The sequence below is a fragment of the Ictidomys tridecemlineatus genome, chromosome 15, assembly GCF_052094955.1.
Source record: "Ictidomys tridecemlineatus isolate mIctTri1 chromosome 15, mIctTri1.hap1, whole genome shotgun sequence".
NCBI classification, from domain to species: Eukaryota; Metazoa; Chordata; class Mammalia; order Rodentia; family Sciuridae; genus Ictidomys; species Ictidomys tridecemlineatus.
Genome location: NC_135491.1, coordinates 18,703,631 through 18,774,750, shown reverse-complemented (window position 1 = coordinate 18,774,750; position 71,120 = coordinate 18,703,631). Strand labels below are relative to the sequence as shown.

General features: G+C 46.4%; 1 protein-coding gene and 2 long non-coding RNA genes across 9 annotated transcripts; 2 read left to right on the top strand and 1 right to left on the bottom strand.

Moving 5' to 3' along the window:
* Nucleotides 1–15,432: 15,432 nt before the first annotated feature.
* Nucleotides 15,433–32,426, top strand: Kctd15 (potassium channel tetramerization domain containing 15). Of its 5 annotated transcripts, none has more exons than XM_040279259.2 (7): nucleotides 15,433–15,599; nucleotides 17,710–17,808; nucleotides 19,489–19,581; nucleotides 20,212–20,387; nucleotides 25,365–25,509; nucleotides 27,923–28,228; nucleotides 29,412–32,426. In XM_040279259.2, exons 3-7 carry the CDS (start codon nucleotides 19,516–19,518, stop codon nucleotides 29,568–29,570), a joined length of 852 nt encoding a protein of 283 aa, XP_040135193.1. In that variant the 5' UTR covers nucleotides 15,433–15,599; nucleotides 17,710–17,808; nucleotides 19,489–19,515; the 3' UTR covers nucleotides 29,571–32,426. The 5 variants fall into 5 exon arrangements, with proteins under 5 accessions (XP_040135193.1, XP_021585728.1, XP_005330683.1 ...); XM_021730053.3 differs by lacking the exon at nucleotides 15,433–15,599 and adding an exon at nucleotides 15,905–16,057 and having other exon boundaries at nucleotides 17,713–17,808; XM_005330626.5 differs by lacking the exon at nucleotides 15,433–15,599 and adding an exon at nucleotides 15,905–16,057.
* Nucleotides 32,427–35,393: 2,967 nt separating this feature from the next.
* Nucleotides 35,394–41,174, top strand: LOC144370831 (uncharacterized). Its single transcript, XR_013430813.1, has 2 exons — nucleotides 35,394–35,613; nucleotides 40,214–41,174. It is a non-coding gene; the product is annotated as an uncharacterized LOC144370831 (long non-coding RNA).
* A 23,872-nt stretch (nucleotides 41,175–65,046) lies between these two features.
* On the bottom strand, nucleotides 65,047–66,446 carry LOC120887903 (uncharacterized). 3 transcript variants are annotated; one of them, XR_005731271.2, is made up of 3 exons: nucleotides 65,990–66,446; nucleotides 65,699–65,872; nucleotides 65,047–65,568 (listed from the first exon to the last, which is right to left on the bottom strand). It is a non-coding gene; the product is annotated as an uncharacterized LOC120887903 (long non-coding RNA). The 3 variants fall into 3 exon arrangements; XR_005731270.2 differs by having other exon boundaries at nucleotides 66,078–66,446; XR_013431213.1 differs by having other exon boundaries at nucleotides 65,699–65,868; nucleotides 66,168–66,446.
* Between the last annotated feature and the right edge of the window lie 4,674 nt (nucleotides 66,447–71,120).

Genomic DNA, 71,120 nt, shown 5'->3' with positions numbered 1-71,120 from the left:
AATCCAGAGCTGGTTCACCCCACCAAAACCCACTGCTTGTGGCCGCCATACCTGGGCTCACTTACACCACAGCTAGGTGTCTGAAGACCAGTGCACTGGAGTCAAAGTCCTCAGGTGGCACAGGCCAGTGGTTACTAAGGCCCTGTGGCACCTCTTTGGAATCCCCACCTTCAAGGTCCTCGCTTGCCTCAAAGGTCGTTAACATGCCTTCAGGAGCATCCTCCTGGGGTCCTGCATGCCTTCTGTTCAGATTCATCTCTTTGGCCAAGGGTCCCTGGCCACACCCTGAGCAGAGTCCCCCTCACTTGCTGTTTCGTTCTCTCCATGGCCAGGCTAAAAGTCTCCCAAGTCGATCCATTTCAATTCCCCTTTAATTGATTTCATCTTTAAATCATTTCTTTCGCTCATGTCCTATAAGCCACCACAAGCTTGAACATGTGGCTGCTTAACTATTTCTCTGGAGGGGATATCCTAGTTTATTGTCCTTCCACAAAGTCTCAGGACATGGACACAATCCCATTAAGTTTGCTGCCCTTGGATTTCAAGGGTACAACGTAGCCACCGGTTTCCAACACCCTGTGTCCCATTTTCTCCTGAGACCTCATCAGAATGGCCTTGCACGGGTCATAACCATTCAAGTAATTTCTAAGAAGATTCAGGTGATTCCTACATGTCTCCTCTCCTTCTGAGTCTCTCTCCCGAATGGACCTTAACACTGTTCATGGCCATCTAGATTTTTCTTAGCTTGATCCTCCAAATTCTTCTGGTCTCTACCCAGGACCCAGTTTCAAAGACATTTCCACATTTTCAGGTGTTTATGACAGCAACAGCCTCACTTCTGGGGACCAGTTTTCTGTCATGGTCTATTTTGTGTTCTGAAACAAAGCAGCTGAGGCTGGAAAAAGTCTCATAGACTTATAAACAACAGGTATTTCTTAAGGTTTGGGAAGATAAAAGTTTTGGAAGCTAGAAGTCTAGAAGTTCAAGATATGCCATCCACATTGTTACAGTCAACTTGTGCACAGCTATGACCAGAACAATGGTAGAGGAGGAAACCTTTATCTGAGGCTCACAGTTTCAGAGGTTTTAGTCCATAGAAGGCCAGCTCCGTTCCTCAGGGCTTGAAGTGAGGCTGAACATCATGGCAGGAGAGGGTGGTGGACACAGAAGGATCAGGAAGCAGAGACAGACTCCACCTTCTAGATACAAAATATATACCTCATAGCCACGTCCCCCAATGAACCACTTCCTCCAGCCACAGGCCACCTGCCTCCAGTAACCACTCCGTTAATCCCATTGGGTTAAGGCTATAACCTGAACATTTCTCCCCTGAATCTCTTGCATTGTCTCACATGTGAGCTTTTGGGGGACACTTCACATCCAAACCATGACACACGTCATGTAAAAGCCTTCTTATTGGGTCATCCTATAGTAGAAGGCAAAAAATAGAAGAGCAAGAGAGGGAAAGAGGGAGTGTAGGGACTGGAGGGGACATTAATCCATGAATGTAGAATGAAGGTAGAGCCCTCCTGACTTAATCAACTCTTCTCTCTCTCTCTCTCTCTCTCTCTCTCTCTCTCTCTCTCTCTCTCTCTCTCTCTTAATACCAGAGATTAAATTCAGCGGTGCTTAACCACTGAGCCACACCCCCAGCCCTTTTTTATTTTTATTTTTTGAGATAGGGTCTTGCTAAGTGGCTGAAGCTGGCCTTGAACTTGCAATGCTCCTACCTCAGCCTCCCAAGGGCCACTATGCCCCAGCCCTAATCAACTCTAGAAGCCCCACCTCTCAACCCTGTCACATTGGGGATTGGGTTTCCAACACATGAACTTTGAGGAACACATTGAAACCATAGCAATCCCTTTCATTCTGGAAGCAGCAGTGTTTTAATTTTGTCAGGATAAACACATATTCTAGGTATGGGATTGCCTTCCTGGCCCACAGGGCCTGAGCTACACTGCTGGCCAAGGGTTTTATAGAGCATTTGGTCCAATGGCACAGGATCCCACAGAACATTGGGTCAAGATGAGTGGACTCATTTCACAGCAAAGGAGGAGTGTGGATGGGCATATAGCCATAAGTCACATTGGTCATGTTATGTACTATTTCCTCCTGAATCTGCCAATCTGATAAAGGAATTTAAGGACCTGTTTAAAGCACTGCTAAAGTATCGATTCAGAGGTGATATTTTGCAACGAGAGGGTACCATTTCCCAGAGCAAAAGGTACATGTTAAATGAACAATAGGTTGGATACGGCTCTATCCATGTATGATCGGCAGAATAATGAACCTCTTCCTCAAAGTTGCCCACATCCTATTTCTCAGAACCTGTGAATAGGTTACTTTACATGGCAAAAGAGACCCTCTCCGCAGGAAGCGATGAAGTTTAGGATTTTGAGATGGGGAGACGATCCTGAATTATCTAAGTGGACCCAATGTGATCACAAGGGTCCTAAGCACCAGAGTCCGGATCAGAGTGGTGCAGTGGGAGAAACGTTCAGACCTGGTTGATTTTGAAAATGGAGAAAAGCCGGCAGCCAGCCTATAAAAGCTGGAAAAGGCAAGGAAATGGATTCTCCAAAGGAATGCAGCCCTGCCTGCACCTTAATTTTAGTCCAGTAAGACTCATTTTTGACTTGGGATCTCCTGAACTTCAGTAGATATATGTTGTATTAATTCACTAAGCTGGTGCAATTTGTTACAGCAGCAATAGGAAACTAATACACTATGTCATGGATGAGTGGGGTCTGGGAACTAAGGAATAGAAGCATGAGTTTCCTGTTCACCATCACTTCTACTACCTGATTCATGCTTCCCACAGACACAACTCTGGGCTCTAAGGGCTTAGAGCTCCTGGTTCCCTTGTGAGGATTGCTCTGCTGAGGCACACAGAGAGGGTCCCATTGAGCTGAGAACTTTGCTTGCTGCCTGGGCACTTCATGCTCCTCTTGCTAAGGATCCAGAAAGTAGGAAGAGTCACCCTCTTAGCAGGAAGAATGGACTCGCATCAGCAGGACAAGGTAGCATCTTTGTTACATAGGGAGGGAGGCAGGGAGAAGTCTATTTGGCACCTGTTTAATCCACACTCTGGTGTTTCTTGGCACTCCCTCACCTATTTTTTAAAATACTTTTTGTTTCTTATATTTAGCATGACAGTAGAATGCATTTTGACACATCACACATAAACGGAGTATAACTTCTCATTCATCTGGTTGTACGTGATGTAGAGTCACACAGGTCATGCAATCATATATACACATAGGGTAATAATGTCCAGTTCATTCTGCTATCATTCCTACCCCGATACCCCCCTCCCGTCTCTTCACTCTCCTCTGACTAGTCCAAATTACCTCTATTCTCCCCCACATCCCTTATTGTGAATGAGCATCCACATGTCAGAGAAAACATTTGGCCTTTGGTTCTTAGGGATTGGCTTATTTTGCTTAGCATAATATTCTCCAGTTCCATTCATTTATCAGCCAATGCCATAATTTCATTCTTCTTTAAGGCTGAGTAATATTCCCTTGTGTATATATATACCACAGTTTCTTTATCCATTCATCTGTTGAAGGGCACCTAGGTAGTTTAGCTACTGTTCCCCACCCATTTTTGACAGTGAACAGATAAGTGCAATGCAGTAACTCTGGCCTAAGAAGGTCATGTTGACCAGGATCTCAGGCCTCTTGGGCGTAAGTACTTGGTTACTGTACCAGGTAAGTCACTGAGACCAGGAGAGCTGTTAGCCACGAGTAGATGGGATCCAGAATCCATAACAAAGGAGAAAGAAGTTGAGTATCAGTTGCAGCCTCAAGGTCAATAGCAGCAGTGGGGGTTGTAGTGAACCTATTAACCTTCCTCTTCGAAATTCCCCCAGAGAGAGGGACTCCAGAATTCCAGGAGAGATACACAGTCAACCCTGTGCAATCTGTCACTTTTGTGTCCATGGATTCAAAGAATTGCAGATCAAAAATACTTAAAAAAGAAGTCAGGCCTGGTGGCACACACCTGTAATTACAGCAACTCAGGAGGCTGAGACGGGAGGACTGCAAGTTCAAGGACAGTCTTGCAATTTAGCAAGGCCCTAAGCAATTTGGTGATGCGCTGTCTCAAAATAAAAAATAAAAAGGGCTGGAGGTGTAGCTCAGTTGTTAAGCACCCCTGGGTTGAAGTTCCAGTATCCAAAAAAAAAAAAAAGTGGAGAAAGAAATTTATGTCCAACCTAAAAATATATAAATTTTCTTCCTTGTTATTGCCTAAATAATATAGTAGGACAATTGTATTGTATTTGTTATTATAAATAATCTAGAGATGATTTATTAGATTATATAATTATATATATTATACATAACATTTGCATTGTCTCAGGTATTATATGTAATCTAGAGATGATGTAAAGTATGCAGGAGGATGTGCATAGGTTATATGCAATTACTATGACATTTTATTTGAGGAACCTGAGCATCTGTGGATTTTGTATCCACAGAGGGTCCTGGCACCAATCCTCCATGGTTACTTAAGAGATAACTGGTTTTTGTTTTGTTTTGTTATTTGGGGGTAGGGGGTTGTTTGTTTGTTATTATACTGAGGATTAAACCCAATGGTGCTTTTACCACTGAGCTACATCTCTAGCCCTTTTTATTTTATTTTATTTTGAGACAGTATCCCACTAAGTTGCTTAGACCCTCATCAAATTGCCAAGGCTGGGGCTGGAGTTATGGCTCAGTGGTAGAGCACTTGCCTAGCATGTGTGAGGCACTGGGTTCAAACCTAAGCACCACATAAAAATAAACAAACATAATAAAGGCATTGTATCCATGTGCAACAAAAAAAAAAATTAAAAAAAAATGGGGCTGGGGATGTGGCTCAGGCGGTAGCGCGCTCGCCCGGCATGCGTGCGGCCCCGGGTTCGATCCTCAGCACCATATACAAATGAAGATGTTGTGTCCGCCAAAAACTAAAAAATAAATATTAAAAAAAAAAATTGCCAAGGCTGGCCTCAAACTTGCAATCCTCCTGCCTCAGCCTCCCAAGACAACTAATTCTGAAATGGATCCTACTCATGCAAAAGATGAGCTGTGCTGGACCCCTGATACAGCAGCCAAGTCCCTCTTTAGTGATGAAGAGCAAATTCCCCAGCTTTGGGGATTATTGCCTGCAAAAAGCCTTAGCCAGCATCTTGCTTCAGAAAAAGCCCCCGGGGAAAGAGAGATGCCTTGCCCAAGGTCAAACCCCATCTCCAATGACACCTGTAACAATCAACACGGGGGGGGGGGGGGCATACAAGACCCTGCTCACTCACCCTAAATGGGGGGTAACTCCTTGCAAAGTTGGCCTCTGCTGATGTTGCGAAAGACCTCAACTCTTTCCGCCCGCTCCTTCCTTGCCCTCCCTTTCATACGGATACAAAAAGCACAGCTTTCTAGCCCTTCAGGGAACGAGGCAGCAGACCAGAGAGGTGGGCCGGCCAGTGCGCACATCCCACTTAGGATAATGTTATTTTTATCATGGGAACAAGAGAAGCCTTTGCAAGGTTTTAAGAGCAAGCAGCTCCATAATCTTTTGAAAAGATCCCTCTGGCTGTCATGGCGAAAGCAGATTGTAAGGATGAGACTGAAAAGCAGCAAGACCAGAAAGAGTTGCTACCCGTACCCAGATGAGGGACGACGACCGCCGGACCAGCATGAAAGTGATGGTGGAGAATCGTGGGTCGGTCAGAGGAATAACTTGCCGGACTTTGGTGATGGACTGGAGATGGGAGATGTGGGAAGGAGGAAGGGCAACTCTCAGTTTCTAGCAGGCACAACTGAGTGGTGGGTGACAGGGGGACACTGGGGGGAGACCAGGTTGGGAAGCAAGCAGGATCAGGATTCTCAGCTGTGACCTGCTGAGTCTGGGAGCCTCTGATGTTCCAGGATATGGGCGATAGGCTCTGCAGGTGGGAGGAGATGAGCATGAGATTCTGAAGGGAGAAAGTGGAAGGAGAAGAGAGGAGACAGGGGAAGGGAGGGAAGGGAAAGAAAAGGAAGGGGAGGGAGCCTGAGAATGACCAGGCTGCAATGATAAGGACTGCAAAGGGGACTGAAAGCAAGGGGCTTAGCTGAGAGGCAAAGAAACTGTGAGTCCTCTGTGGATGCCAAGTGCAATAGTCAGTATAGGCCAGGTTGTGCTGTGGGGAAAAAAAATCCCTAAAGTTTCAAACGCCTAAAATGACAAAAGTTTCTTTCTCCCTCACTCTCTACATTCAGTTTAGATTAGCAGAGAGTCTGCTTGTCAGGGTCTCTTTGGGACTTAGGTTGATGGAGGTTCCATCTTGAGCTAGCTTCTTAGTAGCCCTGAAAGAGAAGGGAACCTGAGAATGGAAGGTTTCTGCCTCCTGTTTTGCTGGCAAAGTGATTTACTGGGCCTCATCTAATTTCAAAGGAGGCAGGGAAAACAATGTTGCCACAAAGCCCGGGAGGAAGAGAAAGGAGAGTTCTTGGGCTGCACTAATCACTAACACCCTGAGGAAAGAGCACCAAGAGGAGGGAGTGGCCGTTTGAGCTCTATGCTGCCCAGAAGCTAGTCATCTGAGGGCTGAGAAATGTCCTTTGACTTGAATGATAGAAAGGTCCTTAATGACCTGAGAAGGAGGGGTGGGGGTGGGGGGAGTGCGGGTGCAGGGAACAAAGGTAAGACAGACTGGGATGGATTCTGGAGGGCCTGGGAGCTGGATAGGAGACCGGAAGTGGACACCACTGTTTCCACTCTGTCAGCTGGGGGTGCAGCGGGAGTCAGGGAGGAGGCTGGATACCAGGGAAGGTCAGAGTTAGGTGTGTGCTCTTTCCTGGGAGGTAACTTCAAGGTGCAAAGGGCCCTTGAAAGGGAGAGGTTGAGGATGAGAGTAGGAAGGGAGGTCTCCCTGTGAGAGGTCAGTCTGCATGTGCTCATGTACCTGGGATGCTGTCATTTCCTGCCTAACTGCCCAAATCATGCTACCAGGGCCTTCGTGGGCCTCTTCTTCCTTAGGGCAGCGTCCACCAGCATGGTGGCCTCGGGTAGGTTCGTGGGCCTCGGGGACAGAGCCTGGGTGCGCAGGCCGGAGTGAGTACCAGAACACATCAGGCTCCATGTGGGGAAAGGAGCCAGGTGTGGGGACAGAGGGAGGCCAGAGACAGCTGTTCCCAAGCCACCACATTCCAGCACACCACTGGAAGGAATCCACAAATTCCAGGCTGAACTGGGCCTTCCAGGTCATTAGGAAGGTGTATTTGTTAAGGTGTGGTGGTGGTTGGGGGGTGGGGGGCGGGTAACTGATTGTGATATAATGGAGTTAGCTCCATTTATACTTTTTAAATATTTAGACCTCTGAGATACATTTATCCTCTTTTTCTGGACCCCCAAAAATGTTAGCGCTGGGCTGAGATATGAAATAAATTCACACTTAATTTTATGATATTTATAGTATACTCGGTTACATAGACTTTGTTATATAACTATAAGTCATAGAAGAATATGTATAACATCCCAGTCTGATTGGTCTATGTATGTGTATTCACACACACACACAAACACACACACACACACACAATACAGTTTATATTTTTTCGGCTGTTGCCCTGTGATACAGAAACAAAATTTCAGTGGCATACAAGAAAGAGGCATTTATTTCTCCTGCACCTGCAGGTGGCTCTCCTAGTCCCACCCCACAGGTCTCATTCTGCGGCTCCGCCTGGGGGGCCTGCAGCTGCTGCCTGGGGCATGTTTTCTGGGGCAGCAGAAGACAGGCAGACTCAGTGCTGGCACGAACTCAAGTCGGCTGGAGCCATGATCTGCTAAGTTCCCTTTGGTGAAGCCCAATATCAGGGTGGGAAGCTCTTTCTGCCCACCCGAAAGCCAAGCTGTGGCAAGAGTGGAGATGTCTCTAGGTACGACAAGGCAGGGAAAGACTGGAATCAGTAATTTAACCTCTCACATGTACCAAACTGAGGTTCCCTAGGAAGAGGAAATGAGATTGCCAGAGAGTGGTGGGATTCATTTGTAATTAGTTCTAATTACTAAAAGGATCAATGTTTTAATTTTTTGCAACTTATTTGTATTCTCATATTCCTTCTGTAACAAAGCAAAAAGAAGAGGCTCTGGATTTTCCCCCACTGCCAGTGAAAATCCTCCATGCAAAATTTTTACTAGTTGGTTTCATCTGGAAGCCTGGCTAGCCATTTGAAAAAATAGATCCATTTTCAGATCCAGACCTTTTTAGATGCAAAAGTTAATTCTAAAAGGCTAAGAAGGGCTCTAAATGTAAAATCAGAACCGTCACAATTTGCAGGGAGATAATATTCTGAAATGTATCAAGATGCGTTTTCTTTTTGTACTTCCTTCGGTGACCTTCCAGTTTTTCAGCCAGAGGCTTGCATTGCCTAGAGGTGGAGGAGGAGGGAGGCAGCCAGGAGGACAGCAGGAGAGGAGGGAGGAGGGGAGAGAGCAGGGGAGGGAGGGGGAGAGGTGGGGGGAGGGAGGAGAGGGAGGACAGGGGAGAGGAGGGGGAGGAGGGGCAGAGAGGGTCTGGAAGGGAGGAAGACTGGATGGGGGAGGGGGGGCTAGCTGAGGGAGGGGACTTAGGGCAGGAGCTAGAGGCCCCATGTGGATCAAAGGAGTGACACAAGAGGGTGTCTACCCTGCCTGGTGATGTGCAAAAAGCAAGTGACAATCACAGGATTCCAGAAGAGACACACTTCCGTGCCATTTATGTCCAAGTTCCAAACAGACACAGCTGTTGTCATTGTTCATGACATTCCCGTTGCCAAAAGTAGACAAACGTGCATAGAAGTGATACAACTTAAGCTGGGGAAGGAGAGAGGGGTTTAAACTGCTCTGTATCATTTTTTTTTTTTTTTTTGGTTTTTAAAGAGAGAGATGAAGCAGGCTTTTCAAATGGTGAGGTTTATTAGATCGGGATGTCTTCGATTATTTTCTATAGTTTGAAATACAGAATGGGGGAAAGAGAGGCTGTGGATAGGTATGAATAGTTTGATCTCATATTTTAAATGTGTGAATGTGCGTGCACTCAGGGTGCCTTTGGGACTGTGCTTCTGTGTGTCTGTGATTATCTGTGGCTGGCTGGATGCAGTGGGGCATGCTTGTAACTGCAGTGATTGGGAGGCTGAGGCAGGAGGATCGCAGGTTTGAGGTCAGCCTCAACAACTCAGTGAGACCCGGTCTCAAAATAAAAAATAAAAAGTAGCTTGGGGTAGAGCACCCCTGACTTCAATCCCTCAGTCACACACACACACACACACACACACACACTCACACACACACACAATCTGTATTGTGTAGCACTCTTTTGTGTATACATTTGCAGGTGAGCAGGTGGGCATCTGCTGTGCCTCTGTCTCTGTTACTATGTGTATCTATGTCTATCTATAGTTGTGATTGTGTCTTTGAGCATGTGCATTCATGTGTGTGTATCTGTCTGAGTCTGTGCAATTGTGTGGGTGCACACTTGTGTGGACACGAATAGGAAAATGGCTGGTGATTACATCAAATCACTGGGAACTTTCCCTCCTTTGGGAGGGGCGAAACAGGATTTTTTTCCCTTCATTTTATTGAGGTTTATTACTTTTTTGCGATGACCTTGTATTCTTTATTTTTTATTAACTTCCATTAATTGTGCATATTAACAGTGTTCTGCATGCTATTTCAATCCATGCATACGATATATACGGATCAAATCCCTCCTCCCTTTAGCCTCCCCCTCTCCTTCCAATATTTTAAAAGACCGTAAAGTGTTTCTAGGCATGAAAAATAAAAAGAATTTCCCAGCTGGCCTCTGGGCTCTCTGGGCTCCTCCCTTGAGCTGAATTGCCCTTTGCCTCTGGGGGCCCTGAGGGCAGAGGAGCCTGGGGACACTTCCCAGGCTTGCCCAGGGGCACAGCCCAAAGGAAACAGGACATTTTTCGAAAATCTTATATTTTATCTTTAAATGTTAGGCAAATTTTACGCCTTCCCCCTTAAGGTATACAAGTTCATCTTAATTATACAGTCACGAGGTATTAAGCCCGGACTCTTGGAGTCAAGGGGCAGTTCCTGAGTTCCCATGTGTCTCCTGTGGGTGGGCTCCAGGCCAGCAGCACCCAGGGAGGGAGAGGGTACAACCTAGGCCTATCCAGAACTCTTTGAAGGGTCAGTCCAAAGAGGAGACTAGCCAACAAAAAAAAGAAAGAGGAAGTTTCCACCATCATTTTCAAAATAATTCACACTTGCTGAGCGATTACCCTGGGCCTGGCTGCGTCCCTTGCATATGTCCACACACAATTCCCCGGGCATTCCCACCAGCTAGGTCCTCTCACCGTTCCCACATCACATAGCAGGACACTGAGACTCTGAGCCGGAAAGACCAAGACCACCCAGTTGGACTCACACTTCCCAAGTTCATGCCCCACTTTCAGACAGTCTCCTAGTGGACGGGCCCAAGGGGAAGGAACTGCCTGGGACAAGAAAGAGGGTCAGTGTGCCAGGCTTTGGTCCCAGGAAGGCGCCCAGGGGCAGGGCTGACTCATCAAAGGCTACTTTCCTTACTGTATAAACTCTTTTCATGAGAAAAACTCTTGGGCTCTCGCAAAAGCAATCTGCTGAGCCCTGTGACCTGTGAGCCCTGGTGGTCACTTAGAGCCACAGTGGTCACTTAGAGCCTCGCGATATTTAGAGGCAAGACTCAAGTGCTTAAGGCTGCTCCCGCAAGAGTCTGGACAGGGCCTATATTGACTGAGAAAACTTGAGGATCCCAAAAAGGGCCTCACTGGCCTCTCTCCACTGCAACAGCCTCATCTGACCAGCAATCTCAGTAAATGCTGCTGTCCCTGGGCTGCTCTGGGGCCTCTTCCCAATGTCAGGCACTGCCTGTGTGGCCACCATTTCCCTGTTTCCCCGTAGTTGCTGTTGACAAGGAACAGCCTCATTCCCCCATGCCCCAAGGGGCTGCTGGAGGATCTCAGTTCTGTGCTGAAGCAGCTCAGGGGAGTGGAATGAGCCCTGAGGAGGAACCCAGGTGGAGGGCCTGGGGGCAGTGGCCTGGCTTGGCTTCCTGGAAGTAGCCACCCTCTGCCAGACCACCCCCATATTTGGGCCTTGCATCTCCTGAGGGTTTGGGTGAAAGACAGTTGAGGACATAGCTACCTTAAATTTTCCTGGAGGTACCTGTCAGAGTTTGGGGGGGCCTCTCTCCACTGTTCTTCTTTCCTTCTAGCTCAGAGTCAACAGCTTATAAAATTTGGGGGTGCATCTTGAACACAAAAATCTGCCTCTCTGAGGCAGAGCTCCACTTGGCTCGGTATCCATTTCTCTTCCAAGGTGTGGGGCAGTAACCCCAGACTCCCCACCCCACCCCTAACCACAGGGAACCTGATTGGCTGAAGCCAATCCCTTTCCTAGCGGCAGGATTGCTAGGTGGCAGGTTGACTTGGTTTGGGCCAATAGGAGGCACCCCGGAGGGTGGTGGGAGCCGTTGGGGTGACTTCCTTGTTTTCCACGGGTGTCTAGGAAGGTCTGAAGCTTTGCGTTCCACTAATCTGGAGACCAGGGAAGAGCTGACATGAGGATAGCCCAATGTGCTGGAGATGGCAAGTGGAGAGACCCAAGTCCTTGATAACGCTGCAGAGCCACCCAGTCAATTCCAGGCTCCCTCCACCCACTTGCTGTTGTAGGAGAGAATCAAGTGCTCATCAGGGAAGCTACTCTGATACAGCTTTTGCTATTTGCTTCTAAATTCACATAGACCCTTTTGAGGATTAGGTAAAAAAAAAAAAAAAAAAAAGCTGAAGTATATCTTGTAAAGTGGCTTAAGCTCAGAGCAATTGGGGGTGGGGGTATTTGTGGCTCCTCAGAGGCCCATCCACAAACCACCAACACACTAAGATTCCTGGGCAGGAGGTCTCAGGCTGGTCTCACGGTTCTGACTCTGAGCTGGTTCCCAGGGAGGGCAAAGTTAGTTTGGTTCTGAGCAGCATGCCTGGGCTGCAGGCAGAGGAAAGAAGGGAGGGCTGGCCTGCAGCACCTGGAGACAGCCCCTGCCTTCCGATCCACCAGAAACGATAAAGCCTGTGCCTGAGCATGGTGTCTGCAACTGGGCAGGGCCCAGAGAGTCCTGGGGGGTCTTGCATTATTCTCTTCAATGACAGGCAGAGGAAATCTGGTTTGGGGAGTCACTAGTGTCTTACATTCCCTCTTTGAGGGCTCAACCAGGTGGAAAGGGTGAGGGGGATTCCCGAGAGGCCAAGTGACCATCAGATTCTGAGCTCTGGGCTGGCCTGGCTCAATTCTAGCCTGGACATGGGCCATCTCTGAGTCATGGGCACAGATCCAGGAGGGTCTGGCTTTCACCCCAGGAAGCCCGAGGGGAGTAGGGAGAAGACAGCCTTGCCTAGTACCCCAGCTCTTCCCTCCTTGCAAGACCCAGCTGCCGGGTCCTTCAGCCTATTACTCCATTGGTCTGGTCACAGCCTTCCTGAGATTAGGTTAGACAGACTATGATCTCACTTGGGATTCATTTTACCTGCCTCATTAAGATCCTAATTTTTAAACAGTCTGCAAACAACAATGACAACAAAACACAAAATCACACTGGAAACCAACCTGAAACATCTGGAAACCCGAGGTCCTGCCCTGGGTTCTGTGTGCCACACATGGTTTTATACCTGGCAGACGACCTGCCTGACCTGTGATGTACAGAGGAATGTCAAAGTGGGCACAGGTTTGAGTCTGCTTTTTACACTACAAACTGCAATGGCTTAAGTGCTAGTTAAATCTTAATGATAAAGCAAGTTCTGATTAGACTCACATCCAATTTTGTTTCCTGGACCGCAGTAATCAAAGTAGATGTATTCCACAAGATGTGCAATATGTTTTCAGTCCTAATTATACATTTTCAATTAAAAAATGCATCACCATTGTATTATATACCACAGACCATTAAGTGCCTATCACAGGGCCATGTCCACATATCAATGTAAGGGATGGTTGACATTTAGCCGGGAACTTTTAAAACACTTGAGAATAAATTATGACCCAAACTTACTCTTCTTAACGACATGTATAAAGTTCAGCTCTTTAATAAAAGGGCCCAGGAATATAAAAACAAAGTCCCCAGCAGTGTTAAAGAAAGAAAGGTCCTTCAAAATGGTCAGTTTTTGTTTCGATTAAATTGTGCATTTTTAATATAGTTGGTATAAAGTGAAACTCTTTAAAAAAACATGTAGGAATTTAAAATAAAGTGGAACATCCTATTTTCAGGGTCAGCAGTACAACAGTGAGATCTGTCTCTTAAACAATGACACTTAGTATCTCTGTACTTCTATGAATACTTTTGAAGTGTCATATTAAAACCAATCTCGTGGCCTTGAGGCAAAGGGAAGCAATTAGTCTTGGAGTTGTGAATAAATAAAAATCCATTTATACACCCGTCCTTGACATGTACCTTGCAAATCTTAGAAACTTCATCTAGTGGGAAAAGAAATGTTAAATCATGAATACCAATACTAATCACATTGCCATGTGGCTTCCTAAAACAGTTGAGTTTATACCAATCTTTTAAGTATTAATTTATATGTATATATTCATCCATATTGAACACAAAACAAAGGCACACCAGCAACGACCTCGAAGAGAAAAGAGGACTGAGGGGTCCTGGGGGCCACGAGGGCCATCACAAGCAGGTTTTCAGTGGGTCCTGGTTCCTCAAATGAGCCCGGTGCATTTTTCGTCATTCTCTCTCCTCAAAGGAATAGGAAGTTTCTGTCCTTGAAACTGGGAGCATCCCCACAGGATCTCCTCCATTGAGGAGTGACCCCACTTGGGGTTTGGGGAGAACCTCAGGAAGTCACAGTACTTGTCACTTCCTATTTGGGTCCGTTCCTTCAATGCGAGGTGGAGGTTGCTTTGCTGTTCTCAGGTTCTGTACAACGTTGGACAGATCGGAGCAGTGGGCCACAGAGCTGAGCGGACCACTCAGGGTGGGCCAGGCCTGGCCGGGCTACCCAGCGCCAAGAGTGGTGTTGTTTAGCCAAAACTGGGAATTAGAAGCCCAGGGGCTCCAGAGCTTGGGGAGCAGAGTGGGCAGCCCTGGGCCGCATTGCAGGGATCCCTGACCTACTTCCAGGGCCCCTTTCTGTTCTCGGAGCAGCTTAAAATCCATAAATTAAGGAAATTAACTGATGGGGCCTGCGGCATCTTTGTAAGCTATTTAAATCTATAAATTTACAACATCTTCTGCATATATCAAGTAATTGAACTAACTGCAGGGATGTAACTTTAATGAGAAAATTTCCCCCTTCTCCAGTAGTTCGAGATCTAAAATAAATAAATAAATAAAACAAACCCTCCCTTAGGAGGAAAGTTTCTGCTTATTCCCGCGTGGAGAAGTTACAGAAACGCGGTCCGGACGCTCCTTCTGCACGCAAGGTCCCCTAGTAGGCGAGGCAGGCGCCCCCCCAGTTCATCATCCTCCCACAGCTCTCCCCGCGACCCCCGGGACTGCAGCCGCTAGAGGGCGCCGAGGTCCGGCCGGAGCTTGTGGAGGGGCCCCCGGCGCTCTCCCGACCGGAGCGCACCCGCCCTCCAGCCTGAGCCCGGTTCTGGCCCGGACGTCCCGGGAGCCAGGCGGGGGCGCAGTATGAGTCGGGCACAACGGCAGCGCTGGGTTTCCTAAGAGCTAGGAAATGGTCGTAGAGGAAGGACGGGCGGGGCGCAAGGGGAAGAAGAAGAGGAGGCGGTGGGAGAGAAGGCGAAGGAAGGGGCAGTGGACACCAGAACCCGATAGTGGGGTCATGGGCGCAGGCCCTGGCGCCGCAGGGAGCATTGGCCGCCACCGTCTCCATCGCGCCGCGCGCGTAAAGGAAATGGCGCGTCTAGCCGGCGGCTGCCGGCCGGGTGCCCCCCGCGCGCCCCTCCCCCGCGGTGGCCGCCCGCGTGTCCGCAAACGTCACTGGCGGCGCTGCTCCCCGGGAGAGGGGCAGCAGGGGCAGAGACCCGGGGAAGGAGGCCGGGAAGGGGGAGGGGCGGCCCTGGCCCCCGGCTCCGTTCCAGCCCCGGCCGACTCGCAGCCCAGTTTCTTCCCAAGTCCCGCCCCCAGCCCCGGGCGCCGCGGCGGCGGCTGCTCTCCTCTTTGTAACCGAGGAGTCAAGAAATGTGAGAAACGTGCCCTGTGTTACTTATTTGGGAGCCGAAAATTTATGCCCAGCTGAAAGCGCCCGGGGAAATATTACATCAGATGAAATGACAATGATTAAAATCAGCTTCTCCCCCGCCCCCTCCCCGAGCCCGGAGGAGGCCCGGGCGCCGCGTGGCCGGCCGGCGGGGGGCGGGGGGCTGGGCCGCGGAGGGCGCGGGGGCCTGGGCGCACCGCTCCCGGGAGGGTCCTGGCGGAGGCCCCGGCGGGAAGGCAACGGCTCGGGGAGAGGCGGGTGGGGATCGCTGGGCGAAAGGAGGGGAAACAGCGCATTTTTGTCGCCGAGCGCGGCAGGCGCGGGCGCGCGGAGCTAATTGCGACTCTAATCCTCTGCCCCGAGGCGCAACCGAGCCCCGAGCCAGGAGTCGCCGCGCGCGCCCGCTCGCGCTCGCCGCTCAGGGTAATTTGGAGCGGGATCGCTGCCCTTTGCGTCCCGGCTGGGCCGCGACAAGGCGCGGGCTACGGGCTGGGGTGGGGGGCTGATTTTCTCTCCAGCAATCGGGGGAGGCCGCTGGAGAGAGAGGAGGGAGGAGAGGAGGTGGGAGCGGCGGGAGGGCAGCCGGAGAGCGGCGCGAAGAGGAGGCGGCGGCGGCGGCCGCGAAGAGGGGAGGAGGCGAGGGGAGGGCGGGGAGGGGAGGCCCCGGCGCGGCGCGCCGCGAGGGGCCGCGCGAAGCGGGGGCCGGGGCGGGAGGGGTGGGTGGGGGGAGGGTTGGGGGCGAGAGAGAAAGTAACTCCAGGACGAGACCGGAGCGACCCGCGCAGCGAGCATAGGCGGCGAGGCTGCGCCGGGCGCCCGAAACCGGCGGCTGCGGGGGGCGGGGGCTGCGTCCGAGCCCAATCCGCCGCTCCGGCTCTGAGGTAAGCCCAGCGCGGGAGGCCACCGCCTCAGCGCCGTGCACCCCTGTCCCCAAAGTGGGTGAGATACCGAGAAAGTCTCCCGGGCAGGGTCCGGACGTGGGCGGGGGTAGCTGCTTTGTCCCTCTGCTGGGTGGCGGGGGCTGGCGGCGCGGGGGCGCCCAGCACAAAGGCCTGGCGCGAGGGGGGGTTGCCCACGTGGGCTGGTCCTGGCCGCGGGTGGACCCTCCCCACGCGGGCGGGATCCGAGCTTCCTGCCGCACGGTGTGTATGTGTGTGTGTGCGTGTGCGTGCGCGCGTGTGCGCGCTTGCAGGTCCTCACACTCTGGTCCCAGAGCAGGGCCGAATGCCCTGCAGAACCGGCGACTTTCCGGGGTCAGAAACCGGCTCTTGCAGCTGGGGCTTCGAGACGCACAGGCCCTAGCTTGGCGCTCAAATCAGAGAAAGAAAAAGTCTCTAACGGGACGGATGTGCGTCCTCTGACGCCCACCCCGGGAGTCCGAAACCAGGCAGGAGGGGTTAGTGCGCTGGTGGTCGTTCCAGGCGCGCGGGGTGTGGGACCCGGCCAGGGCCGCGCTGAGACCCGACCGCTACCTCCAGGTCCTTTCTGCCCACCAGCACCTTCCTGACCTGGACGCGCAGGCTGGGCACACACCCGCAAACATCCCCACACTCCCGCCTCCGTAGCAGCGCCTTTCTGTCTTCCCGAAGACCCCGACTGCAGAAAGATAAAGCTTCAAGTTTTCACTCCATGTCTCAAATGTGCATGAAGGAATTTAACTGCACGAGTGAATAACAGCATTAGTTTCAATTAATTTTTTTTTAATCCCAGCAACAATAAACTTTGAGAACAAAAGCGCTTTTACGTCCTTAATTAGGCGAGCTTCCCATCTGTGGTCTCGAAGTGTCTGCCTCTTGATTTAACTTTGTCCCCGCCCCCGCCGCACACCCCTCCCTTCCCAGCCTGGCCCTTCGGGTGCCGAGGCCACCCCGCCCCGCGGCGCCGGGAGCTTTAGCCCAGCCGGCTCCCGTCGCCCAGAAGTTCATACTGGCCGGTTGGGCGGCTGGGCTGGCTAGCACCAGGTGGCCCGCCAGCCTTCCACCCGGTCTACCCACTGGACAATTCTGTAGGCCACTGGCACTAGCGCCCGGGGCCAGCGCCCAGGGCGTGGAGCCGAAGGGAGCTTGCGAGGCGCCTTCTGTTTACCTTTTATGGTTAAAATAACAGCTTAGCAAAGAAGCGACTTCACGAAGAAGCGATTTAGTGAAATCGTCTCAAGCTGCCGCAGCTCAGCCAGTTTAATCACCCCCAGAGAGCTGAACAACTGCGAGCACAATGGGACACAAAATCATTTTGTGTGTAAATGAGCGTGGCATTCTGCTCACTTCCCTCTGCTCGGGCGGGCGGGGCTCAGCTGCGGGCGGGCGCGGGACCGGGGTCTCCCGCCGCAGCTTGGAGAAGGGGGCCCATACTGGGCCAGTTTGCAAACCTGCGGGCCCTCTCGTGCATTGCTGCTGAGCTCCCTGCAACAGGCTGTTCGGCCTTGAGTCTTAGGACAGCGGGGAGAACTGGGACTGAGTCGTGGTTTATGCTGGTGTTGGTGGGGTGAACTTGTGTCTCTTAACTGCAACCACTTTTATGCTTCTGACCTCAGCAGTGGTCTCGGGAAAAGGGTCGTTGTCCAGCACAGATGCGTTTGTCCGAGGGAGCACTGGAGATTCGGGTCAAGGCGTAACGCCTGGGGCTTCCAATGGTGAGTTTCTCATTTGCCCTGAACATCAGATTGTGCTTTTGATGGGAAAAAGGCTGAGTGAGAACAGGATGGAGCAGTTCAGGTGATGGGTGCTTAGTGTTACCTGTCACTTTTGAGTTGTGTCTTGGTGGTAGGGAAACGTTGTGCAGTCCGCTTGGATAGAATTTCAGTTGGAATTCCTTCCCCTTCAGTTTATCCTCAGCGTGTCTTCCCTTCTGACTCCTCCCCCAGCAGAGCCTCCTAGGGCAGGATAATTCATTCCTGAGGTCTGTTTTGGTTTCTCAGAACTTCCTTGAGATAAGTGACCTGGTTTTCTTTTTTAAGCTTTCAGGAACTCAGGAATGCCAAAAGTAGCAGATGGGACAGCCAGCTTCCCAGTGAGGGTATAACCCTCTACCCCCACCCCAAACAGTTTCAGGTCAGGGAATTTGCCAGGGTACTCAGGGCAGAACTAATCACAGGAGAGCAACCTTACTTAAATTTGCAGAATGTGATTCTCATTGGACCTTGGTCCATGTTTTAAAATTCAGTGTTGAGTTTCAAGGCACACATTTAGAAGCCAGAGTTTAACAGGGAAAAACAGCCCCTTGGGTCCCCAGGATTTCATTTGGTTTCTCTCTAAGGGTTAAACCTGTGAAAGAGAAGTGCAGGTTAGGTGTGTGGAAGCTCTGTGAGTATGTGTGTGTGTGTGTGTGTGTGTGTGTGTTTTGTGTGTGTGTTTGTGTGTCTGTTCACCATACAAAGCTCCCTTCTCCCCCTTTGAGACAGCCCCAAGTCAGTGGAAGGAGCTGCAGAAACCTGCCCTTCTCCACCTCTCCTGCATGGAGCCTGCAAAGAGCCCTGGGGGTGGCTTCTTGGGACTGAGGGACAATCTTATTTCAGGTGGCTATGGCACAGAGAAAAGTGGCTTAGTAGCTCTGGGGAGGAGGCAGAAAAAGGGTCCATTTGCTGATTGCTGTCTGGCCAGTTCTCTAATGCCTCAGGGGCATGTGATCCTGAGGGGGTCTGGAATACATTAGGCATAGACAACACCATAGTGGGGGGCTGCTGAGAAACTGGGAGGTGCAGATTAGCAAACAAAGACAGGTTTTCTCTGCTATTGGGAGCCATAGGGGAGAGGTGGCTTCCCAAGCGACTTTCCCTTATCCCTGTATCCTGGCTTCGGTTAAAAGAGGCTTCCCTGGGTCCAGCCAGTTGCAAAAACTGTATCTTAACACAGTGGAGAGAGCTCCTGGGCTCTCTGGCCCACGGAGGGTGGGAGATCCTTCCTGTGCTGCGGTCCACAAGGTTCCCTACGGATGCAAGAGGAGACACGCTTGGTAACATGGCTCTAAACCAAAATACCAGGAAAATCAGATTTGTTCTGAAACATTTCGGGGCAATAATGGTGAGCATATGTTTCAGTACTGTCATTAGCTGAATTAGCAGACATGGAGCTGCCCAGAAAACACATGTGTGAGTGTGTGTGTGTGCGTGTGTGTTTGTGTGTGTGTGTGTAATCTGCTATGCCCAGGAGGCCTGCTTATGGGTGTGAAGAGAGGATAGTGGCAGGTGGAATATGGGGGGCCGCCTGGCATGTGTGGGGTCCCAGAGAGCATGCAGAAAGGATGACGCTAAGCATCTCTGACTCCAGGGGAGATTGGGTGCCCATGACTCTGGTTTTGTCGCCGCTTCCCACAGATACTCTGGGCAGCCATGGAAGCCTAGATGCCTCACCGGAAGGAGCGGCCGAGTGGGTCCTCGCTTCACGCACACGGCAGTACCGGCACCGCGGTGAGCCTGTAGGGTAGGCTGGGTCCATTCTGGTGGCCCCCTCTTTGCCTTTTTTCCAGGGTGCCTGCTCACTGACTGCCCTTCCCCTGGGGCCCTGGCACTCCGGAGATGGCTGTTGACTGGCTGTACAATTATGTATTTTTTGAAACAAAAATGCTCTTAATTTGATGTGAAATTTACTACATGTATAAAACTCAACGCCTTAGGTGCTGAGGAAGTCACTAATTTAGAGGTGTCTCGTTACTGAGACAAACTTGCAAAAACCCCTGAATCCCAATTCACAAATTGGTGATTCGTTTGTCAAGGGATATTTCACATCTAACACATAAGCCCGCGACCTTTAATTAGAATTTTGCAGTTTGTTTTATGCCCCTGGAGGCTGACACCTTGAAAATTTTTTTTTTCTTGATTTCTTATTGCTAATAAGCATCTTTCTTTTCCCCTCTGGTACTTTGAAGAAAATGATGCAAATACACTTAATTACAGTGGTGGCCGTAATTTGTCAGCGGAATATGTGATCAGGCACAAGCAGAAGTGATCTGATTAGATCTGTGATCACACTTGCAATAAAGGGAGTACATGGCTGTGTCATTTAGAAACTCTTGGTTTTCACCTTATTTCTGTCTCTAGGAGGGAGGAAATATGTCCCGGCTGTCTCTCACCCGGTCGCCTGTGTCTCCCCTGGCTGCCCAGGGGATCCCACTGCCAGCTCAGCTTACCAAGTCCAACGCACCTGTGCACATCGATGTGGGCGGCCATATGTATACCAGCAGCCTGGCCACACTGACCAAGTACCCTGACTCCAGGTAAGAGAGAACCCCTCAACATGCCAGGCAAGTAGTGATAAGAGGTAGCATTTGTAGCTTATAATGGCAAAGCCCTGTCTACCCTGCCAGCCCCCTACAGGGCTCTTCAGGGTGCACTGCCTCATGCAGACACGGGGAGGAGGGTTCGGAAGAATAGTCTGCTTGTCGAAGACTGCTTTGAACCGGAGTTTGTGACCCTGTACTGGTAGCATTGGTTGTGTGAGGTTGCCTGACCTAGTAACGGAGACTTGACTTATTCAGAGCCTACCTCAGCTGAGCCTGACCAGCAGGGGAGTCTTATGCACCTTCAGGATCCTCTTGAGTGGGACTGAGGTCTCCCTCATTTGTGAGCAAGGGATGCTAAGTACATCTTGGGGTCCTGTGTGTGTGGAGATATTTGATCCGATTTCTCATTTTGGCCTTTGGGAAAGTGCATAAGGAGGAAGAGCTGCAGCCACTGTTGGACCCTGAGGGCTAGCTAGCTAGCATCAGGCTTCCCTTGGAGCTGGATGTCACAGTGACTGACTAGGAATTCTAGGACATTCAGGAATATGTGAGGCAATGACTGATCATGGACCTCACAGCCCCATGGTGGATAAAGTGACCAGGCCTCTGGGGGGGCGGGGGTGGCTTGCAGGCTCCTCCCATACTGCTTTGGTACAGCCTCCTACGCTGCTGACGCTCGGGTTGTCCTGACTCTACCTAAGGGAGACACAGGGTATCTCTGACTCCCCTGCTCTTGCCTCTTGGGTGTTTCCCTCCCTGGGTGGACCTGGTTTCCCCATTGGCACAGCAGCCGGACCCACCAGAGGTGGGCTGCATCTCTGTGAACATCCCCTGGAGGTGGCATGTCATGCTGCTTGCTGTTTGCTCCTGGAACGGTGGCAGCCACAGTTCTCTGGGGCTGCCGAGGGCTGAGCAGTGGGAGGGCCACGGCTTCGGGGCATCACCCTGATTTTATACATTTAAAATAAGAAGAAGAGTTAATTAATTCCCTAGATATCGAGGGATCATCTCTGGGGAGCTGGGGTGTCGGGCTGCCTCATCACGGGTGTGGTTGCTTAGAGCAGGGAGGATTACAGGGTGTGGAGTGGCTGCTTTGGGAGCTTATTGAGGGCCAGGTGAATAGCCCCTTAAGGAGGGCAGAAATGCCCCCTTGAGGGAACACTGGAGATGAATGCTGTGTCCAGTTCAGAATTTGGGGAGTATGGGGAACAGATGGTGGTTGGGGCTTCATGCCCTCAGCCTGGCAGAGACTAGGCATGGGGCCCTTAGGGACTTGGGGCTATGGGAGACCAGGAGCCATGAGGCCAGGTCAGTGGCACAGGCCTACGTGCTGACTTGCAGAGCCCTGTCTTGGGCAGGAGATGGATTCTGCTTATTTAATTTGAGTTTTGCCTTCTGCGGCATTCCCGAGTTGTATGAAATAGATCATTCCTTAATCGGCTGACGATGTTTGTGAGTGAAATTCATAAAATCTTTGCCTATAACCCTCTCGGAAGAGTGTTTCCAGAAGTCAGATGTTTGCCTTTCTGGAGCAATCATAGTCCAGACCTTGGGGAAAGGTCTCTCCACTGCTGCCTGGGAACAGGGAGGGCAGGGGTGGTCTTCCCTTCCCAATGCACAGTGTGGTTCATCCTTCCTCTCTGACTGGGGAGCCGAGGCTCCTGTGGCCCCATGGTCTGGCATGTGCGACTCTTGATTGGCAGGATGTGCCCAGAGGGGGTAGCAGTCAGTGTACTTTCCCAGGACTGGGGTCAAGATGAGTGTGTTGTTCTGCCCGGATGGCTTCTGGTTTGAAGTAGAGCTGATCCCCAGGACTGAAGCTTTGGCCTAGAGGCCAGGGGCTTTTGAGACCTGCAGGATAGCCAGGGAACTGGCGTGAGGCCTCTGTCTGGCGAGGATATGTGTACCAGCTCTGTAAATTTAATTTTACAACTTAAAACTTGTTTTTCAACAATTTTGGAATGAAGATCTATCCCTTCCCCAGTATCATTGATGGTCACCTGCACATGGAGAATTAAAAGTGCTAATTCCTAATGGGAGTTTCTGGATATCAGAAATGTCATGCCCTGGGCAGAGCTGTGATAGCGAGGGTTCCCTGTGCCCACGGCACTGTGCTCAGGATTCTGGTTCTGATGGATCAGGGTGGCCTGGGTGTCGGAGGGCCTGGTGCTGGGTGTCTCCCCTGGTCCTCCCAGGAGCAGTCATTGGTCCTTACCCAGAGACACAGCTGCCTGGGGCTGGGTAGACTTCCTAGTCCTGGTAGACTTCCTGTGTCCTGCCTGCTTCATGTCACTTGTCTGCTGGTGTCCATCTGACTGTGGAGAACTACAAATGGAGTTGGCCAGGAGCTTTGGGACAAATGAAACCTTGTGCTGAAACATCCAGGAACTTGGAGCCAAAGCTTTTTTAAAAAGAGAATAAAAAAGCCAATGAAGATAGTATGATGCTTCCCTCTGTGCACTAGGGGCGGGGGGTGGGACAGTCTTCTTTTCTGCCCCAGAGGGTCCCAGCTGCCGCAGTGTGAACTTACCAGCTTTCTCCGTGGAGGACTTCGCAAGTTGGCTCCCACACCCTGCAGCCTCCCTCAGGGTGGCCTGGGGCTGGTTTCCATAGGGACACATGGAGCCACCCACAGAACCAGGAGGTCATGGTGGGAGCTCACTCTAAAGACCCTGCGAGTGGCAGAGGGTTCTTTCGTGGTGATGGTCCTGACCCTCCCTCAGCCTGCATGCATCCTTGGTAGGCTCGGATGCCCAGGGCATGAAAGGTCTTTGTGCTATGAGATGCGCTGCTGCCGGTTGGTCCCGGAATAGACGCTGAAGTGTGGAAAGATCTAGAACCAGCCAGCCCTCAAATAAGGCAGGTTGAGAACTTCCCAGCCTTGGATCAATACACCAACATAGAACCTAGCCAGCCCCGGAACGTGGGTGGATTAGGAGTCCTCTAGACCAACAGGACAATCTACAGCCTCAGCCAGCCCTGATGTCAGAGGGATTTGGATCTCAGCCAGGCCCAGCACATTGCTTGTTGTATCCAGCAGCTGAGCTCAGCCGCGAGGGTGTGGAACATTCCCAGGGAGACCGAGGCTTTGGATTTGCTGACTCACCTGTAGATGTGGCTCTTACCTCTTCCTGCTCATGCCTTTTGTGGACCTTCAGCTGTCTGCAGACCACTGTCCATGCACCTGGCAGCCTGGCTGAGCCACATGTCTCCAGGGATGCTAGTGGCCCTCAACTCTGACAACTCAATGTCCAAGCTCCAGGCCACTGGGCACTTTGAATGCTGCAATGAGTTGTGAAACTCACAAGGTTTTCCAGCATGAGCTGTGTCCCCCAGGACCACTATCACAGGTTTTGGGCTCGGTAGCCTTTGCAGCCCTGAGAAGAGTATTATCTGGGTGGCTGAAGCTCTGTTTCCACAGGCTTAGCCCTCCATAGCCCTCTCTGTGGCCTCTGACCCACTCACGCCCATCCATGAGGTGGTCCTGCTCTTTTATGCTTCCCCACTGGGGCAGAGGCTGACCATATACCTACAATGAGAGCAGGAAACTGCATAGCTATCCTGTATGTGGATGGAACCTCTTGGCTGACACCAGGCCACTATAGCATACTGTGGTATGGATGGGAGGCCCTGAGAGGTGCTTGGGGGCTCTAAGCTGCTCAGCTTTTGCCTAGCTAGTATTCCTGGCAGTGATAGGCAGGGCCTTGGGAGAGGTTGTGAATGGACAGCGAAGTGGGCTGTTGTGGGGACAGAGGAGCATCCCTGGAGCGCAGGTCCCAGCTGTACAAGCGAGGCTGGTAGTCGAAGGTTGAGCCAGCCTTCTCCAGACTTGCAGACAATCTGATGCTGCGGCAGGATCTAGAGGGGCCTGACTATGTGGCCTCATTGCGGGGAGATGCTGCTAGCCTCCCTCCTCTTCCTGAGCCAAGTTCTTGGCTGCCCCAGTCATCCTTGGGCTCCTGAGTTTCCATAGCTGGGGTCTGCTGGGTAGTCAGCCAAAGCAGAACCTGTTGCCCTGGGCACTGGGGAGGCACCAGCTCTAGCTCTGAGACTGGTTCTTCCTCCCTGGAGTGGACAGGGACAGTCATCAGGGGTTCCCCAAAGCCTATTACATGTCCTGTTTGTTAGAGCCACCACTGTTACAAGGACAGGGTGCCAGCACCTGGTGGTTCTCACCCCTGCCAGGTGTGCACACGCTCTGGCATATATGAATGCCCATGCTGTGTCATGGACACATGCTTACATGCTATGGTATGTGTGGGGGCTGGGGTACACATGCACACAGGCTGACCCTCCCACCTGCTTCTGTTTCCTCCGTGGCTTCCTAAGCAAGAAGCTATGGGGCATTTGTGATTTTGTGTTTCAGAGTGACTTGGGTTGGTTGGTGTATGTCTTGGCCTGTGTGTTGGGTCAGCCTGAGATTTGTGTGTTGCAAGGAGAGCGACTGTGTGACCCCATGCCCGTTGCCTGAGTGTGCTGTGTCTGATGCTCATTGACCTGGGTTGGATGAGGTGGGTATGGATCCCTAGTGACTGTGTTGGCTGGCTTCCATGTGTTCACCAGGTTTGTGGCTGTTGGCTGGGGTATCAGGTGGTCAGTGTGCATTCTCTGGGTGGGTCTGTCTGGCGAGTACAGAGAGAACCAGCTCTGTGACCACTTGATTGGTGTCTCTTGCTGTAGTTTTCCAAGCCTGTAACATGTGTCAGAGGGCTAATGTATACAGATGGGTGTTTCCTTTTTGGGCTGTGGCTTATGGGTGTAGGTGAAACTTGTGGCATGTTTCTGTAACTGTCCCATTGTCCTGTATGATGGTGGCCTGGATGCCCCAGGTATGTGCAGATGACTGTCAGGCCTGGCATGGCCCCATATGGTCCCTCACCCCTCCCAACAGGGTGGGTCCTGAGGAGTGGGGGCAGGGTAGGGGGATTTTGCCCCTTCCTTCCCACATCCCGCTTCATCTCTTGCTTCCAGAATAAGCCGCCTCTTCAATGGCACTGAACCCATTGTTCTGGACAGTTTGAAGCAACATTATTTCATCGACCGGGATGGGGAGATTTTCCGCTATGTCCTGAGCTTCCTGAGGACATCAAAACTGCTGCTCCCGGATGACTTCAAGGTAAGTCCACAGCCAGTGGTTCCCCTTGTGTGGCCTGTGCTGTGGCATTACACAGGGGACGCTGTGACTTAATAAATGGACCCCATGGTTGTCATGACAACCATAAAAAAGTTAAACGCTGAAGCCAAGGGCTAAATCAGTTTTTCTAAACTAATTTTGTTTTCTCACATTTTTAGCTTATTTATCGGGGTGTAACAACAATTAAGCTGTGGCACTTACCCCAGTTTAATGTTTGTTGCATTTAAGGACTGCTACGTGCTGGAGTTACAGGAGTTAGAGGTTCATAAATCTATACCTTGTTGGCAGTTCCCAGAGGGAAAACCCTGATGATCCAAACAGACAACTGTTGCCACCAAGTCTCAGGATGAACCTGTCCAGGTTCACCGTATCCTCCCCGAGCCCTTCCAAAGCACCAGGAATCATGGGAGGAAGGAAACTCAGACCTGATCCACCCCAGCTCATGTTAGCAAAAATCCTTCTTTCCTTTATTTCCTTCCTTTATCTACCCAGAGAACCCTTAGCCTTGGGTCTCTTTTGTCCTTTACCCATTTCAGTTACTGAATGACAGTGACTGAACTTGAACTGAAAATATGGTGACACATAAGGAATCCACAAGCCCTACCCATGAGCTTCCAGTCCAGTGGAAAGATAGACATTGAACTTGAATCTCATGGAGCAAAATGCCTCAGAGAACAGTATTGTGCAAGCAAATGGGGAACCTGACCCAGGTGGGTTTCATGGGTGGTGAAGGAGGAACCAGGTAGCCAGATGTGAGGGCCTTGGTGAGGGGCTGGAAGAGGCAAAGGGCTTGATACATTCCAGCAGTGGAGACGGGGGTCAAGCCTGGGGCCTTGTGAACTGGGAAAGGAAGGGCAAGAAGGGCTGTCTGATGGCAGGGTCTTGGTGAGTGGCTTAGCATTTGGCACTTCCCCTGCACACAGTGGAGGGGTTGTGAGTAGGAAAAGGGCAAGCAGTTCACCAGCTGGAAAGATCACACTGGTCTCCAGTAAAGTTCAGGGAGGGAGTGGGGTGGGAACAGGAGGTCACTTATGGATGAGACCACTTCCCCAGAGAGATTTGCTGAAGGCCTGGGACCAGGGTAGAGGTAGGATAAGGTAGAGCAAGGGGGAGACTAACATGTAGGAAAAGGCTGCACACAGACCTGGGGTTGCGTTGGCTTAGTGTTGAGCACCTCCAACACTGTGCTGGGTGTCTCCCAGCTGGTGGCTCGAGTCCTGAGTTGATGAATACAAACTCAAGCATTGAACAGGTTGAGGACAGGTATTGCCTCGTTCCTTTGGGAAGAGCTGGAGACATTTCGGGCTATGAGGAAAGGTGAGGTCCCTTAACCTACGGATGTCACATTTAACTCCAAGAGAGCAGAGGCCCAGGATGGAGCCCTGAGGAGTCTTTGTGAAGAGGACGGAAGGGTCCCTAACCCATGGCAGGCTCAAAGGAAGGGTGAAGACTTGGGATTCCCTTGGGGCAGTTCCAAAGGCCATGGGATGGGCCCTGTTTTTCGGGTTGGGCTTCCTTGCCTTTCCCCCAGGGGTCCTCAAGCTTGCCAGTCACCTATACCCTGAACCCAAGGAGTAGTGTGAATCCTGGGCCCAAGCCACTCGGGGCTGGGGTTGATATGGGTGCACAGGGACAATATCAGAGAAGTAATTTGTGTGAGTTCGCCCAGTGGGGGAGCTAGTGGCTTGGTGGGGGCTGGGCTTCGCCTTTCCAGCCACCTCATGGTACTCTGTGCCTGCTTGGGCAGGGTCAGAGCCAGGCACTTGTTAGACTTTTCCTCCTTTAATTCTCACTTGCCTTCTCTTAGCTGGGTGTTTATACCCATTTTAATGATGGGGAAACTGAAGCTCAGAGAAGGTCAGTAACGGAGACTGATAGGTCTTGGGGCTGCAGGCGATGAAGCTGAGAATCCAACCCATACAGGTCTTCCTGGAAATGACCTCCCCACTGGAATGTGGTTTCCTCCAGAGTGGGTTGAGGGAGGGGTACCCTGTGTCTAGCCTGATGTCTTCTCTGGATGGGATTCTAAGAAGGCAGCAGGTCTTCAGGCAAAGACATAGGCTCCTCCTCTTGAGTGTGAGCGTCGTCTCCAGGTCTTTTCATGAGGCTTCTCTGCCCCACGGGGATGAAGTTGCCCACTGCTAAGGCCAGAAGTTGCCCAGGGGGGTCTGGCACAGGTGCCCACTAGTCGGAAGCTAGAGTCCCTGTGCCTGTGCAGAGCATCTGACCCTCATTTGCCCTTCTGTACAATAAGGACGACCATCCCAGTCCACACTGAGCTATTGGGTCACAGTTCCTGCAGAGCTGTAAGAGGAAGACCCCTGGGTCTGGAAAGTACTGACCGCCTCCCCCTACCCTGTGTGCACCTGTCCGACCCCTGTGCGCATGTCCACAGGACTTCAGCCTGCTGTATGAAGAGGCCCGGTACTACCAGCTGCAGCCCATGGTGCGTGAGCTGGAGCGCTGGCAGCAGGAACAGGAGCAGCGTCGCCGCAGCCGGGCCTGCGACTGCCTGGTGGTGCGCGTCACGCCTGACCTGGGGGAGCGCATCGCGCTCAGCGGAGAGAAGGCTCTCATCGAAGAGGTCTTCCCTGAGACTGGGGACGTCATGTGCAACTCGGTCAACGCCGGCTGGAACCAGGACCCCACGCATGTCATCCGCTTCCCGCTCAACGGCTACTGCCGGCTCAACTCCGTGCAGGTGAGGGCTGAGGCCACCCAACCCACCTCCCGCTGCCTCCTGAAGCCCTGGGGCCGCAGAGCGAGACCGAGGAGGGGCGGTCCCTGAAATGGCGAAGCCCTCTGTGCCATCTTACAGAAAAGGCAACAATGTGTCGATGCATAATTTATAACGCGCTCATAATTAAATGATGGCGCCTGGGGGGATGGACTTAAAAAAAATTGATCTCTATTCCCCCCCCCCAAAAAAGGATGTTCTATAAAAATGGCCCAGAGTATTTTCAACCAAGTGTGCAGTCATTTGACACCCAGAGTCTGACTTTGGATTCAAATAAAACCCAAGCACCAGGAGAGGTGGGACAGAGGTGGAGTCCCTTCCTCATCCTGCTCACCGTTGAACCACACTGCCACCCAGCAGCTGCCCAGAGCACATCTGGACTGGCTTTTCCCAGATGGGTGTAAGGACTGAGAAACCCCAATGGAGTGGGGGGGGTTCTGTTTTCTGGATCCAAGGGCAGACTTGCATTTTGGGGTGAGGGCAGAATAGGCTCTGTGGGAAAAGATCCTCCCAGGCACACACTCTGCAAGTTGCCATCAGAACTTGATAGTTACGGGACACAGATGTCAGCGACTAAAACCCACCCTCACAGAGGCAGAAACCCACCCACGTGAACATGGAGGCCTGCAGAGAGACACACACCGGGAGGACTGCCCTCTCTTTCTTTCCACCCAGAGCTCCTTTGAGCTGATGAGCCCCCAGGCCCCAAACCATCTGGGACTCACAGCTCCAGGAAGCAGGTGGCTGCCCAGAGGCTGGGGGCAGGGGCTGTCCATTATTGGGGCAGGAGAGGGTGCCTGGGGCCATGTGCGTGTGAGGAAAGAGGGGCAGATTACACCCAAGAGAAGGGAAGGGTGCAAAGGATCTTTGTTTCTTCTCTACAGCAAGGCTCTACACCCCAGAGAGCAGCAGAGAGCCTGCACAGAGCAGCCCACCCAGGTGGGATCACACAAGGGCTCCCTGGGTCCAGCTGTGTCTGTCCCTCCTGTTGTGGCACCCAGCTGATAGTACAGTTGGGACCTTTGTCAGGGAGTAAGACAGATCTTAGCAGGAGAAAGTAGCTTGCTCTGGCAGATACCTGAATGCCCGCCAGCCCAGGCGAACTCTTGTAGCTGGGTACTACTGACTCCTATTTCTTCCCTGATAGGTCCTGGAGAGGCTGTTCCAGAGGGGTTTCAGCGTGGCTGCGTCCTGCGGGGGTGGTGTGGACTCTTCCCAGTTCAGCGAGTATGTGCTTTGCCGGGAGGAGCGGCGACCGCAGCCCACCCCCACTGCCGTCCGGATAAAGCAGGAGCCCCTGGACTAGGCGCTGCCTCAGTGCTCATCTGAGGCCTCTCAACCCTGGGTCACCCCCAGAGACCTGGAAACAGTTCTGGGGAGTCCTGCCTTTGTGTGCTTAGCAGTGGGCATGAGACTGAGGGTGGGGCTGGAGGGCTTCCGCCCAGGGAGCACCAGGGCCCCGGGTGTCATGGCAACAGAAATGTGGGATGCTGGAGGCGTGTCCACTGAAGGAGTGTTGGTGTGACCTAGAGATGCTGTGGCTGGAACTCCAGTGTCCACTCTCCGAGCCCCTGGGCTCCCCAGCCCGGTACAGTGACCTCTGAGGCTCAGGGACCTGCCCAGGCAGGGTTAGCAGAGGCATCCCCAGCCACTCCGGAGCAGCCGATCATCCTTCTCCACTCACGGCAGACTCTCACAGGTCTCCTGGCTTCAGAGATGGCTTATTTTTCTACAGTATTTAAAAATGGAAGTAACTGTCACTGCACAAGTCAAAGAGGCCGACAAGGACCAAGCCTTCTTTATCTGGTGCTCAGTTCTCAGTTGAACGTGCAGCAAGCCTGCATGGTGGATGAGCTGCAGGGTGCTCAGGCCCAGCTGGGGCTCTGGGGACAGACGCGGCAAGGACAGTGCTACAGAAGCAGAGCCCCCAAGGGGCAGGCTGTTGGGAGGAGGGCTATGGGGGCTGGGTGGCTCTTGACCTATCTTAGACCCTCTCCTTTGCTGCTGTACTTGGTAGGTCACCTGACCTACCCATGCCCAGGGGCTTCCCATCCCATCTGCATGTACTTACCTGGGTCCCTAGAGAAGTCTCTCACCATCCAGACCAGCCATGGGGCTGCACCTTACCTCAGGAATGGGCCTCATTACAAAGAAGCCCATCTGTCAGCAGCATCCTCTGGGTCCCCAGCTCAGGGAGCCACCCCCAGCTCCAGTTTTTCCACACTAATATGCACACTTGAGTTTTCATTAAACTCGTTATGCTAGCCTGCCTGTGAGACCTGGACACAGGTATATCTAGTGCTCTTGACCCCAGGTTCCAGTGAGGACTGGCCCCAAGAGGGCCCAACCTGCTGCCTCCCATATAGGCCCAAAGATGGACACCCCCCGGCCTTGTCACACTTCCCCATGTGCTGGCTCTTCCCAAGGGGAGAAACTGCAGAGAACTGGTGGGTGGGGTGCCCCCCTTGGCACTACCCTGTGTATAATGCCTGTAGACTTGTATATGACTCCTTTAATATTGTAAAGATGCTGATGTACAATTGTCGTGTTTGTGTAAACACATTACGTTCTAGTTCATGCCATAAATGATGCTATCAAGCAAAAGACTGAGGCTCCATCCTGTGCAGAAGCAGCAGCCGGGTTCCCACATTTGATGTTGTGCAGGGAGGTTTGGGGGTGGAATTCCTCCCTCAGGTCCTTTAGTTCAAATCCAGGAATAACCAGCAGCGGTAGCTGGGGGAGGGGCAGGGGCAGGGGCCTGAGCCGGGTGTTATTTATTGCATTTGGGTATTTCTTCGCTGCTTCTGCCTGTCCCCTCTGGGCAATACAGATTCTGAATTCCGATTCACAGCCCCTAACCAGATGGAAACACGGAAAGGCAGGCAGAAGGTTTCTGGGAGCTTTTGAACCTAGTCTTAAATGTTTCGGATTTTCTCTCTCACTGTCTTTTGGTTGGAGGTGATATTCTCTTTAGAATTCCATACAACCACATAAGAAGGTGGCAGGCCGTGGCTTAGGCCAGCCAGGGGGACAGAACCATGCAGCTAACATGAGGACCACAGATTGCCTAAGCAAACTGGATCTGAATAGCCAAGGGGAGGAGCCTGAATATGTCCCACAGGCCCCCAATTTTAATGAAGCTTTTTTTGTATTTTTCTTCAAAGCCCTATGTTCTAACCCGTGAGGACCTTTTTACATGCCTGATAAAGTCCACCAGACTTGACCTGCCTGGGAGCACAGGAGCAGAGGCCGGCAGCTTCCTGTCTGAATCCCACTGTACAATCTAATTTGCTGGACAAACTTGCTAGGCTTCTCCTCTGCTTAGCAACACGCCTACTGTTGGCACATCTGCATTTTGGCTCACATCTGAGGAGGAGAAAGTGTTGTGTTTATTAGGAAGGAAGTCTTGTGAAAACAGCTCAATTCAGTGTGTGTTCATGGATTTTTCTGGCACAATAGCATGAGTACTGAGGGGTTGAGATTCTTTAACATTCTCAAACATTATGTGCTTTTAAAATAATAAGGGGGAGGAGAGTAACTCTCATATTAAAATGTTACTCTGTATTTCTTTACCAGTTAAGTAAAATCAAAAGGTATGAGTTTATGAAACTTTATTATTTTATATGATGCTAGGAATTGAACCCAAGGCCTCATGCATATTAGGCAAGTACTCTACTATTGATCTACACCCCCAGCCCATGAAGTATGATTTAACATCAACTGGGGAGTTTCTGAATTTGTAGGAAAATACTATGTTCCCAGAGTACTGCTATCATTCTAATATGCTTCCTCTCCATAAACAGTAAGTACAAATTATCCATTCTTTTAAGCATTTCTACTCTTCCTGGAATGAATAGATTAAAATTTTGAAGAAATACCAGCAGTATCAATGTTAACTTCTGCCCTTCCACAAACCTCACTCATGAATTATTCTTGAACGTAAGCAACTGGACAGGACTGTGCCAATGCTGTTTCCCACCAAGCTAATGCCAGCACAGAGAATCAGGCAAAGCCATAGCAGGCAGCTTCTACCACTGTCCCCTCACATGGGCTCAAATATAGGTCACAACACTAATAATATCTTTTTAAAATGTGTGGTTTTTTTTTAAACCTACTACTTGACTGTGTTCCTTAGACTAAATAAAGGATATTTTATAAATTACACACAGCTCTAGTGCTTTGTTTTCAGTCTACCAAGGAAGCCACAAGAAGGTATTGTAACTTGGGTGATTACTTGGAACTTGATTGGCCGCCTTGAGTATCTATACTAAGTGCAAATCCCAAAGCTTCCTGTTCGGAGCATCCTGCTGAGGATTGGACCCTTTGCAGCTGCCTGGGCCCTCAACACCTAGCACACACCCTGCCACAGCCCTGGGAGTGAGGGCATTCAGGCAGTGACCTCCTCCACCTCTTCCAGACCCCCAGCCCTGGGCTCCAGCTTCCACCAATGCCAACCCCTGGGTGTGCTGAGCCTTTTGCACTAGGTTGGTTTCATGCATGCGTATGTGTGAACAGAGCCACTAATGCATTTGGAAAGATGGCAGACAGTGTATATGTGAGAATTGGGGGAAACTGTCCACTAAGCTTCTGTTCAGGAGAAGACTTGAAGTTGACTGAGCCCAGCAGAGTCTGTCCCCTGACTAAGAGGCAGACCTTTGTTCCCTGGAGAATGCTGTCTACCAAGATGGCCCCATCCTGACAGGCCCTGCTCTCCCCCTTGACTCCACAGACAGCAAAACAGTTACACTGGACCAGGAGGATAATCTAGGACACAATATTGGAGCGTCTAAGTAGGTGACGAGGTAGAATATATAAAAATGGGAGCTGACAGAGGATTTTCAGTTGAAGGCAGGCACTTACCTCAAAACAATAAAGAGCTCTGGACAGAGCTAGAGGGACAACCAACGGCCAGAGAGGGCAGCTTGAACCTCATATCTCGGCTGATATGGTGTTCTGTGAAATGTGATATGGCCATGTGATGCCATAAATTTAGTTGATTTTATTTTTTTGTACCGGGAATTAAACCCAGAGGTGCCTAACCACTGAACTATATTCTCAGCCATTGATTGATTGATTGATTGATTGATTGATTGATAGATACAGGGTCTTGCTAAGTTGCTTAGGACCTTGCTAAATTGCTGAGGCTGACTTTGAACTTACAATCTGTAACCAAGTCACTGGGGTTACAAATGTGTGTCACCACTCCCAGCCCATTTCAGTTGATTTTAAGAGACAGGCAAAGGTGTTTAGTCACAAAGCTCAAGGCAGCCCCATAAAGTGGTCTTGTCTCATGTGTGATGAGGGCACAGATGGCCCTCTTTCTACTCCCCCAAAACCCACCCAAAAGAGGTGGCTCCTTGTAGAAAGAGCACTTGGGGCCTCTGCAGACATCTCATCTCTAGTGGAGGCTTTGATTTGAGATTATCTATCCTCAAAGACTCTGGGTTACAAGAGAGGGTAAAATCTTACTGTATTCATTGCCACCAGTTGTCAGACTATCCACAAATGGATGTCCTTAAAATTAATTAAGAATAGAGGAATGATTTTCATGCATATTTGTCAAAAGAAGCTCCTGCCTTATTAGCGTGAGAATTCACATTAGACCCAAACAAGGTTTGTTGTCAGTATCCATGGAAACCTATAAGGGAGTCACAAAGATAAAGCTCTAATGCCCACATAAAGCCCAAGACAGTTTCCCTGCTTTTTTTTTTTTTTTCATAACCTCACCCTGATCTGAGGAAGATGGTCAAGGGCACTTGCTTAGAGAAAACGAACTCTACAGTAACAACAGTAACTTAGATAAAACCACTCAATTCACTAACTGGGGCCCAGAGTCAGAGCAGCATTCTCTTCAGAATTTCTTTTTCGTAGGAGCTCATTCCTGGCACATTCTTGGCAGTTCTGATAAGGTCTAGACCTCAGGAGGTAGCCCTGCAAGGAAGGAGACAAAGAAAAAGGTGTTGGTGGCCGCTGAGAGCAACTTCCTGCCAGGAACAAGATTTGAGCTGATGTTCTCTTAAGTTCAGGGAGGGAACCCTCAGCCCCAGGGAAACCCGCACCCTCAGTCTTAGGCTAATTCTTGGATCTGGCTTGGGAACTCTGAATTGCAGCTCAATTCCCACAAGCCTCAAAACTGAGCAAGTGGGGTTCCTGCCTGACCCACGGTAAGCTCTTCACACCTCAGAGTCTAGAAAGGCACTCTTGAAGGTGGGTGTCCAGGCATGGCTGATGATTGGTAGTTTCTTTTCCACCTACCCCTAGCAGTAGAAGGATGTGTTAGATAGAACTGATGCTATTTGGGTGGTAAGTCAAACCACCATGACCGGGAAAGCGGGTAGAGGTGGCTGCTGGTTTCAGACTTTGGTTATTAAAATGGTCCCTGCTTCCCTACAAAGATCTTTATCTCCCTAACCACTGGAGGACAAGAATCGTTAGTGTAACCAACCTATGCCAGCCACTGCAGGGGCTTGGATGATGACATATCCTATGGGCTAAGAGAAGGCATTATTTTTATCCACAAGAAATGTTTACTTTTAGTTGTTTATTGGAGGATCTGTAGGTATCCAGAACAAAAACTATCTATAGTTTCCCATTTTGTCATGACACCAAATGCAGATTTACTCCCAAATGCCTGAATTTTCATGTAGAACCAACTACCTCTCAGACCTCGAAGTCAAAGAAGCTTCTCTAAAATTCTAATGAGACACCCAGAAAATGAGGCAGCCACACTCCTCGGGAAAAAAACACCTAAGGAGAAGGGCCAGAGGTCAGCTGCATTTGGATTTTTGTCTTTATTTCCATTACTCAGAACAGCCAGTCGTGACAGCCATCCTTGGCTCCCAGGCAGTGAGGGACAATGCTCTTCCTTGACCCAGAGGCATGGCAGAGGAATAACAGCTGGGTCATCAGAGCCTGACTCCTGGGACCCTCCTCACACGGAAACCACAAACCAGGATACAGTCTTTGGGAGCTGCAAGGATGAGCCAGCTGCGCTGGAGCAGCAAGTAGACCACCCTGCCCCTGGGAGGACCCAGGCGTGGGCATCCCTGGCTGGATGGGCCGGAGATGCTCCACCAGCCACAGCTGGAGCGTCTGCGGGCCAAGCGTGCGGCTCGACGCCCGTGTCTAGAATGTCACCAGAGCTTCCTCCTCTGTGTCCTGGACGGGATCCAGGGCTCCCGAAGAAGCTGCGGTTGGGTGCGCACAGACTGCCCGGGCAGGGCTGGGCTGCTGCGAGCGCTGCGGACGCGGGCCACGCCCTCTTGGACGCGACCACGCCTCCATCTCCCGGGGCCCACGGAGCCACGCCCGGCCCTGCAGCCAAACAGCAGGAAGGCAGATTTGTACGAGTAAGTACAAGGTCCTGGAATTCTCGCCCGGTTGCCACACACTATAGGGAGAATAATTGGGGGGAGATTGTGCAACTGCCCGAGAAGCCGGGGCGTACAGCGAGGGCTCTCAAGTTCTCATCACAGGCGTCCCGGGAACCTTGGGACAGAGCCGAGCGCCACCTTCGAGTGACACCCATGCCTGGCTCCATCAGGGAAGCAGTATGGCTCCATCAGGGAAGCAGTATGGCTCTGCGGAGAGTGGGAGAGCCCGGGTCCAGGCGGGGTGGACCGGAAAGAGGGTTGAGAAGGGACCACGCCTTCAGCTCCAGGCAGCTGCAAGCAGCCGCGGTGGCAGCAGCCCCGTCTGGCAGTGCCTAATGAAGCACCCGGCAGTACCCAAAGCCCCGGGGCTGGACGCACACCAGGTCTCTCCCCCTGAGGGAGAGGGGGAACCTGGGGAAGCCCCACCCAGAGACTGACAATCCCTACCCCACCCTGTGGGGCCGAGCCTGGGCAGCTGGGCTGCAGGCTCAGCCCCAAAGAACCCCCATGGGTGGGTCCATCCCGGGGGGCCTAGTGAGTCACTTCCCCAGGCCCGGAGGCCTTCGTGGAAGGTGCCTCCCTCTTCGGCAAAGCATCCTTTGTTCTACTGCTGGCTTCACTTCACAACCTCTCCCTCCTCTGCTTTGCAAACTCAGGTCCCGCGGGGGTTAAGGGCACCAGCTGTGAGCAGCACCGAGTGGGCACAGGCATACCGCCTCCAGAGTGCTCTGGCACTGCAGAGTCTGAAACTGGCTCTCTTGCTTCCTCTGTCCCCTGCCTTTCGGGCCCTGGCTCTCCCACTTCCCCAGATGTCTGGGGGAAGCCCCACCTCCCCACACAGGTGGTGGGTGTGCACCTCCTGGGGAGTGCTGATCCTGGACGTGCACCAGGAGGGAGGGTGGTTTGGATGTGCTCACCCTGGCCGGCACCGCCTGGAGCTGCTGGACTGGCCTCAACACTAATCTTGCATCAGGGAGAAGTTTCCAGCAATCACCACTCACTCTCCCTCCCTTAGGCCTCCCCCAGTTCCCAGGCCCTGGTGGAGAAACCTTGTGAAAGCCCAGCCCAGGAAGGGAATTCATCAAGCCACCTCCAGACACAGCCTCTCCTTTGGCTTCACTCTTGGCCTTCCATCTGTCACGTGGGCAGCTCAGCGTGGGCAAAGTCCAGGAGCTGATGTCACTTGTGTGGTGAGCACTGGCCTTGTAGACCCCTGCACTCTTGTTTTGAAGAAATAGAAGACTAATTGAAAGAAAGAAAAAAAAAACTTGTATGCATAAAGAGATTCTCAAATTTTATTTTCACTAGACCCCAAAGGCAGGGGGCAGTGTCCCAGGAAAGATGAAGTCCATTATGGAGCATCATTTGACAACATATATTTACCTTTCCATAAATATTTCTTGAATGTCTACAATCTACTGTCACTTGTAAGACCTGTGGCTCAAAAGAGGGCTTGCTGGGGACTAGGCTCTGAGCCACGTGTGTCACATATATCAAGTCATCAGGTCCTTATACTGATCTCCAGCCCCTCCCCACCCATGGGGAAAGAGCAATTAATATTCTCTTACACAGAAAAGGAAGGTGTAAATTCCCTCCCAAAGGAGGGGCAGAAGAACAGCCCCAACAGGCTCCAGAGCTTATGCTCCTGCCATTCAAAACAAAGGCCAGTGCATGGGGTTTTTTTTATGTGGCTGTGACAAATAACCACAGACTCGGTGGCTTAAAACAATTCTAAATTTGAGACAATATATTTTTCATCTTACATGTCTATAGGTTAGAAGTCTGAAAGAGGTCTCACAGGACTAAAATCAGAGTTAACAAAGCTGTGTTCCTTTCTGGTGACCCCAGGGGAAAATCTGTCTTCTGTTTCCAGCTTCGAGAGGCTGCCTCTATTCCTTGGCTTGTGGTCCCTTCTTCCAGCCTCAAAGCCCGCAGTGTGGCTTCTCTAGTTTGTCTCTTCTGGTCTCATCATTACATTGGGCTCACTTGGATCATAGGATGATCTTCCTATCATAAGGTCAACTGATTAACCTTAATTCCCCTGTGCCACATAACCGAATATGTTCACAGATTCCCAGGTTTAGGATAAAAAGGGCATAGATGGGGGAATTTTTCTGTGTGGTAGCAACTTTACTCAAAAAGTCTTGATTGAATATATTTGTGTTTCAGGCACTAGTCTAGGTACTGCTGGAGATTAAAAAAAAAAATCTCTGACCATGTACAGCTTATATCTTATTGAGGGAGATGGAAAATACAATCAAGAAATGAGTGAAATATCTGGCCTAGGTGGTGATAAGTGCTAAAATGAAAAATAAAGCAGGGAAGAAGGACAGGAGTACATGTAAATTGTTATTTTGGACTGTGTGCTGGACATCTACCCTTGTGCCCAGCTCTGTGCCTGGAGCTGACTTCAGAAGCAGCATGAGGGGCTCCCTTATCCTCTGGCTTCCTGTTGGATATGGCTGATGGGAAGCACCTTTAGAAGACTGAAGTGTAGAAGGGAAGTGAGCTTAGCCTCTTTCATCCCCTTCCCAAGGCCTCAGCCCCTCTAGGAGGCTTTTACCTGCACAGCCCACCTGGCTCTGAGAACACCTCTCTTTCTTCACCCCTTTAGGCCTCAGAATGGTAACTCTGGCTGGATGTACTAGCCCTGAGGGGCACTCATTACCCCTTCTGCCCACACCTTTGTAAAACAGTATGTTATTAAAATCTCCTTGGATTGTCCAAATTGGAGAGTACCATCTTCTTACCAAGAAGGCCTCCTAGTAACAGTTAGATAAAGCCCCAAAGAAGATGAGGCAAGAGGCATGCAGGTGCCTGGAAAGAGCATTTGGGGCAGAGGTAGCAGCCCTCAGGTAAAAGCACCCATGATATGTTTGAGAGACAGCGTGAAGCAGGTTTATGTGGCTGGAGTGATCGAGGAGCGGGGGAGTGACAGAGATGAGGTCACAGGGGTGCCTGGGCTAGGGGAAGTCAGATCATAGAGAGCCTTTGAAGAAGATGCTGCCAGTGCCCCACTAGTCCTTCAATATTCCCCTTTAGACAGCCGCAGACCCCAGGGCTTCCTACTGTCCCTGCAACTCCTGGCCTGAGAGTCTTTTTTGAGCAGGTGTCACAGACCCCTGCACATGGGGCAGGCCAAGGAGTTAATGGCGCTGGGAGTAGCTGTCAATCAACATGGAGTTGGTAAATAGATACCCAGTGTCTTGCCTCTTGCATTTGACAATTGCAAGACACGCTCAAGTCAATCTCTCAGACGTCCCCAGTGGGGCTGAGCTCCAGTTGCCCACATGGTAACACCCTTGTGGACATGTTTCCTTCATTCCTCTGTCTCATTTCTCTGTTTCTCCCCACATACCTGCAAGAATCACCTCTTAAATGAACTTTTTTTTTTTTTTAACTATGTCCTGTCAGGTGACACATGATTTCTGTTTGTCCTGTAACTGATTACTTTGGTTTGACTATGTTTTAATTTTGTCCTCCCAGATGTTCTTGTGGTTGAAGACTTGGTTTTCAGCATGGCAGTACTGGGGAAGATGGGATTTTTCAAAGGTAAGGCCTTAGGCCTTAGTGTAAGGACCTTAGGTATATGGAGGGCATGACCCAGGAGTGTTTAGGCAGCTCTCTGGGAACTCTTGGGTTCTCCTGAGAAGGCAAGCCTGGCCCCATCCAATTCTCCCTCTTCTCCTGATTCAGGATATAATCATTTGTTCCTTCATGCAGTCTTGCCATTGCCAGATGTATCATAAAGTGATGCAGCCAAGTGGCAGTACCTGTGCTACGTCATTGGAACTTTCAGCCTCCAAAACTATGAGATACATAAACCTCTTTTTTTGTCACAAGTAGTCTGTATAGTGTTAAAAAGGTAGCTAATCTACATGTGATATTCAATTTGATCATTGGATTAAGGTGCTGTGCACCAGCCTTCTCCATAAACTTACTTCTTTCTTCTTAGTAATTAATAAGTATATGGTGGTGGTTACTTTGAAGCTATGTAAATAACCCATTCCTCATCAAATTTCCATCTATTCACTTGTCTGTTGACATCAGTGAATCCTTATTCATTAATTTCTGTTATTTCCAATGGGTTGTAAACTGCTATTTTCATTATTTACTTTGGTACTTCAGTTACCCCAGTTGGCCAGTGGGATCCCTTTTATTGTTGGCTTTCTTCTCTTAATATGTCTCCATCTCTCTCTCTCTCTTTTTTTTTTTTTTTTTTGAGTATTTCCTTCCTGGCACAAGCTGTTTCAGGCTCATTTTATTTTTTCCCCCCATCCTGCCTCAAAGTCAGCCCCTCCTACAAAGAACTCTGGTTGCTCTTGCTGGAGAACAGTATTTAGAAACCAAGAGAAGGAACTAGGTGTGCCCATTGCTGTTGGGGTGTCAATTCTCCCAGATCCCCTCACTGGAAACCACTAGGGAATATACGTGTGTGTATATCCACATGATTTTATGCATATTTGTTTCTATACTGCTATGCTTTTAGAAAATCATGAATTGTCGCCAATACAAACCTAACACCACACATCTCAGCTCAATGTTCTCCTTTTTCCTATTTGTGTCTCTCCTAAAGTGAGAAGAAATATGGGTCTCATATCCTTAAAATAGCCTGTTGCTGCCCTCCCCGTGTCATCGAAGACTCAAACACCTTCCTCATCCTGCTCCAGCTCTGACTCATGGACTATGCAGAGGCCTCCAAACCCTCATCCTGCACAGAGCTGATCTCCTAGAAAGATGTCCTCCTCACCTCTCAGCTTGCAAACCATCCTGGACCACTGTCTCTACCTTCCCTTCTCAGTCCCACCTAATAAAATCTGAATTGTTCAAGAGAGAAAGAAGAAGAACTTTGTCAAAACATCAAACACAGGGCTGGGGTTGTGGCTCAGTGGTAGAGCACTTGCCTGGCACACTCAAGGAACTGGGCACCACATAAAAATGAATAAATAATGTTATTGTGTCCATCTACAATTGAAAATATATTTTAAAAAACATCAAACATAAAGAACAGGTTAACAAATCATATACATTGTATATAGCTACAGTTTGTTACAAAAAAATGTAGGGGTCAGGGGAGTAGCTCAGTGGTAGAGTACACATTTAGCATGATCGAGGCCCTGGGTTTAATCACCAGTACCCAAAGCAATTTTTTTTAAATTTTATTTTTTAATTGACACATAATAATTGTACATATTTGTGAGGTACAGTGTGATATTTCAATATATGTTATGTATAATGATCATATCAGGGTCATTGGCATGTCCAACAACTCAGATGTTTATCATTTCTATGTAGGGAACATTCAAAATCTTCTTGGCTCACTATTTTGAAATATACAATTTGTTAAGAGTCTGTAAACAAGTCTGGATGGTGCCTGGCATTTTGCCAGAGGGAGTGGTTTGTGAAGTAATGCCATTAAGTGTGGAGATTCCTTATTGGTTGACTGATGTATGTAGTTTATGCTAATTAAGATAATCTGTGTGGAATGTATAAATCCCTCTGTTGTCCTACAATAAACAGCTCCCACTCCTGCTGTATCAATCTACACAAGTCATTCGTCACCCCCCCCACTCCTCCTACCCCCCCCCCCACCCCGGTTATTTTGCTGCAGCCGGACTGCGGCAACAATTATTGTCAACCGTAGCTCTCCTCCTGTGCTGTAGAACATTAGAAGACTCTCCTCTTACCCAGCTATACCCCTGTACCCATTAACCATCTTCTCTCCAAATCCCCTTCTCCACACTTTTCCATTTAAAGATTTTATAAGGAAATTAAGACTGTGGGAATCATACTAAAATACTAAAATTCTAATTGCTATTCTTGTAAGTTAAAATGATGAAGTTTCTTTCCTTTTCCCCATTTTTCAAGTTATCTGTAATATAGTACTTTTCATTTAATATACATATGTATCAAAGGGAACATAATTTAAATTGCACTTTCTAAATCATCTCAAGCTGTGTACAGGATGCTCAGGATTTATGCTGTTGGTCCAAGAAGGTGATCGTAGTTTTAACAGAGATCTGAAGAAGAGCAAGTCTATTCAAAACAAATGTGGATCAGAATGCAAAGTTCTCATGAATGTTAAAAAATAAAACCTGACTTCTGGTTCCAGAATAAGACAGTACTTTTTCTTACAACTCCCTGTGCTCTCCGGCCTATTTTTAGCTATCTTGCACCTGGCAAAATTAGGAGGGCCTTGAATGGCCTAACTGTAAGTTCCCCTCCTCATTCTGCTCCCACTTATAAGGTTCTCTAGCCAAATAACCCTCCTCCTTCTTAAGGGGGCCAGGAGTAGCTCCTCTTTATCCCTGAGTATTGGGTTTTGCCAGTCCATGGAATCATGAAACAGGTTCAATTACTTCTTCCCTTGGGGACCCAGGAGCATCCTCTCTCTGATACTACAAAGCCTTCTCCCACAGCCCCTGCTGTTCATTTAGTTCCATGTGCAACTCCCATGGGAACCTATGTGGCACATGGTGTCCTCCTGCCCCAGGCTATGAAAATATGCAACTATTTAAAATCCTGTTTATCTCATCTGTCCAGGTTCAACAATCATGTATCCACCATCCCACAACCCTTGGACAGGAATCCTTCCCTTATCAGTGGAATGAAGAAGAGGTAATTGGCCTTTGGGGCTGGGGATGTAGCCCAGTGTAGAGTGCTTGCCGAGCATGGATGAGGCCCTGAGTTCAATCTCTTGAACCACCAAAACCAATAACAGCAATACAAAATGCTGTCCTCTCTCTACAACCAAATACCCTGGAAATTGTTTAACAGACAATGATTAAAAGACTCACGTTGGACCTCAGGATTTGAGAAATGTTGTAAGTTCTCTGAGGTTCCTTTGTTATCTCCCATGTTGCTGGACACAGTGGCACATGCCTGTAATTCTAGTGCTTCAGGAAGCTGAGATAGGAGGATTGCCAGTTCAAGTCTATCCTGAGCAACTTAGCAAGACCTTATCTCAAAATAAATTTAAAAAAAAATGGCTGGGGATATGGCTCAGAGGTAAAGTGTCCCTGGCTTCAATCTCCACACACACACACACACACACACACACACACACACACACACTCAAAAAAGAAAAAAAAATCTGCTCTTTCTGAGAAGTGGGCAACGGTCAAATAAAAGCTCGGAAGAGAGCCCCATTCTCCCTCTACAGCAGAAGCCCTGGCAGATGGGCTGATCCACATGTTGCAGCTGTCAAAGAAGGAGTTGTCCACCCGAAGGGACAGCACCATTTTAGCTCTGTGCTTATCTGTCCTTCAGCTAGTGGCATAAAAAGACCCAGTCCATTCTGTACCCGACCCTGCCACCAACCCTTCATCAAGAGAAGCTGGTTCACAAACACCAGGCAAACACCAGGGAAGTGCCTATTGCATCAAATAGATGTCACCAAGAGACCAAGCAGTCACCTCAGCAGTTCTATAGAATAAGCCAGTCCAGAGCCACACTAAAAACATTCTGATAACCAAACTGTCACTGGGCCTTGTACCTACAAGTATATGTCAGAAACTACATAGTAAACCTATACAGAGCAACTGCTTGCTGAAACAGATTTAAATAGCATCAAAAGGGTCCTAACATGGCAATCAAAATATCCAGGAACTAATTGAAATCACTCATAATCATATCAGATAATCACAATTTCAATGAGAAAAGAAAATTGATTCCACTACTTATATGAATCCAATGTTGGATTTACCTGATAATTTTCAACAACACAAAAATGCTTCACCAGACACAAATTCTCTTTTTTTTTTTTCAGACACAAATTCTCTTGAAGCAAATAAAAAAAAACTTAGCAAAAAAAAACACAGAAATTATAAAACTGAAAAATATAACTGAAATTAAAAATTTCATTATATGAATTCAAAAGTAGAACAGAGACAACAGAGAATGGAAGCAATTAATTTGAAGATAGAGTGATAGAATTTTTGCAGCCTGAACAACAGAAAGAATATCCTGAAAATAGAGCTGGGGTGTTCTCTTGAATGCTAACAAGAGATAACATTCAGATATTTGGAGTCTCAGAAGGGGAGAAGAAAGAGGGTGAGGCTCAAAACCAAGAAAGAAATAGGAAATACAAAAAAAGAAGAAATTTTAAAAAAAACACATCAAGATGTATCATCTGAATCAAACTTCTGAAAACTAAATACAAGGGGAAAAAAGATCTTAAAAGTAGCCAGTAAGAAACAATGTGTTACCTATAAAGACACTAATCCAAATGACAACAGATTTCTTGTCTGAAACCATGGAGGCCGTGAGGAAGTGGTACAATATTTTCCAAGTGCTGAAAGAAAAGAATTGCCAACTGTGAATCCCTCAGCCTTCAAAAATGAAGGGGAAATAAAGTCATTCTCAGACCCTGGAGAGCTTGTTGCTCACAGATGTATCCTTAGGGGAGGCTCTCCAAGAAGAAAGACAATGATAACAGAAGAAGGCGGTGACAGTCAGAAATGAAAGAAAAGACAATCAAACAGACAAAACTGGAAGCAAATATGATAGACTCTCCTTTACCTCAGGAGTTTCTTTAATCATATTTTGTGATTGAAGCCGAAGTTATAATACCATCAAATGGGTTCAACGTATAGGATGTAAAACACTTAAGACAAGTATGCTTAAAACGTGAGGATAGTAAGGTGATCCAGTGTGGACACCAGTAGGCTCTGATAGGTTAGAAATGTATATGATGATACCTAGGGCCACCGCTAAGAAAACTACTCAAAGGAATACACTAGAAAGAAAGATGTCATAAGGAAATCAAATGGAGGTCAAGGTGTTCAAATAGCCCCACAGAAAGGCAAGGAAAAAAAAATAGAGGGATGAGAATCAGAGTAACAAGCAGAAGACAAATAATAAAATGGTAGACTTGAGCTCTCACATAATAAAAACTTTGAAAAAAATATTCTAGATTCACACATTACAGGCAAAGATTGTCAGAGAATGTAAAAAAAAAAACATAACCCAAGTATATGGCTTTTACAAGGAACTTCAAACACAATGACATAAGTCAGGTTGGAAGTAAATGGATGGAGAAAAATACATCATGCAGGCATTTATTTTTAAAATGCAGGAGTGGTTACATTAATATCAGATAAAGTGGACTTGAGAGCACAGAAAATTACTATGTACAAAGAAGGATAGTACTTAATGGTAAAAGGATCAATACCACCCTTATCAAGAAGATCTAGCAATTCTTAATGTGTGTGCATCCGACAACAGATGCTCAAAATATAAGAAGCAAAAACTGATAAAGATGAAACGAGAAATTGACAAATCCACAACTGTGGTTGAAGATGTCAATGCTCCACCCTCAGTAACTCATTTTAGTACTAGACAAAATACCAACAAGGATATACTCTATACGAAATAAACAAAACCAGGCTGGGTGTGGTATTGCATGTCTGTAATCCCAGTAACTGGGGAGGCAGAGGCAGAAGGATCACAAGTTCAAGGCCAGCTTCAGCAACTTAGAGAAGCCCTAAGCAATTTAGTGGACCCTGTCTCAAAATAAAAGATAAGAAAGGGCTGGGGATAGGGCTCAGGGGTAAAGCACCCCTGGGTTCAATCCCCAGTACCAAAAAGAAAAGAAAAACATAAAACCATCACCAGTAGGATCTAATTGACATTCATAGAATATTCCACCTAACAACAGCAGAATATTTATTATTTTCAAATGCCCAAGACAGACCTGCACCATAAACCTTAATGCCATTGTTCATCTCCCAAAGTTATGAAGCTTGATCCCTAGGATACTGGTGTTAAGGTGATGGAAACTTTAAGAGGTATGACATAGTGGAAAGTGACTAGGTCAAGGGGCTTCAACCTCATGAATAAGTTAATGCTGTCTTATGGGAGTGGGGCACATCTAATAGGAGTGGATTAGCTCTCTCAAGAATAGGTTGTTACAAAGCCAGGCCACCCCACATGCATGGCTTCTGCATGTGTGCATTCCCTCTACTACTTTCCCATGTTGTGAGACAGTCAGGGGGAACTCAAAAAGATGTGAGTCTGTGCTGTTTGGACCCTCCAGCCACCATATTCATGATCCAAACATGCCTCTTTACTTCATAAATTAATCAGCCTCGGGTATTTTGTCATAGTAAAAGAAAATGCATTATGCACTTAACAAACTAAAAATTATTGAAATCATGCAGATTATGTTCTCTGATCAGAATGGAATCTAACTAAAAATCAATAACAGGAAAATTTTCAAACACCCTGAAATTAATCAACTTAGTTCTAAATAATTCATGGATCAAAGAGGAAGTCTCCAAGGAATTTAGAAATTGCATATACCACTGAATGAAAATGAAAACACAACATGTCAAAACTTGTGAGATACAGCTAAAGAAGAAATAGTGTCAAAATACACTTTACTGTCATGTATATCTAAAAAGATGAAATAAAATTGTTAAGAAAGAAGTGATAAGGGGGAAATTTATAACCCTAAATGCTTATGTTAGAAAAAAAAATTGAAAGTTTCAAATCATTTATCTAAGGTCTCATCTCATGAACTTAGAAGAGAAAATTATACCCAAAGAAAGTAGAATAAAAAAACATAGCAAACATAAGAGTAAAAACAACAAAACTGAAAAACAGACAAAATTAAATGAAAATCTACTTATTTGAAAAGATCAATAAAATACTAGCAAGATTGACAAAGACAGGAAAGAAGACGTGCATGATCAATAGTATGAATGGGAAAGTGAATGTAACAATAGGTTCTGCAGCCATTATATGGGTACAAATGGAATACTACAAATAATTTTATGTTTATAAATTCAACAACTCAGAAGAAATGGACAAAACTATAAAATGTAACCAAGATGAAGTTGATAGCCTGAATAGCTTTATTACTGTTAAATAAATCACATTTGTAATCATGAAGCTCCTCAAAGAGAAATCTCCAGCCCAGATGGTTTCATTAGAGAATTTTACCCAACATTCAAAAACAAAGTGCTAAAAGATTTGTAAACACAATTTTTACAAAACCTCTCTCAGGAAATGCAAGTGCATTGAATACTTCCCAATTTACTTGGTTGAGCCCATAATTACCCTGATATCAAAACCTGAAGAGAACAGCACAAAAAAGAAAATTACAGACTAATATCTCCTATGAACTTAGACACAAAGGTACTCAACCAAATTTTAGCACATTGAATGTATAACAAAGAATAATATACAATAACCCAGTAGGATTTACTCCAGGTATGCCAAGTTGGTTCACTATCCAAAAATCAATTAATCTAACCTATCATATCAGCAATCTGAAGAAGGAAAACCAAACCAGCCATGGTGGTGCACATCTGTGATCTTAGTGGCTCAGGTGGGTGGCTGAGGCAGGAGGATCATAATTTCAAAGCCAGCCTCAGAAACTTAGCAAGACCCTGTCTGTAAAATTAAAAAAAAAATTTAAATAGGCTGGGATATGGCTCAGTGGGTAAGTGCCCCTGGTTCAATCCCTGGAAGAAGAAAAAGAAAAAGGAGGAGGAGGAGGAGGAGGAAGAAGAGGTAGAAGAGGAGGAAGGGGAAGAGAGAGAAGGAGATGGGGATGGAGAAGAAGAGGAAGGAGAAAGAGGAAAGAGAGGAAGGATTAAAATCATAGGTTCATATTAAACATCTGACAAAATTCAGTACCCATTCATGATAATAATTTTTGGTATCTAGGAGTAGAAAGTTCTTCAGTCTCATAAAAAAGCATATACAAAAATCCTGCAGCTTATATGATACTTTTTTTTTTTTTGAGATAGGATCTCACTATGTTGTTCAAACTGACCTCCAACGTGTAATCCTCTCGCCTCAGCTTCCTGAGTGACTAGGATGATAGGCATGCACCACTGTACCTTTAATACGTTACACTTGATAGTAAAACACTGAATGATTTCCCTCTGGGATCAGACATAAGAATGTCCACTTTTACTGCCCCCATTCAACATAGTATTGGAAGTTTTAACCACAGCTCTAAGGCAAATAAAAGAAAGAAAAAAAAGCATACAATGGCTTAGAAGAAAAAAAAAACCTTTCTCTATTTGCAGAAGGCATATTGTCTACAAGGAAATTACCAAATACCAAAAAAACTCTTAAAACTAGTAAGAAAAAAAAAGAAGAAGAAGGAGGAGGAGGAGGAGGAAGAAGAAGAGGAAAAGAAAAGTTCAGTGAGTTCACTAAAGTCACAGGATACACAAAATTCAATTATATTTTTATGTATTGAAGAACAAATAGGAAAATACTGCATGATTCCATTTATATAACATTTACCAAATAGTGTAATTATAGAGATTGAGAATAGATTAAGTGGTTGCCATGTTTAGGTATGCAGTGGAGGAATGGGGAGAATATGTATAAAAAGGGAAATAAAAATTAAAAATACAATACCATTTGCAATTTCCCCAAAGAAAATGAAATACCTATGTGTAAATCTAACAAAACAGGTAAAGGATCTATATGATGTAAATTACAAAATGCTGATGACAGAATTAAAAGAAAACCTAAATATTTGGAGAGACATACTATGTTCATGGATTAGAGACTTAACATGATAAGAATGTCAAGACTGTCTAAAACAATCTGTTGTAGGCTTAATGCAATTTTAATCAAAGATTCTCAGCAAGATTTTTTGGTTGATATAACAAGCTTATTCTAAAATTTATAAAAAAAACACAGGCTTAGCTTGACCAAACTTCTTTTTTTTTCTTCAATGCTGGGGATGCTAGGCTAGCACTACTATTCTTCAATTAAAAGGAATGATCTATTGGTACTCACAATAACTTTGATGAATGTATAGGAAATTATCTTGAGAAAAAGACACTCTCGATAGGATAATACTGCATGATTCCATTTATGTAACATTTACCAAATAGTGTAATTATAGAGATTGAGAATAGATTAGTGGTTCCCGGTTTAGGTATGGGGTGGAGGAATGGGGAGAATGTGTATAAAAGAGCACACAAGGGAGTACTGTGGTGAGGCGCAGTTAAGTATCTTGATTGGGGTGATGGTTACACAAAGCTATGTGTGTGATAAGTTGCATAGAGTTACACACGTGTGCATGCACACACACCCACACATGAGTGCATAGATGTGTTAATCAGCTTTTCATCATGTCATCAAGTGCTCAGCAAAAGCAACTTCAGGAAAGAAAAGTTTATTTTGGCTCACAGTTTCAGAGGTTCAGTCCTCCATTATCACCTGATTCCATTGCTCTGGGCCCAGGGTGAGGCAGAACATCATGGCAGAAAGGTGGGGTGAAGAAGCACTGCTCTGCTCATGGTGGCCGAGAAGGAGAAGAAGAAGAAAAGGACAGAGGTCATATGGAAGATGAACCATTCTAGAACATGTCCCTAGTGACCCACCTCCCCCAGCCACACCTCACCTGCCTACAATGACCACCATTACTGCATTCAAACCAGGAAGGGCTGATTAGGTTGCAGCCTAATTTTACCACACATTTTACCTCTGAATATTTCAGCATTAACCCAGGAACTTTGGGAGGAACATCTCATATCCAAACCATAGCAATAATAAAATTTGTAGATGGCACCCACGTTCACTTCCTAGTGTGGATTTTTCATGATCATTATGTAAGATGTTCCCCTTGGGGGATGTAGAAGGAAGCATAACAGGACACTTTGTACATTTCTTTTCCATTTCCTGTGAATCTATAAGTTTCAAAATAAACAGTTTTAAAAATTAAAACTTGAGACTTGAACCCACGTTCCCAGTCTCCAGGAAGCCCAGCTTTGCTCCAGAAGGGGCTCTGTTTTATTCTACGTCCTTTGCAAGGTGCCCCTGACACCTATGTGATGCTCCATAAATATTTGCCCAACAATAAAATGAAGGCATAAAGACATTGGGGGTCCCTGGGGCCTGTGGACATGTGACTCCCCCAGCCTGGGTTGTCAGGTGTATTGGCCTGAATGTTTGTCCACCCAGGACTCATCTAAATCAGGGCCAAGTAGGGCAGAGAGCTTGAATTATTGCAGCAATGCACACAGGAGAACTATACCAAGCAGGAGTCTGTTTATTCCTTCAGCATCATCAGTGAAGGTTGGAGGTGAGAAGAGCACCCAGCTAATGTGCTAGAGATATGGAGGGTTCATACCTCATTTTCCTAGAGGGCACATGGAGGAAGACTGCTGGGGAAGTGCATTAGAAATCGGTGAAGGCAAAGGCCCAAATGCATGAAAGAGAGGTGTTTGGAGTTACACACGTATGCATGCACACACACCCACACATGAGTGCATGGGTGTGTTAATCAGCTTTTCATCATATCATCAAGTGCTCAGCAGTTGCCAACATTCCTAAAGAGGGCTGCTTTCTGGCTTCTAGTTCCCACCTTCTACACCCAGGGCTTGTGCCCACTCTGCCAGCTGGCAGGGGATGCCTAGTTCATAATCCCTTTCTCCTCTTTCTTCCTCAATGGAGAATCATCTTTTTCTTTTTTTCTTTTTTTTTTCTCAGTTGCTTAATGCGATCTCCAAAGTATAGCAATCAATGAGAGGAGATATTGGGGAGGTGGGAGTAGAGGGTCTGAGTGGACATGTCCCATGGGCAGAGTATACTGTACCCCCTGAGCTGTAAATCAGACCTGCTCTGGGGGACCCCTCTGCCCTCCGTTCAGTTCCTGGCACCTAGTGTGGGCCTGTCTTTGGCTGAGGACAGTGACCTGTTGCATGTCACTCTCTCTACCCACCACAATTGCTTCAGAGTGGGAAAAGTCACCTAAGCCTCTCTAGAGGGACCTCTAGCATGGGTGTGGGACTCCCTGCCTCCACCAGAGCTGCTGGCTTCTGAAAAACTCCAGGAAGGAAACTGATTCCAGGGAGCGGGGTGTGGGGGAGGGAGGAGAGAGAGACAGAGAGAGAGAGAGAGAGAGAGAGAGAGAGAGAGAGAGAGTGAGTTGAAGTCTGGGGGAGGAGACTGAGCCCTGATGAGGGTCCCTCCTGCCTCCAGCCATGTCTGCACTAGCCTGCTCCAAGGCCTCTGGGCTTTTCGGTTATGTGAGCAAATACACAGTCATGTGTCATGAATCGGTATTCCAGCCAGTGACCGACTGCATACACAACAGATTATACTGAAGCTGAAATATTCCTATCACTTAGTGACACTGTAGCCATCATAAAGTTTTAGTGCAACTTAGACAACTGTTATGTTTTGGATGTGAGGTGTCCCTCAAAAGCTCACATGTGAGACAATGCAAGAAGGTTTGGAGGAGAAATGCTTGGGTCCGGGCCTTCACTTAATCAGTGAATTGATCCCTAATGGTGGGGTGTGACTGGAGGAGGTGGGGCATTGGGGGCGTGGCTATGGGGTCTATATTTTGTACCTGGTGAGTGGAATCTCCCCCCAACCCCCTCTCTGCTTCATGTGAGCCACTTCCCTCTGAAACAGTCTTCTGCCATAATGTTCAGCCTGACCTTGAACCCCAAGGAATGGAGCCTGCCATGGATGGATTGAGACCCCTGAACCTGTGAGCCCTCAAATAAATTTTTCCTCCTCTATAGTTGTTCTGGTCAGGTCCTTTAGTCACAGCAATGAAGAAGCTGACTAAAACCACAACCGTAGTGCAACTTACTAGAAAAATTTGTGGATGGTTCTGAGTCCGTTTCCTAGTGTTGAGTCTTCATGATTGTGCTTGTGGTGATGCTGGTATAAACAAATCTGTTTTGATATGTTCAGATGCACAAATACTTACTATGGTGTTACAGCTGTCTACAGTATTCTGGCCAGTAACGAGCTGTACAGCTAACCTAGGAGTCATAGGTTATATCATATAGCCTAGATGTGCACCATACAGGTTTGTGCAAATGCACTCTATATATGATGCGCATGTCACTATGACACAGTTCCCAGAACATGTCTCTGTTATTAAGATGCATGATTGCATTTCCTTTTTTTTTTTTTTTGTCTTATGCCAATTTGAATTGGGGTTTCTTTTGCAACCTACCTCACTGATAAAAGAATTATCTACTCTAGCATTGTCACGGGCCCAACATGTGGATTTTGAAGATTACATCTACTGCTTAACATAATAGGAAAAACTATGAGAACTTGGGAAATGGTGTGAGACCAGCCCCTGATTCCCTGCACAGGAAAATCTCACGTAAGGAGCAGATAGAAGACAGAACCTAGCAGACAAATGTTAATACCTTTCCTGGACTTCATGGCTGAAAAATGAGGGTGAACTGTGGGTGAGGTTTTAAAACTTTAAGAAGTAGAATTTACTTCTTATTTAGGCTTTAGGATGTCCCCCATAGTGATCCTACAGAGATACCTAAGAAACAGGAAAAATTGTAAAGAATCTAATTTATATTCATAATTCTGAAAGGTAATTGCATCTAAAATATGAAAGCAAAAAAATCATGCAAATGGAACAGTCTGAGGACAGAAATATTCTTGGAGATTAAAAAAAAAACTCATCAATAAATTTTAAAATGTGAGAAAGGCCATGAACAGCAGACCAGATAATGAAAACAGAAAACCGAATCAATGAATGAGAACACAGGCTCAAGAAATTCTTTGAGGAAAATTCTAAAACAGATTAAAAACCATAAAATACCTATGAAATTAGACTCAAGCCAGAAAGAGCAGGATCATTGAAGATCATCAAAGAACCAGTGGAGTTTTCACAGCCAGCAACCCAGTGGGCTGAGCTAACAGAACCCCTGTGCCCAGTACAAGCACACAGAAATGGTGGATGAAATAGAATAACAGCAACGAATCCTGGTAATTAATATACTTTGAATGCATAATGGAACATGTAAGAATGAGAGAAAATGAAATCCCGAGCACGGAAAATGAAGCACCAACCCAAGGTCAAAAAACCAGCCTAGGAAACACAGTGAGATCACCTCTAAAAATTTAAAAAGTCTATGCATAGGGCTGGGGTTGTGGCTCAGCAGTAGAGTGCTTGCCTAGCACTCTACTGGTTTCAGTCCTCAGCACCACATATAAATACATAAAAACAAAAGTATTGTGTTCAACTTCAACTAAAAAATAAATATATTTTTTAAAAGTCTATGCATAAAAAAAAATTCATCATGAAGGAGAGTCAGCAGATGTAACATATAGGAGGAGTACCACCCAGGAATTCAAGATAAAAGAGCAAGTTGAAAAGGATTATAAACAGAGGTGTAAAGAGAAAAATTTTGAACGTTTTGCAATGTATTCATGTGTCAAAGTATCAAGGGATACCCCACAAATATGGACAACTTTTGTGTTAACTTAAATTTTACTTTTAAATTTTAAAACTGAGAAAGTAAAATTAATAATGTTAAGACTAATAAAATAACAAAAAGAATGATTTTTAAAGAACTCTAGGAGTCTAAGATGAAAAAGATAAAATGGCTAGGAGTGATAATAAAATAAGAAGAATCTATAAGAAAAGAACAGGATAGTTTGAAAGTCTGTGTATTCATATATACACACACAAATATATGCATATCTATTCAGTATATTTGAAGACATAGCAATATAAGATAAAGAACTGAAGCAGAAAGAAAAAAATACTTTAAACATGAACAGACCTGTGGGACAATATGGAGCAGACTAACACTAAAAGAGATACACAAGGAAGTGAGGAGGGATTATTTTTTCTCCCCAAGAAGTAACAGTCCAAGTCTTCCTTGAATTGATGAAAAAAAAAATTCTCTCATAAACCAAAGAACCCCAATCACCCCAAAGCAGGACAATCACAAATAAATAATTAAATAGCTGAAAGCAGACAATAAAGAGAAAATTTTAAAACATGTATATATATAAAAAAAAATTAGAGCCCGACATGATGGGACATGCCTGTAATCCCAACGGCTCAGGAGGCTGAGGAAGATCTTGAGTTCAAAGCCAGCCTCAGCAATTTAGCAAGGCCCTAAGCAACTCCGCAAGACCCTGTCTCTAAATAAAATATATAAAAAGGGCTGGGGATGTGGCTCAATGGTTAAACACCCCTAGGTACAAAAGCGGGGGGAAAATAGGTCAAAGTGAAATTATTATCCAAACAGCACAATCTAAGTGCATCCAAAATCATTTTCAAATACATCTTAAAATCCATCCTTAAATTAGTCAGAAGAGTAGGTTGTTATTTTTTCCATATTTTTATTGGTGCCTTATAATTATGCATAATGGCAAAATTTGTTGTAACATATTTGTAGATGTACACAATAAAACAATATAATTTAAATAATTTAACACTGAAGAATAAGATCTCCTAAGAGGCAGCTGACTATATCATGCCACCATCATAGCCACCATATGCAGAAGTTTAAAAGGCACACTATAGATAGGGATTATAAAGATAAAAGCCCCCCGGCTGGGGCTGGGGCTCAGCGGTAGCATACTTGCCTGGCATGTGTGAGGCACTGGGTTCGATTCTCAGCACTGCATATAAATAAATAAAATAAAGGTCTATGAACAACTAAAAAAAAAATTTAAAAAAAGCAAATGCTGACTTGTCAGAAACAATGTGATCAGGAAGAAAAGGAAACATCTGTAAGTGCTAAAGGAAGAAATGATTACCTTTGCTGAATATAGAATTACAGGCCAACTTGTTTGCTTTCAGCTTTTCAGGGAATATGTCCCTTTTCAGGGAACATTTTATTATCACTCCTAGCCATTCACACAGTATGCCGTGTGAAGTGAAAGCAAATCCTAGAGCAGGATTAAATCAGGGGTAGAGTGCTTACCTCAAGAAATAGCAAAAGAATTTCTTCAAGTTGAAGGAATATGAGGCTAAGGACAGACTTGGGTCAACACAAAGAAGAGATGAGAGACAGAAATGTAAGTAGGTGGATAAATAGAAGATCTTCCTTAAAAAAAAAATTCTCTTAAAAGATATTTGATTACTTGCAGCAAAATAGTAAAATGCATTTTGTGGCTTATAATATATGTTGAAGTAAATTATATGGTTACTGGGGCTGGGGTTGTGGCTCAGCAGTAGATCGCTCGTCTAACACATGGGAGGCCCTGGGTTCGATCCTCAGCACCACATAAAAATAAAATAAAGGTATTGTGTCCAACTACAACTAAAACAAAATATTAAAAAATTACATGATTACAATTGTACAAAGGAAAGAGGAGGGAAAGGGAATGTATTATTGTTTAGTTCTTATGTTACACATGAAGTACTGTAACATGTGGAGTATGCTGTATGAAGTTAAAGCAAACCCTAGAGCAGGATTAAATCAGTGGTAGAGTGCTTGCCTGGGATGTGGGAGGCCAAGGTTCCATCTCCAGTACCACAAAAAAACAAAAAGCAAGGTGAGGAACCAGGCACCATGGCATGCTCCTCTGGTTCCAGTTATATGGGAGACTGAGGCGGAAGGATCACTTGAGCCCAGGAGCTTGAGACCCACCTGGGCAACATAGTAATACTCCACTTAAAAAAAAAGCGAGATATATATATATATATTTATTTATTTATTTATATTTATATACTATGTGAAAGAACCATCAAGGCTTGCCGTTTGAGAAAATGCCCATTTATTGAGGAACAGCTCCGCATATTTATAGAGCCCGGGGTGGTTTGACAGTTGGCATGGGGTGCTTTTTTATTGGTGGGTAAGGATCAGGTGAGCCAGCAGGGATAGTCTGATTGGTGGGTAAGGATCAGGTGAGCCAGCAGGGCTAGTCTGATTGGTGGGTAAGGATCAGGTGAGCAGCAGGGCTAGCCTGATTGGTGGGTAAGAATCATGTGAGCCAGCAGGGCTAGTCTGATTGGTGAGTAAGGGTCAGGTGAGCCAGCAGGGCTCACCATTGGACAGCTCTTCTTGGGGGATGGGGAAATTAGTCTGTGGAGCCAGGGCAACTCCCAACACTATGTATGAGAAATCTGAAGTAGTTTTATTAATATGATACAATGTAGACATCAGGACAGAGTATTATTGGAGATAAAGGAGAACATTCCATAACAATGAAAGGATCAATTCGTTAAAGAGACATCAAACCCTAACATTATATATACTTAATAACAGAGTTTCAAAATTCGTAAAACAAAAAAATAACTAAAAAGGTAAATTAATAAGTTAATAAAATTACAATCATAGTTGGTACTTCCATACTTCTCTTCAGTAATTAATAAAAATAACTAGACAAAATATCAGTAGGAATATAGAAGACTTGAACAATACTATCAAATAACTTGACATAACTGACATTTATAGAATAACACACGTAAAAATTACAGAATTTTTTTTCAAGAACATGTGGGTCATTCACTAAAATAGACTCCCCTATAAAACATACTGTACTATGATCAATTATCAATAAATTAAAGGTATTGAAATCATAGTGTATGTTTTCTGAGCACAAAATAGACAGAATTAAAAATCAATACCAAGGGATTGGGGTTGTAGCTCAGTGGCGGAGTGCTTTCCTAGCACATGTGAGGTACTGGGTTCAATCCTCAGCACCACATAAAAATGCATAAGTAAAATAAAGGTATTATGTCCACCTATAAATAATTTTTTTAAAAAAAATCAATACCAATATCTGTTACATGTCCAAATATTTGGAAATTCATATAGTCTTGAATAATCTATGAGAGATAAAGGAAGCACATAGAATATTAGAAAACAATTGGAATTGAATAATAATGGAAATGCAACTCATTAAATCATTAGTACATAATAAAAGTGGGATTGAATACACCAAAACTTTGAGATTTTAATGCAAACATTTAGAAGAGAAGTCTAAAGCCAATGATCTAAGATTCCATCTTAAGTGGCTAGAGAAAGCAGAGGAAATGAACTTAATGGTAAGAAGGAAATAATATAAGTGTGGAAATAAGTTAAATTTAAAATGGACAGATAATAGAGAAAATCAGTGGAACCGAAACATGGCTCTTTGAAAACAGCAATAAAATTAAAAACTTCTAGTTAAATTGGTCTCTCTCACACACATAAAACTCACACCCTAACCAACATGTATGAAAGATGACTCATTTCTAAAGATATTACACACATTAAAAGAATAAAGGAAACATTGCAAACAATTTTGTGGCAACCAACTTGAAAATGTAGATGAACTGGACAAGCACCTTGAAAGATATAAAATATAAAAACTGACTGGGGTTGGGGATAGAAAATCTGGGTAATTTGCTATTTTGGAAATTCTAATTAGTTAATAGTTTTTAACACTTCTGATAAAGAAAATCCCTGAACAAGGCAAGGTCATTGGGGACTTCTAACAAACCCTTAAAAATAATCATTCATAAGCATGCATAAATTCTTTCAGAAAAGAGAATACTTCTCCTCTATGAAGCCAGTATAAACCTAGCAATCAAACTTGAGAAAGATATGACAGAAAAAGAAAAACTCCAGACTAATGTACTTCATTACTTTGGTGTTTAAATCTCCAATAATACTTTAGCAAATTAGGTTCAACAATATATAACCAAAGGGGTTTACTCCAGGAATGCAAGTTTGGCTTTATTTTTTTTCAAAATCAATCAGGGCAGCTGGTGCAGCTGTAATCCCAGCCACTCAAGAGGCTGAGACAGGATGATCACTCTATTCCAGGAGTTTGAAGCCAGCATAGGCAACAGAGCAAGCCTCCCCCCATCCCGCCCCCCCCCCAGCCCCCCCCTCTCTCAAAAAAGGTGCATTCTAAAATAAATCAATGTGATTCACTATCTTATCAAAATAAAAAAGAAAAATCCATGTAATCACCTCAACAGATATAAAGAATATACATATGACAAAATTCATTATTCACTCATGAAAAGGAAAAAACCTCACCAAACTTGATCTATAAAAGAAAGTCTCAACCTAGTAAAGTTCATCTGTGGAAAATCTACAGCTAATATATCACACATAGGATGAATGTTTAAGAATTTTGGTAAAACTGTACTAATTAAGGTGGTGTGGTGTCAGGATAGATGTATATTTCAGCGTATATAGAGTCTGAAATGCACATCAAAATAGAAGTCCAGAAACATACCTACGTTTATACAGTTACTTGATTTTTGACAAAGGTGCTAAGGTTATTTGATGAGGAAAATAAATCTTGACAGCAAATGGCTCCGGAACATTTAAACATCCATATGGAACAAATGAATCTAAATCCTGTGTCTCACCTTGCACAAAAATTAGCTTGAATGGGTTAATAGACCTGATTATAAAGTACAAAATAATAAAATTTCTGAAAGTAAATAGGGGAGGGTTTCTGTGATCTTGGAGTAGGCAAACGTGTGTTACATAAGATATAAAAACATTATTTAATAATAATTTTTCTTTATCAAAATTGAGAAACTCCTGCTCTCTGAAATATGCTGTTAAAATAAAAAGTCAGGGCACAAAATGGAAAGAAATATTTTTTTAACATTTTTTTTCTTAGTTGCAGTTGGACAGAATACCTTTATTTTATTTATTTATTTTTATGTGGTGCTGAGGATCGAACCCAGAGCCTTGCACGTGCCAGGCCAGTGCTCTACCGCTGAGCCACAACCCTATCCCGAAAGAAATATTCTTACCATACATCTTAAAAAAGACTTGTGTAATATCTTGCAAAAGCTCAAGAAAAAGATAACCCAATTTTAAAATAGACAAAAGATTTAAATAGACATTTCACAGACTAAGAAACACATGAAAGAATGTTCAACATTATTAGTCATTAGGAAAATATAAATTCCAACAGCAGTAAGACACCACTAAATACCCACTAAAATGGGCTAAATTTTAAAAAGTTGAAAATACTGAGTTTTGGTGGAGTATTTAGAATGTTCATACATTGCTGGAGGAAGTGTAAAATGCTTTAATTTACTTTCCAAACAGTTTTTTCTAATGTTAAACATTCATCTACTATGAAACCCAGAGATTGCACACCAACATATTTACCCAAGAAAAGGAAAACATATATTCCTACCAAGACTTGTATGCAAATGTTTATAGTAACTTTATTCATAATAGCTGAAAACTAGAAACAGCCCCAAACAAAAGAGAAGTGTAAAAACAAATTGTGGTATATCCATGTAGCACAATGTTATTTAGTAATAAAGAGGATGAACAGTATGGATGAATCTTGAACATATAATACTAGGCACAAGAAGCCAGACGCAACAGAACACGTGCTGTATAATTCCATTTATATGAAATATAAGTAGTGACAAAAAGCAGATTGGTCATTGCCTGGGGCTGGGGGTCAAAGGGCAGATTAGGCAGGGGCATGTGGGAACATTCCTAAAGGTGGGGCTCTGGGGTAGGAATTTCTCTATCTTCTTCACAGGGTGTGGTTGCATGGCTGTATACATTTGTCAAAATGCATCAATGTCTACTTAAAATGGGTGCATTTTATTGTGTACAAATTATGCCTCAATACATTGGGATTAAAAAGGGAAAAGGATGAAAATATTTTTCTGCCATTGGGGGTAAAGAAGGTTTTTTTTTTTCTTTTTTGAATAAGATATAAAAATGACAAACCACAAAGGAAAAGGAGAATTCTGCTACATTAAAATTCAAAACTTACGCATATCAAAAGATACCAACTTCAATGTTAAAAAACAACCACAGATTGGGAGAAGATATTTGCAATGCTATATAACTGAAATAAAGATTAGTATCCAGAATATCTCACAAGCTATTACAAATCAATAAGAAGGCTGCAATCTAGTGGGGGGAAAAATGGCCAGAGTCTCATTAGGCAAATTATAGGTGAAAAAAACTAAATAGCCCATAAACACGTAAAAACATGTCCAAGCTCACTATCAAATATACAAATACAAATAACAATGACAAACTCTGATGGCCTGATAACACACACTGTTGGTAATGTGGAACGGTGACAATGGGTACAATTCTGTATTTCTTCTGGGATGGCATTTTAATAAAACCGTTTGAAGAGGAATTTGGTAAGAGCTAAGGAAGTTGAAGTATGTACCAGATAGTTCCTCATTTAGCTGTATACGCCCCCCATCCTCAAAGTAGGTGCCAGGAGTTATTAAAATGTGTTGAATACTGCATTGTTTATTAGCCCCAAATTGGGAACATCTTTCTATTAACTGAGCAATGATAAATAAAATGTAGTATAGTCATGTAATGGAAAACGATTCAATAATTAACTGAATAAACTTAATGGATACAACCAACTATGATGGAAGACTTGATGGCTTAGCAAGATCCTGTCTCAAAATTAAAAAATAAAAAGGTCCAGGTATGTAGTTCAGTGGTAGCATGCTTGCCTAGCATGTGCAAAGCCCTGGGTTTAATTCCCAGTAACACACACACATACACACACACACACACACACACAATTTTTTTTTTCAGAAAAAATTACACTTATGTTAAACACACACGGACATTTTCTTGTCATTATTCCCTAAAGAATATAGAACAACTATTTGCATGGAGCATCTACATTGTATTAGGTATTATAAGTAATCTAGAGGTGCCAAGAGGGTACATACAAACATTATGCTATTTGATGTGAAGGACTTGAGTATCCTCAGATTTTAGTACCTATAAGTGTGTGTGTGTGTGTGTGTGTGTGTGGTGTGTGTGTGTGTAGATACAGATATATAGATATGTCATCTACAGGGATATAGAAAGGGATAGATATAGATCTATCAATAGATAGTCTGATCTATAGATCTACATCTCTATATTCATTTCGGGGGGATTGGTTTCAGGATCCCTGTGGACACACACATGCGTGTGTAGGTGTTAGAGAGAGGGAGCTATGGAAGGACATATACTGCTGAGAAGGACGGTGTGTGCCAGGACCCTAACAAGGGGCTCCACTATCTATAGCCCCCAAGAAGAGGGCAGTGTTGGGAAGAGGAGGCTGTGGGGGAGTTTCCCAGACCCTGGACGCCTCAGCACAGACCCATCCCGACTCTCCATGAGCAAGGCAGCTCTTTTGAACGCGTCGGCTGCCGCCGCCCAGCACCTTACCCGTGGCAATGAGCTGGAACAAGCGCTCTCGAGCCCTGCGATCCCGCACCTGAGCGCTGCGGAATGCCAGATGAGCCAGTCCAGAGGCCTCCAGGGCGGCTCTGTATCGCAACCCGCCTGCGTTTTTCTTCTCTGCTACCATCCCACTTACTTCGGATCCACAGACTTGCTTTGAGGTTTGGCACTTGCACATTTTTAATATAAACTCGAATTCTTAAGACACCAGCATCAAATCCTAATAAAAAAAAAATATCTGCTTTTCTAATTTTTCCAACTGCCCTTTGTCTCCATAAAGAACAGGTGTATGGGTAGCTTGTAGATGGAAACCTTTTTCCTAAAGAGAGATCTGCTTTCTCTTTCCCCTTATTCTAACCTCAGTAATCCCAAATCGGTTTAGGGTTGGAGCCTGCTGTGATTTTTACACTCCTGTCTTCCAGGCTGCCTTGTGGGGAGGTGGGCTTTGATGCGCCTGAGGCTTGTCTCTGGCTATGGCCCTTCCTGGGTCCTGCTTTGCTTGGAGGAATTTAAAAAGCCTCAGTATCTTGAGCTGGACAGAATCTGCCCCTTTTGTACGGATCCCAGAAAACTGTGGAGAAATGGGAACCACTTCCCTGCCTTCCCAAGAGAGCCCCTTGTACTCTCTGTGTTCCCTAGCCAGGGCTGCCCTGGAGACCGGCCCCTGTGGACCTCATGAATGGGCTGTATGCCCCTGGCCTTTAGCTGGGTGCAGCCCTGGGGATTCTCCAGTCCAAGGTGAGAATGAGAAAGCTGTGCTCCTGCAGTGCCACCTTCATCCAAGGTCACTGCCCAGGGGGTCTATCACACAGCCTTTGTTTTCTTTCATGCTGGCCACCAGATTCTTGTGACAATATCCTAAAATTGAAATAGACATGTATTTCCTTAGCAATCTCTGTCTTCCTCTCTGCCTCCTTCTACTCATTCATCTGTAGCATCTATTTATGCTGCAGCAGCTATGTTTTAAGCCCTGAAAGATTAGGAGAAGGTGTTGAATGTGATCCCTTCCTTGGAAGAGAAGTGCAGGTATAGAACTTTGAGGGCCAATGGGGGGGGAGGAGGAGGGGGAGGAGGAGGAGGAGGAGGATGGTTTCTGACCATTTGAAAGCTGGCTTCCCAGGCGTGATTGCAAATTGACTTTCCTTGGTAAGATCTGTCACCCTGCACTAAGCACTTGCCTCAGAGGAGGCCTGTGCTAAGCACCTCAGGATTGGGAACAGGTGTACAAGTTGGGGCACACCTCTTTACTGACATTTTGAAGATTCCAGATTCTTGGGAGGAGGCCAGATGACTGGGAGTCAACACTGTGACGAATCATTTCTTGATAGATATTCAAAGTGGTAGGAGGTTACCACTTGCTGGTGGCCTGACAGTGGCCATTTTTGTTTCCACAGAGGCCGAGGGACCCAGTCTACACTGAGAACCCATGAGTGGGCCCAGGAGTGATATTTTTTACATGACAAATATATACAAACTTTATTCATGGAATAAATCTTAATAAAGCTGGGGTAGGGAGTAATCGGGCATTATCTAGAAGAGTTGAACACGCATATGCCCTTTGATCTAAGAATCATCCAGCATCTCCAGGGTTTGCTCTTGCCACCCAGGACTGACGAGTACTGGCTGCCTTTGTGATCTTGGCCAATTTTTCTCTTCTATTAAAACAACAATAAAGCCCATAATCACAATCCAGTTTAGCAGCACATTTTCATCAAACATTGCTGTCCTTGCCTCTGTGGCTTGAGAGTCCCTGCCCCGCTTCCTTCCTGCTCAAGTGGGCTGGAGAGAAACTTCCTAAGCAGGGGAAGTGACACAACTGGACTCTGAGACAAGGTGGAGATTGAAGAGGTGGCAGGGAAGGATGACAACCGTAAAGATGATGCCCAACCAATATTAGCAGTGTCCCGCGCCCTGTGCTAAGGGTGTCACACATACAATCTCACTCGGTGCCTGCCTGAACCCTGTGGTGTAGCACGGTCAATCCTATTTTCAGGTGAGAAGACTGAGGGGAAAACAGGTAGATAACTGACCGTTGGTGGCTCTGGAATGTGTATTCTTTGCCATGTTGTCCAACTGACTTGAGAGAAAATGTTGAACAGAGGTACCCACTGGGGCGTGGGTAAGGGCAGTCTGGGGGTGCCACAGCACAGGGCAGATTTGGGAGGGGCAGGAGGCAGTCAGGTCTAACAAGCCTGTATGTGTGTGGGAAGGTGTTGAGCACTGGGGGAGCCCTGTGGAGAGGGCTTCCTGGGCCCAGCTAAGGGGTCAGGGCTGTGGGGGAAGGGAGCAGGAGGTGGGGGAGAGCCCAGGAGGGAGGCCCAGCGCTGTGGTGCTTCGGGCGGAAGCCACCCTCCCACCAGCCCTTTTTCATTCACATAAAGCTGGGTTTGTTTCCATTTATCTGCTTGACTTTTCAGCCAAGATGCTGTTAGAAAAACATATTGCTCTAATTTAATCCACATGTGCATCCCCGGGACAGAGTCTAAAAGGAAACTTAGGTCCTGAGTCCCAGATCTAGCATCTCAGTACCATGGATATGGCAGGGAAGGACTCTGCACGCCCCCCCCCCCCAGGGATGCTGACTACCTTTCAGGGTCCTCCCTGAAGCCACTGACAACCCCCCACCCCAGCCTCTGCCATGCCCTGGACATGGAGGTAGGAGGGTGGGGGAGGGGAAGGAAATAGGTGAGAACTGCCCCAGCCCCTACCCACAGCCAGGAGGGTATTCAGAGGAGAAGGTCAGTGGGCACAGGGGGCGGGGGTGGGGTCAGTGCACAAAGGGGGCTGACTTCTAATCAATTCCATCCTCAGAGTCAAGGTCTTAACTCTGGGGCATGCAGTGGTGACATAAGCAATTTGTCCAGTCACGTGGGGAGAGGCTGTCTGCAGGATCAAAGCCATGGATGACCTAGGGCCAGGGCTCTGAGGTGGCACAAGACCACATACAATCTCATTCCCACTCCTGGCTGCGTGTGGAAAGAAGTTTAGGAAGCTGGTCTTGCAGCATGTTTCATTGGTCAAAAGCCAGCAGGGAACAGTCGGTGTGCTCTTTCAAGACTGTCTTCTAATTTGGCTCCTGTCATGTAACTTATTTTGAATTTAATTATGTTATTTAGAGGAAGCAGTTGCTTAAAAATGAGAAAAACTGAAAGGACCTATCTCACAAGACATTTATTCGTGACTGAGCTGGAGACACACACTAAAGGACTTAACCAAAAGGTCTGATTTTGATTCAAGATCTGGGGTCCTTTTGGTGGCTTCTGAGTCATGATTCTGGTGAATTAACCCAGGCAGAAATGATGATCCTCCTTTCCCAAGTTTGCCACCTCCAGGGTTGCTCTCTCTATTCCAAAACTCCTCAGCAAATCCATGTTAGAACCCCCAGGGTATGAAGAAATTGATACTTGAGTCAGCACAGGAATTCATATACAAGCAGTTTATATCTGAGACCCTCAAGGGGGACCTACAGGGACCCCTCTGTCCCTCATGACTTTCAAGAATTGAGCCCACAGACCCCTCAGCTGGACACAGTCAGAAACAGCTTTCATAATGCTTTTAGGTGGTGTCTCAAAGGATGTTGTTGGAAAGAAGGGATCTGGGCAGTTTATAGGGCTTTTGATTTGAACTAAAATGCATTTCTAGTAGAACTGACAAATGAGAGTTAGGGGTGCAAAGTCCTGGGTTCAGTCCCCATCAAGGCACCAAAAAAAAAAAAGGAAAAAGAAAAAGGAAATTAAAATAGTAAAAATAATATCTGAGAATAATGTTGGAGTGGGATGAATTTTCATTTGCTGCCTAAGTCAGAGAACAGTCCTTGTCACATCTGTGCCTAGGCAGTATTCTTGGTGTTGCTCTGCCAAAGACAGAGGAGAGGACTCTCTGGACTTCTCTTACGTGAAGTTTTAGAATCTTCCAGGTTGCCAGGACTCCCCTTTATCTAAAGTCAGGGGCTCAGCTATGCACCAGGATGCAGCTCTCTGGAGTTTCCTCCAGACTGGGAAGAACCTGGGAGCCCTGAGGCATGGCCAGCACTCTCTGGTGCCCTCCACAGGTGGGCAAGAAAGGCCGTTCTTGCAAGGACTGGCATCCAAACAGGTTTGAGCAGTTCTGATTCTATGGGGATAGGTCAGTCAAGCTCCCTGCCAAGGTTTTGGTGAACCCCACATGAAGAAGCGAGTAGGCAATTATACATCATTTACAAAGAACCCAGGGTCAGCAAGCAGGCAGATAATGGAGAGCTGGAAAACTAGATTCACAGCTATCCATCCCTGACCTATGGATCCCCAAATAAAGGCCAAGAATGCTGCAGCTCCTGATGCTGGAGGAAGGAATGGGAAGCCTGGGTAAGGAGGGCCCCAGCAGCAGATACCAGCTGCTACACACAGGCTCCAGAAAGGAAATCTGGCCCCGGGAGTTACAGCACCTCCTTAGTTGGGCTGGGCCTACATTTGGGTTTATCAGATTGGTCATTTCAAGTTCCAGTGACCAATTACAATGAAACCGCCATTCCACATTAACCAAGTTGATCAGGGCAGCACAAACACGTGCCAGATCCCTGGCTCACAAGCATGAAGGTTAACGACAGCTGCCTGTGTTCCTCTGATGGAAACTTTCTTCTGGTTTAACAAGAATTTGATCTGATTCTTTTTTTCCACCAAGGGCTGGTTCTCTATAGACACCGCTCTGTATAGTAACCCTGTAATCTTAGGGTTTAATCCAAACATATTCCAACAACCTATTCTGGTACTCCAAATGAATGTTTATTTTAAAACAATTTGCTATGGCTTGTTTTTTTTTTTTTTTTTTTTTTTTTGAGGGGGAGAGAGAGAAGGGAATTTCTTGGAGCCAGATTTTTCCTAAGCAGGTCTCTCCACTCGAAAGACTTGTGTCAGATGCTCAAGTCGTAATTAACCACAGAGCTGTTTGGGAGATGGGAGAGGGCATTTGACAAAGAGTTAACAGATGTCATTTCGGTGGCTGCTGGCCCACTGCTGCTGGGTCATTTGTTGGATGGAAGCCGATTCTGCTGCTGTCGTAAACAGAGAGTAGTAATAATTACATGCAGGCTGCATTAGGCATAACAGATTGGATATATAACATTCTGTTAAAACCCAGCTCATATCCTGTTTCTCTGGAGATACAATGGAGACGACCCCTACCTCCTAGTTTTGAAGTCGCCTCCAAGGATCCTCACAGACTTTCCAGGAGGGAAATAGGTCATGTTCTTTCATGGCTCATTCTGCCGAGGACCCAGGGATGGCACAGAGCTCTGCTCAAAAGCGACTGGGGCACGCACTTCACTCAGCCAGCCCCGCACCGCACTACTGAGCTGCCTTTTTCCATTTGAAAAATGAAAGAATTAAATTCAAAACAAACAACTTCAATTTAACACCAAACTACAGGATAACCAATCTTAAAAATGTCACAGCGTAATGGATCTTAATACCCACAGAAAACACAAAAACAGCACCATTGTTCCCCAGCCATGCAGAGCAACCTCGCAGAATCTCAGTGAAGGAGAAAGAAGGGGAAAAACACCTTATTACTTCCAACCCCTGCGAGCCATTTTGGTCTCCAAAGGTTTTAGGCTGCCCGAGGCCGTGTGTCTGCAGTGTTTCGGGAAATGACTTGCCTTTGCACGATCTCGGCTCTGTTCTGCAGCGAGCCTGCTTGCCCCGGAGCAGCGCCGCTCCATTTCTGGTTAACTCTTCCTTCCCAGGCCTGCCGCTTGCAGGAGCAGGACCGACAGGGCCCAGGGACGTGGAGGACACTGCATACTGCAGCCCGGCCTCCTGCGGGGCGGCCAGGATTGTCATCTCTAGGAGCGATCAGCTTCTCAAAGGAGGTAGCCCCTGCAGACCAGCCGGCTGGCTATCCTCACTGCTCTTTGGAGAATCTATTCTCCAAAGGAACTAACTACAAGGCAACTGTCATCAAAACATACAATGCGCTGAAGCCAGGGGACACAAGTGAGGCTTTGTGGGCCAAGACGGTGCAACCCACCCTTTTGGGGTTCCCAGCAGGGGACAGCTCTTGTCTATGTCACCCCAGGCAAGGACACTCTCCTGGTCAGTAGGGTGTAAGCAGGGTCCAGCCTGCTACCAGGGCATAGCCTGCTACCAGGGTGTGACTTGGGCCTGAGGATTTTTACTTCCCCAGTGGCAATGACTGAGGGAGACCCAGCGACAGAAACGTGTTTGCAAGGCACCTCGGAGCTGGGAGACGACAGAAAACCACTTAGCACTTAAGAGGTTAATACAATTCCTAAGTGTTCAGCAATCACTGCAATTTAGTGCCATTTCGATTATTACACAATAAACAGACCATGTTGTCTCGAAGCAAATTTTTATGAGTATAGCTGAAGGGGCTGCAACTTATTTAGCTGCCGAAACTCAGAGGGAAAGAGCATTTCTGAATGCTAACACCACGGATCAGAAATACAGGTAGCAGAGAGAGGTTATTCTCAGGTCACTGCTCTGGCAACTCAACACCATGACCTTTAAAATGAGTATGTCGTTAGGCGGAAATAAAGTTCACCAAAGTGTTCTTTACACTGAACCATTTTAATAACAATATTGTTGAGTTTCAGAGTGAAAGATTTGGGAATTTCCAGAAACATGTTATGCTCAGGAAAGAACATCATGTTAACATGGGCTGGGAATTCGTGAACCATTTTGGCTATCTTGAATATGCATTGAAAATACACACACACACACACACACACACACACACACACACACCAGTCCCTTCTTATACATGGAGCACCACTGTATTATACAGGTGCTTGGGTGCGATGATTGCAAACCAGATCAAATTGCTAACATAATAAGAAAAATCAAACATTTAAACTGGAGAACCAGAAGTGAGGAGATGCTGTAACTCTCAAAACCTGTGCAGAATCTCACTGTACACTGATTTCTAAGAGGCTCTTTTTTCCTCCAAGGCTCACACAGTTTTAGATTCAGGGATGTGAGCTTCACCCCAGTTCCACCAATAGAGGAAGAAAATCTCTGCAGATGTACTTCAGGATTCAAGGTTAAAATGTGCACATGTGCATAGAACCTTTATGTCTATACATTTTAAGGCTTGCAAAGAGTCCCCCAATTTTATGAGATATCTGTAGTGACCAAGCAGATCTCTGCTAAGTAGGATAAAGAGGTTATTATTTTTATTACCATTTTACAGATCAGATAACTTTTACTCCATACCTGTTATGTGCCAGGAACCCCTCCAAGAAGGCATGAAGTAGGAGAAAGTGCATCTAGGCCTCCTTCTTGGGGAAATTTGATAGTTCTGTAGCTAGCCCTCATGCACATACGCAGACTCAGGAAGATGGGGCCCTTTCCTCTCTAGGATCCCGAGGACCCACACATTTAGAAGTAGGCAGCGAGGGGGCAGAGCAATGCTACAAAGGTGCTCTGTAATATCAGGACATGAGCAAGCCTGCTGAGAGAGATGGGTTGGGGACAATAGAAACACAATCTCCATCAAGTGGCAAGGCGGGCACCTCATGTAAAGGGGACAGGGATAGATCCTGGGGCTGCTCTGACTGGTACATAGAGCAGAAAGGAGGTCACAGCTACTGAGACCAGGTCAGAATTTCCACCCCACCTCCAGTAGAGCTGCCTGCCTGACTCCTGAAGTCCTACCTTTAAAGAGAAATGGTCTCATACTGTGTGACACGTGCAAATATATAACAAGGAATTCCACTATTATGTATATTTATAACACGCTACATGGGAATTCACTAGAATCTCCTGAGATGCCTAGCATAAAGGCACATTTCTGTGTGAGTAGATCTGGGATGGAACCCAGGGACCCAAATGAATGGACCACCCAGGTAGTTCTCAAAACAGATAGAAGAGCACACCTTGAGAAATCCTAATTTGGGACCACATTTCTTTGTACAAAGTTTCCTTCTTAGGTTTCAAAAATGCTATGCTCCTTGGAGGGCAGCATATTTAGTAAATGACATGAGTTTATGAAATGCTTTCAACCATCCTCCAGTCCTTCTGTCTAACCATCCATCCATTCTTCCTTCCATCCATCTATCCATCCATCCATCCATCCATCCACCCACCCTTCCATCCTTCCTGGACACCATTTCCATGGCAAGCCATGTTCCAGGCACTGGAGTGATAGAAGGGGGTCCCAGCAGGCACATGAGGGGGCAGCCCTTACTGGTGCTGATGACTCAGAGAGCAAACACCACTATGGGAGGCCCAGGGGTGGGTGAGTCCGCTACAGTTGCACATACTCCTGGCCTTGCCTTAGTGTCTGAGAAGCAGTCCACTGTGACAGAGGGCTCAAGGCAGAATTTGGGCCCCAAGAACACTAGTCATCTCCTCAAGGGATCAAATTCTTTCCCTCTCAGAAAGAAAATGCAATTCATGATCATTGCATGGTGAGACAGAGACAGAGGGATTTGCAAGAAAGAGCAGGATTAGGAAGAGAATGATAGGGGCAGCCACAAAGAGCAAATTCTGTACCTGAGGCTCCTGTAGAAGTCCAGGCGAGGCCTATTAGGAGCCCAGAAGCCACCAGACTTAGAGCCTTCAAAATTCGATTTCGAATTCTCTTTGAAATGTTTATAATTGGCCACTCATAAAGCCATCACCCAGACGGTCCGGTCTCAGGGCAGTGTCTCAGACAAAGGAACACAATCCGTCCACCTACGTGTAATTTCAAAGTAAGGCAAGTCCGACCCTGACATTCCTGAAACACTCTGAGGGCGATACACAGACCACAGGATGCTTCTTCCTCCTGTCCCAGATGACCAGGTTCTTCTCTGGAATACTGCAGTGGCCTGTCTTTCCAGCACTCCACGGCACCTTTCCCCAGGCCCCTCCCTCTTGAACCTGACCTTCTCTTCCCTCTCCTTTTCTTTCTGATCCTGCTGTACAAAACTCCCCCAGGACTAGCCTGGTTGGCCAGAGAGGGAAGTTGCTGGGTCGTGGAACCCTTGGATTCGTTATCTGAAAAGCAGAGACAAAACTGTGATCTCACAGATTTGTGGGAAAAGTTAAATGAAATATATATAAAACATTTAATAAAGGAATGGGTATCTGGTAGACAATTAACAATTGTCTGTTCCCATAGGGAAAACTCAAATGTGGGTGTATGGTTTAATTTTTTAGAAGAATTTACTATTCCATATAAAATTATTCTATGTCGTATAAAAATGGACTCATCAATTTAGGGGGAATGTTCTCCTAATTTATGGCAAGGAAAACTGAGGAGTAAAGTTACTATTATGCAACCTTTTCTCCCAGAGGATTCCCGTATTGATATTCTAATGAAAATAGTCTCCCAAATTCTGCATTTTTATGTGTCTATGCTAGCATTTATGTTATATTCTGAATTAACAAACATCAAATGCTAAAAATTACATATGCATAAAAATTGGGAAAGGGATACACATCTTTTGTAAATCTCAGTGGAGTACATTCAAACCTCTAGCCCTACCAGATACTCCCAGATTAAACCACATGGTAACTTTGGAATTGGGGAACATTAATGACTACAAAACAATAAGAAGGCTGTTTGGGCATGTGCTAAAAAAAAAAAAAAAAAAAAAAAAAAAATCTTTAAAGCCAGGCTGTGTCCTTATCATCGGATGCGTCCTAATGAATATCATTCTCCATAAAGAACCTTCTGGCTCACTTACATGCTTTCTGTTTGTTAAAATAGCACTCGAGTCATTTTATGGCACCCAGAGTTAACACAAACCCCAAACAAAATATAAAGGAAAGAGTGTCAAAAGAACCAACTTTTAAACTCTGTACTTTTTATTATTAGATGCTATTTCTAACTTGTTAAAATTGATCAAATAGAAAGCTGGGAAAAGAGAAAAAATTAAGCCAACTAGAAAAGTGTGACTTGGATTTAATATTTTATAATTGCCAAGGGACATACTGAGATCAATGAATTTTTGCCTGAGATGAACGTCAGAAAGAGATGTACTTCAGTCTTTTAGGGAACATTGGTCTATTTAATTCTTGTGTCTGATGCATGTGAAATAGGCCTGCCTCGGCCTTCTTTCTTTGCCAGGGGCACCGCCGGCAGCGGACATTACCAGTTTTAATAGGCCGCTGTCTGAGGAGTGGCAAGGGATCCGATAACCCATCGACTCTAATGGATCTGCCTGTTTATTCACTTACACCTTTTTTTTTTTCCCCAGCTAATTTTAGTTTTGCATGCTGAGTTGTTTCGCTTTGAATTAAATGAATAGAAACAAAGGGAAAAGTCTGTGCTGCTAATAAACCATGATCATAATCCCCAGCCCCTCTCAACTGGCTTCTCCACGTCCCAGGTACACAGGAAATCTGTTCTCAGATTCACGGTGGCGATTTCTCCACTTGTTGACGAAATTAGCATTTCATACATGCTCAAATTTAGAGGAAAAATTAGATTATTTAAATCACTTTATGTATAATGTGCTGCTGTTTGCAGTAGATCCAAATGCCCAGCCTCAGGCCCCAGACGTCCTCAGATTTCAGACACCGGTCAGTGACTCTTCTTGCCTGGGGTGGTGAGGGGTCACCCCAGAGCTCTCTCTGCAGGGTCATACGAACAGGACAA

Excerpts from the sequence above, each read along its gene's own strand:
- Kctd15 (XM_040279259.2), top strand. The coding sequence starts at position 19,516 with ATGCCTCACCGGAAGGAGCGGCCGAGTGGGTCCTCGCTTCACGCACAC. Across the intron at positions 19,582-20,211 it reads ACGGCAGTACCGGCACCGCG|GAGGGAGGAAATATGTCCCG; the intron begins GTGAGCCTGTAG and ends TTCTGTCTCTAG. Across the intron at positions 20,388-25,364 it reads ACCAAGTACCCTGACTCCAG|AATAAGCCGCCTCTTCAATG; the intron begins GTAAGAGAGAAC and ends TCTTGCTTCCAG.